The 72,089-nt window shown below is 39.3% G+C and overlaps 1 protein-coding gene across 2 annotated transcripts; it reads left to right on the forward strand.

Annotated features, from left to right (window-relative positions):
* Positions 1–29,799: 29,799 nt before the first annotated feature.
* BTBD3 (BTB domain containing 3) lies at positions 29,800–59,959 on the forward strand. Of its 2 annotated transcripts, none has more exons than XM_058181605.1 (5): positions 29,800–30,025; positions 48,593–48,899; positions 49,378–49,468; positions 50,219–50,337; positions 56,215–59,959. In XM_058181605.1, the coding sequence occupies exons 2-5, from the start codon at positions 48,757–48,759 to the stop codon at positions 57,245–57,247; spliced, it is 1,386 nt and encodes a 461-aa protein (XP_058037588.1). In that variant the 5' UTR covers positions 29,800–30,025; positions 48,593–48,756; the 3' UTR covers positions 57,248–59,959. The 2 variants fall into 2 exon arrangements, with proteins under 2 accessions (XP_058037588.1, XP_058037579.1); XM_058181596.1 differs by having other exon boundaries at positions 30,011–30,025; positions 48,523–48,899.
* Positions 59,960–72,089: the final 12,130 nt, after the last annotated feature.

The raw sequence follows: 72,089 nt of genomic DNA on the forward strand, positions 1-72,089 counted from the left end.
CTGGCCACACCTACCATGGCCACACTCACCCATTAGGGCAGAGAACCGGTTGTTAAATTATTTCTCTTTTCACTCTGTATCTAAAAGTTGACATGTCCTGTTACTAACAGGGAAACCAAAACCATAATTGGTTTCTGACTGCTTGTTATAATCGGGCTACCATCCTCTTAAAATTCTCTGGAATAACCCGAGTAGAAGCTGTTATGCTATGAATCTTCTATACAGACAAGGCAGCTCCCAAGAGGGAGTGATTTCAAATACATGTCAATGGGGAAGAAATTTCAGATTGAATATATGCTCTGCTTCTGTGGCGGTGCACATAAAAATGATTCATGGGGACAAAGCCACCTTCCTTGTAGTCTGTAAAATAAAAAGAATGGAGACCAGGTTGTCTTAAACTGGACTCTAACATTAGAGCTGTAAAGCAGGGACATATATATGATCAGATAACTGTCTGATCTGTTTCACCAACTCTGTGGAGCTGAAGGGGGATATTGGCTCAACTAATTTAGAGATGGAGGATTACCTGCCTGCCAACATAATATTTCATGTTAAGTAAATATATCAATGAACTGCAATACATGAAAAGTGCTGGTTTAGTCATGTTACCCAGGAATCCAGATATGGAAGTTATATAGGGAAGGATGTCCCTTCACCTTGATGTTTCTATCTCCATTTCATCTGTGCCTAATACCATTTTTCTTTTATATTATGAGTTAATGATTATAAACTTAGCAATGGTTTGACAGCCCCTTTCTTGGATTATAACAAGATTTGTTCATTAAATAAGTACATTGTCAAGTTTCCGACAGGTGAACCCAACCAAAGCAAGCATGATTGAGATGCTCTTTATGCAAAACTTTATTGAGTACATCATTTCAGCACCTTTGAAGGCAAAACCAGATCTAGATCTTTCCCGTGCAAACCCAAGTAGTGGGTTCCACTTACCTTCGCTAGTGGTTCGGAACTGTGAGCGCACAGGCGGCACTTCTGGACATGCGCAGAATCTTCTGCACATATGCAGAGTGCCTGTGATGACGTCCGGGAGGGTGGTTGGAGCCCCCCGGAGCCACTACTACCGATTCACTCGAACCAGGGCAAAATGGTAGAAACCCACCACTGGCTAACCCCTATAGTTAATGTTCACATTCTACTACCCACCCACCCATTTGCTCAGGTCATTGTCCAATGTAGTCTCTGGATATTGTTGTTGGAAAGTCTTTTGTGACTTCTGTAAACACCTGCCTTGGTTCTCACACCAACATTTTGGTGTCTGGGCCATGTTTTATCTCCCACTCCCTCCCCTCATAGTTCATTGGTAAGCAGAAATATGATAATAGTTGCAAAAGCAAAAGTCTTCTGAAGCTTTCGCATCGGTTTCCATGTTTCAGAAAGCAAGGATCGTTTTCAAAGGTCCTAAAACAACAACCGTGTAGAAAAAGTGCATTGTGCAGAAATGTGTATCTGAGAGAAAAGTGCAGCTTGAAGGAATATGCTAAATGAGCTCCACGTGACTGTTTAACCCAGCAAATCTATGAGCAGTCTGCTGATGACAACATGTCAGGAATGACTGAAAAAATGAAAATTTTCTAAGTGCAAATTATATTAACATTTATGTTAGGGAAGACCGTACGTTGGGAGTGCTTCCAATTTATGCTTTAGTGAATAAAAAAAATATGCCTCCTTTTTATGGTTGTTTTTGTACAATTTTAAATAAATGGTTTCCTCTGGATCTGAAATTAGGAGATGGGTACTGTGCCATGAATGAATATAGACTAAGGCCAAATAGTATTAGTAAAATTAAGCTTTAAAAAATTAAAATCACATTCATTTCATTAGATGCAACTAAATTTTAGTTTAATTTACACCTGCCTTACTTTCTTATTCCCGAGTTTGTCTAGCACTTTTCACATTAATGCGGTTTTCAAATATTATATATTCATGTTCCGTAATTTCTATGCATTTGACAGTCCTGTTCCTTTAGATAACACAAACTGTATTAATTCTTATGCAGTGACAGAAAGCAGATTCTTTCAATCCTTAATGTTCCAATTAATGCCAAAGAAGAAGAAGAAAAAGAATGGGTTAGAGCTAGTTTATTTGGAAGCAGCTCAAACATCAAAGATTGTTGATCTTTTTTTCCAAGTAGAAAAAAAAAAAGACAATACAAAACTAACATCATGGGAAGTGTAAAGGAGGAGAGGAAGAGAGAAACAGTCAAAGAACTTTGATATATTTGAGAAACAGATACAATATGGGATCTTCCTACTCATAGCTCCTGATTTAGGAGCAGGTGGCAACATGGAGGGAGGAGAGGGCTTTGCACAACTTTGTGTTGTGGTCTAGTTCCTGCCTTGGGAGGCCATGCTCATAATCACTCATGCCCTAGTGACCTCCCAGTTGTATTTTGGCAAACTCTAGGAAGGAAAGAAACACAAATAGGAAGGCAGATGAAGAAGGGCTGGGGTTGGGGTGGCTCATCATACTCAATCAATGTGATATTTTTGATTCTGATGACTAATTTAGTGAACACAGTTGAAATAATTCTGGTTTAGTTAGATACACAAACTCAAGATTCTAGTTTATAAAATAGTGTATCAGTGACTTGTTTTCAGAATGTGTGTTTTCGGCAGGGGCGAAATTCAAAATTTTTCCCTACCGGTTCTGTGGCAGTGGTGAGATTCAGCCAGTTTGCACCACTTTGGGAGAACCAGTTGTTAAGTGTCCGAGCAGTTTGGCAAACTGGTTGTTGGAAGAAATCATTAAGGCAGAGAACCGGTTGTTAAATTACTTGAATCCCACCACTGTTCTGTGCGCGTGGCTTGGTTGGTGTGGCAGGGGAAGGATATTGCAAAATCTCCATTCCCACCCCACTCTGGGGCCGGCCAGAGGTGGTATTTGCTGGTTCTCCAAACTACTCAAAATTTCTGTTACCAGTTCTCCAGAACCTGTTGGAACCTGCTGAATTTCACCCCTGGTTTTCTGCTGTAATAATTTCTCTGATTGGGCCACAGACTTGAAACCATCTCCTTTTTTCTTGTTTTCTTCTCCGGTGTTTAGCCCCACATATTTAATTTTAAGATTATCAACCCAAAAATTAAATAGATTTTAATAGTTAACAGAGTCATTTGATTGCTTTCAGGGTTTGTGATACTGCTTTCAAGATGTTAATAAGATTCAGTTTTTTAAAGCAATCACTACCAGGGCATGGTAGTTTTAATTTTCGAGTATGGATTTTAGTACATCAAAGAAAAAGAATTCCACATTAATATCTCTCTACACATTTTAATTAAAACAGTCTCTCTTTCATGTATAAATCTTTAAAACTGTCTTCTACATGTATTGAACAAGAATACCCAATGTCTAGTTAAGAAGTATTGGCAACTGTTGTCCAACATTTATGAAGGAATAGAGAATTTGGAAATTGCAATAATCTTTGCATGGTATTAAAAATACAGGTCTTACAAAAACCAGTGAAAATTTACTTACAAAATGGTAACAACCAATTATTGGCACTCCATGTATATTTTTAGGTACTTTTGACAAGTCTACAGTGGCCAAAAGTTTCACCTTTCACTTTAGCAAGAAGGCGACAGAGAAATAGTCCAAGAGGAGAATGAGTGATGAAAGTTAAAAGCAGAGCAGATAGTTCTGCCTTGTGAGAGTTTTAATAGAAAAAGCCATACAAATATTCATAAAAATAATTGTAAAGAAAGGACAATGAGATAGAAATCACATTAGGTTATATTTTTGGTTAAGGGCCCAGTGAATATGTTTAAAAACATATCAAGCTAACAAAAAGACTGTAAATGTTTAGCATTAATATTATGATATGGCAGAATACCTCTGGAAAGAAAATAAGAATAAACTGGAAAATTATATAATAAGTAAACAAATCTTAAAAATTCATGTTTTATGCTTAGCTTTCACTCTCATGCAGCTGGATGATATTAAAAAATACCTGATATCTTTCATTAATTTGTTTCTTAATTATAATATTGTAAAAAAATGCACCTAATCATTCTTGCTTCTGAGATATGTAAACTGACATTTGAAAATTAATGTGCAGTCATTCTACTGTAAATGATGAAAATTCTGCTACTATTAACATCTTGTTCTTTCTTACTGCCAGTTTAATTTCACTAAATGTTTAATGCTTGTTCTAGGCTGGGTGGACAGAGGTATATTATAATGGAATAATTTTCCTTTCTAATTTTTGGAGTAAAATACCAAACTATTTTTGCCTCTAAACTTTAATATATTGTCCTAATTTTTGTAAGCATTTTAAAGTTGTGCTTCTCTAAAATTACACTCTAATCCCTATATAAATTGTATATATACACACTTTAGACAATGATATATGTGTGTCTAATCCCTATAAAGTTGTATACATACACACTTTAGACAATGACATATGTGATTTAACAGAGAAAATGAAAATCCCATTGTTTTAGCCAAGTCAGTCTTTGAAGAAGAATGACATATTCTTGTGACTAATAGAGTTATTCTAGCATATATTTCATGAATCACAGCCTAGTTCATCAGCCATAATAATTTTGTGTTAGTATTTACAAAGCTACAAAATTTTGTTGGTTTGGGGTCTCAAGGAGCATCAAATTTTATGTGTGATAAATCTCATACACTATTTGGATCTCATACACTGGGATTTATTTTACTAGCATTTTTCCTTTGGTTCAGAATGCAGTTGAAAATTTATGGTTGCAAGTGAACTGACAACCTAAAAAGGCAGAGAACTAATAATTTAATCTTAAACATATTTATTAATTTTATTAATTAAAGTGAGTTTAGCATGACATTGAACACTATAATATCTGGGAGAAAGATGTTATAGTAAACAAACATAATAATAACAACAACAACAACAACAACAACAGAGTTGGAAGGGACCTTGGAGGTCTTCTAGTCCAACCCCCTGCCCAGGCAGGAAACCCTACACCATTTCAGACAAATGGCTGTCCAACATTTTCTTAAAAATTTTCAGTGTTGGAGCATTCACAACTTCTGCAGGCAAGTTGTTCCACTGATTAATTGTTCTGTCAGGAAATTTCTCCTTAGTTCTAAGTTGCATCTCTCCATGATTAGTTTCCACCCATTGCTTCTTGTTCTTCCCTCAGGTGCTTTGGAGAATAGTTTGACATAATATAGAGATGATGCAAAACCTGTAGTTTATGTACAGAACTTAATCATTTTCATGAAATGTTTTCATCATATCTAGTAATTCCAAAATAACTATCATGCATTCTGGAAAATTCTTCTTCCAATAGAGATGTGGACTCCATCCTCCTGAAGCCAAGAGATCCTGAAAAAAAAAAAAACAATAACAACAACAACAAAACAAAACAGCAGTCCCTATAACTGTGAAGCTGTTTAGGAACTTCTCCTGTTTTAGCAATTATTATTATTTATTATTATTATTTATTAGATTTATAAACCGCCCTTCTCCCGAAGGACTCAGGGCGGTGTACAGCCAGGATAAAAGAAAGCAATATACAATTAAAATACAATTAAAAAACTTATTATACTATATGGCCGGAATTAGAATAATTAAGAATCTAAAAACCCCAATTAAAAACAGAGAAAAATTTAAAATTTAAAATTAAACAATTTAAGAAAGCCCCGCATTTAACAAACAGATATGTTTTCAGTTCGCGAAAAGTCCGAAGGTCAGGTATTTGACGTAAACCAGGGGGGAGTTCATTCCAAAGAGTGGGGGCCCCCACAGAGAAGGATCTTCCTCTGGGGGCCGCCAGCCGACATTGTCTGGCGGACGGCACCCTGAGAAGGCCCTCTCTGTGCGAGCGTACGGGTCGGTGGGAGGCATGAGGTAACAGAAGGCGGTCCCGTAAGTACCCAGGTCCCAAGCCATGGAGCGCTTTAAAGGTGGTTACCAGAACCTTGAAATGCACCCGAAAGGCAACAGGAAGCCAGTGCAGTCTGCGCAGGAGAGGTGTCACATGGGAGCTACGTGTGACTCCCTCTATCACCCGCGCAGCTGCATTCTGGACCAACTGAAGCCTCCGAGTGCATCTCAAGGGGAGCCCCATGTAGAGAGCATTGCAATAATCCAGGCGGGAGGTAACAAGAGCGTGAGTGACTGTGCATAGGGCATCCCGATCAAGGAAGGGGCGCAACTGGCGAACCAGGCGAACCTGGTGAAAGGCTCTCCTGGAGACGGCCGCCAAATGATCTTCAAACGACAGCCGTGCATCCAGGAGAACACCCAAGTTGCGCACTCCCTCCTTTGGGGCCAATAACTGCTTCAACAGCCAGCTGCGGCTGCAGCTGACTGTATCGGGGTGCCGGCATCCACAGCCACTCCGTCTTGGAGGGATTGAGCTTGAGCCTGTTCCTCCCCATCCAGACCCGTACGGCTTCCAAACACCGGGACAACACTTCGACAGCTTCGTTGGGGTGGCCCGGGGTGGAAAAGTACAGCTGAGTATCATCAGCGTACAGTTGATATCTCACCCCAAAGCCACTGATGATCTCACCCAACGGCTTCATATAGATGTTGAACAGGAGGGGTGAGAGAATCGACCCCTGCGGCACCCCACAAGTGAGGTGTCTCGCGGCCCACCTCTGCCCCCTGTCAACACCGTCTGCGACGGTCGGAGAGATAGGAGGAGAACCACCGATAAACGGTGCCTCCCACTCCCAATCCCTCCAACCGTGCAGCAGGATACCATGGTCGATGGTATCGAAAGCCGCTGAGAGGTCTAATAGGACCAGGGCAGAGGAATAACCCTGTCTCTGGCCCTCCAGAGATCATCCACCAAGCCGACCAAAGCTGTCTCCGTCCTGTATCCGGGTCGGAAACGGGCCTGGAACGGGCCTAGATAGACGGCTTCATCCAGGTACTGGGGTAGCTGCCGTGCCACAGCACTCTCTACAACCTTCGCAGTGAAGCGAAGGTTGGAGACCGGACAGTAATTACCTAAAATAGCTGGGTCCAGGGAAGGCTTCTTGAGGAGGGTCTCACCACTGCCTCCTTCAAGGCAGCAGGGAAAACTCCCTCCAACAAAGAAGCGTTGGTAATCCCTGGAGCCAGCCTCGTGTCACTTCCGGGAGGCCAGCACCAACCAGGAAGGGCACGGGTCCAGTAAACATGTCGTAGTATGCAGCCTCCCAGCAACCTGTCCACGCCTCGAGAGTCACAGGATCAAACTCATCCCAAATAACCTCCACAAGACGCGACTCCGCCCTCCCACCTGGATCATCCCAATTTCGGTCCAAGCCGTCCCGGAGTTGAACGATTTTGTCGTATAGATAACCACTAAACTCCTCGGCACGGCCCTGCAACGGGTCATCCCGCACCTCCTGATGCAGGAGGGAGCGGGTCACCCGAAACAGGGCGGCTGGGCAGTTATCTGCCGACGCAATGAGGGTGGAAGCGTAGGAGCGCCTCGCCTCCCTCATTGCCACTAGGTAGGTCCTAGAATAGGATCTAACTAGTGTTCGGTCAGCTTCTGAGCGGCTGGACCTCCAGACACTCTCTAGGCGTCTTCTCCGGCGTTTCATCTCCCTCAGCCCCTCGGAGAACCAAGGGGCCGGGCGAGGCCTACGCCGGGTCAGAGGCCGCAAGGGCACGACACGGTCCAAAGCTCCAGCCGCGGCCCGTTCCCAGGCCGCAACTAGCTCTCCAGCCGTGCCGTGGGCCAGGTCCTCAGGAAACGGCCCAAGCTCCATCAGGAACCTCTCCGGGTCCATCAGGCGCCTGGGACGGAACCAACGCGTTGGCTCCGTCTCCCTGCAGTGGTGGATAGCGGTCCGAAAATCTAGCGAAGGAGAAATGATCTGACCATGACACCGGTTCTGTTTCTAAGTTATCTAATACCAGATCATTTCGCCACTGACCAGAGATATAAATCAGGTCCAGTGTGCCACCCCCTGTGTGCGTGGGGCCATCAATTACCTGGATCAGGTCCAAGGCCGTCATGGAAGCCTGGAACTCCCGAGCCGCTGTCGCTGACAAGCCCGTCGATGGCAGGGTAAAGGCCCCCATGTCTATCAGTCTGGGGTCTCCACCGCCACCCCGCGAGTACCTCCAACAGCTCGGGTAGGGCTGTGGTCACGCAGCAAGGAGCCAGGTACGTGATCAACAAGCCCATCTGATCGCGATGGCCCCACTTCACAAAGAGGGATTCACAACCGGCAATCTGAGGAACAGTGGCCTCCCTCGGCTCTAGACTTTCTCTAATAACAACCGCTACCCCCCCACCCCTACCTTGGGCTCTCGGCTGATGAAATGCTCGGAAACCTGGTGGGCATAACTCCACAAGGGGAACCCCCCCCTCCGGACCCAACCAGGTCTCCGTAATGCCCATGAGGTCCGCGGCTTCCCCCTGAATAAGATCACCAATCAGGGGGGCCTTATTGACCACGGACCGGGCATTACATAACATCAGCCGGAGACCAAGGCTCTGAGGACCATGGCCCCCCGGGGAACGGGTGAAGACTGAGGGGCCGGAGCACGTGATCGTTTTGAGACAACGAGCACGTGCTCCCAACACTTGATGTGGCCCCCCGCTTCCGCCATATCTGCCTCTCCCACTTACCATACAGATGGAACAATTCTCCACTCCTGGAATGAACCCATCCCCCTCTGCCTTCGGACCAGATGATACAATGCCGCGAACAAGCACAGGGGCTAAATCCCTCCCCGACGGGTTATTCCCCCCACCCGTCGTATCCCTCCCTCCCCTTAAAAGACCCCTTTTAAAAAACCTATTTAAAAATCCCCAGAAACTCTTCTTGGCCGCATGCCACCTCTCTGGGTCCCAAGACCCTTCGTTGAGGTAAGCTCTTGATAACCTAGAGGGCCATTCCTGCGAGGCGGGGGAACCTCGCAGTCGTAATAGTTCGGTGGATGAGTATCTCATGAAAGAATAATAGTTTACGACAGCGAAAATGTACAATCCAAGCCGGCATAGATGTTAACCGGCTTCTAGTCCAACCGAGTTGACTGAGTCAAAAGCAATGAGTCCTTTAAAAGAAATTAACACTTTTTAAAAAATAACATCTTTATTAAAACAAATTAAAAGTGACAACAAATTATGTATCACACAAATGTATAACAAAAATGATCAACTTTTTTTAAAATACTGGGATAATTACAAAACCACCTCTAAATTTGTACAAATAATACCAATCTAAAATAACAATATTAATACAATATTAATAACATACTAAAACCCATATTCATAAAATATTCTTAACTTTATCTAAGATATAGTAAATTATCCTTATATTTAAAAAGCTACAATATTTCTCTAGTTCATTTCAGTCTAATCTTCAAATCCCAAAGTCCAAAGTTGATTTTTCTCCTGTCTAACATTTTAACCATTCTGAACTTGCAGTAAACAGCTGACAATATAACTAGGTGTTGAATTCTTTTAATAGCGAGTTTAAAAAAACCTTGGACTTTGCAGGTGGCGTATAGTTTCCTGAACTTTTCAAAAAGTGCAATCTGAGGATTAAACACTCCAACTGGTCGTTTGAAAAAAAATATTTTTTTCTACTTGTTAGAAGACATAGACAAAACAAAGAGTAAAAAACAGATGGCTACAAATGGAAGGTATTTGACCCCATGAATAAGGCAGGAAGTATTAATTACAATGAGAAATGAACTAATCTAACATTCTTCTACAGCATAATTGCAAATTTTGAGCAAATCAAAATTTCCTTAAATTCAAATCTGCTTACACATTTCTGTTTTCAGAAATTCTTTTTGGCTGCAGAGAAAATTTGTATCTCCCATAATTTGAGGTGTTTTTTTATTTTAATATATACAGTACTTTTCTAACTTTGGTCTTTTTCAAACATACTTTGAAGTACCTGCCTCTTTTTGCTTCCATTTGATCAATCCACACTCAAAATTTACTTTGAGCCTGGATTGCTTGTCACAATCTATTTCCCCAGGAACAAAAGTTGGGTTGTTGTTTTTTTACCATGAAATCAAGTTACTTAGCTCAACTGCTGAACTATCCTCAGCTACTTAGTTTGCAAAACATTCACAATTAATTCTGGCTGTCTGTGCCATCATGCAAATTGATGGACATTATCCCATCAGCTGCATATCAGCTGAAACCTACCCATCATTTATAAAATAGACCACTGCTATTGCTGGATTTAATGGTGCTAGAAGAGCTGCCATTATCGCTGGAAGAGATGTCAGTGTCAGATTGCTGGATGTCACAATATGTCTGGTTGTAGATGTATAGCCTCACAATTTTTCATTGAGTCCTGCTTTGCCATTATTGCAATCTTCTCAATTTGATGCAAATTGCTAGCATCTTTAGCCTGTGGGAAAGAATCCAATGTTTGCTTCTCCACTTACGGTATGTATGTATTGGGGGTTGAATTCAACATGGCAGCAGGTTGCATTTGCAATGTCTCAACAATACAGAGGGGAAAAGAACAGTAGCTGTATAAAACAGAGTCACAGGTCAGGCATTTGACTCAGACAGATAATCCTTATATTCTTTGGAAGATACAGTAGTGGCCAAATTGTGGAAACCTTTTAGAAAAGTGTATTTTTGAGATTTGATGGTTAATAACCATCAAATGTCATCAACCAAAGTTTGTTGTTATTTTTTAATGGTGAATTCCAAGTGAAAAAAGAGATGCAGTTAATATTATTCCAAAGTAATGAACTTCAAGAATAGGCACACTGCTCCACAAACAAAGAAGTAATTAAAATAGAATTTCTAAAGCTTGATAATCTCTAGCTCTGCTATTGCTTATCTATTGACTTTGTAGACTACACAGAAACATCAAGATAAAAATTAAAATTCTCAAAAAAAGTGTTAGTAAAAATAAACTGCATCTATATAGAGGTATATTGAAGTAGTATAATGGAAACTCTTGCATGAAACAAACTTTTTCAAAACCTTTTGAGGATAGAGAATAGAGAAAAATATAGCTTATAATCAACAGATAGTCTGCCTTAATATGATGGTCTTCAAAAAAATTTGATTAAAATTCCCAGAAATAAAGTTGAAAATGCCAACTGAAAATTATGGTTTTTATAGTCAACACTTTGGGAAGGCACCACATTGAGGAAGCAGGCCTAAGTACAATTTTGAAAAAAGTTCAAGAATACTTTAAAACTTTTAAATATATAGAAATGGACAAAAATGTTTACTACACTAAAACATGAACCATCTAATTAAAAAGTTAGGCAGCCATATTTTTCAAGATGTGATAAATTCTACTGTAGACATCTCCATCAAGTAACGTATTTGCTAGAAAACAAGAGTAGGCTTCCCTTCCCTTGTCCTTTTCTTTCCTTTCCTTTCCTTTCCTTTCCTTTCCTTTCCTTTCCTTTCCTTTTTCTCCTTTCCTTTCCTTTCCTTCCTTCAACATGCCTTGGAGAAGTGACAGGAGAGAATGGAGTCATTCCTAGCCACCAGCCCTCTTTCACTCTTCCACTTGGTTGACTGTGACTAAAAAGTTGAAGTTCCTCTCATCGGCAATCCTCACCAATCAGTTCAGGCAGGCAGTAGCCTGTCTGCAATTCATCTGTGCTTGGTTTCCAAGGGGCAGGCAATATCTTTGCATATGTTCTCCACCTGTGGAGCTTGCTCCATGTGTAAAGACGCAACCATTGCTGTGAAAATCTTCAGAAAATGCCATTTACTGACAAGACAGTTGGCACTAAATGGTTCATCCAGCCTTCACTTACAGCCATTAAACTTCAGGCAGAGGAAACTTCAGGTTTCTTTTCATGTCAAGAAGAGTAATTTCCCATCACTTTATGAGCCAAATAGAATATTCACATCTTTGATCCTTCCTCTAATTTAGTAGCAGCATTGGAAGCCTAAAATAATGTTCCATATGGAGTACGTCACTTTTTTTTCTTCTTTCTGTCACCATAATTCTTTTCCAACTGGAAATTTTGCCCTGGGGGGAAAACTCATTAAAGGATCACTTAAGGTTAGTACACCTACAATTCATTTTCAAAGGAAAGTTACTACCTTTGAGTCAGCACTCTAAGCATTTATGAGATTGTGCCAAGTTGAATTTCAGCCTACCAAATCTAGTTTGTTTGTTTTTTAAGGATCATTAACTATTTCAATGATAATCAAAATATCTCCTTGGATTTGAAGCACATGTCTTCCTATTGGAAGCACGCAGGACTTCAAAGTTCATGTCTGACTGAATCAGTGGCCTCAATAATTTTATTTTCCTAGACTGGCAACCAGTAAATCCAGGGTATCAGTTTGCCACTGGAGGGTGTCTTGAGCCAAGGATCTTTGCATTATGTGCATTAATCTTTTTAAAATTCTATGGAGTTCTTTGCTGATTTTGTAAAGACTGGCAAACCTGTCTCCTTTTTAATATAGCCAGTATGGAGTAGGGGTTAAGGTGCTGAAAATCAGCAAAAGGCGGAATTTAGTCCATCTTTAGCCACAGATTCTCATTGAAGTGACTTTGGGCAAATCCCGTTCTTACCCTGAACCTACCTCACAGCATTATTATTGTTATATGAGAAAGTGGATAGTGGGAGCATTATGTATGCTTGTCTTCAGCTCCTGAACAAAAAAGGCAAAATATCCATCAAATTAAACATGCATTCTGTTTTATTCCAGGAAGCTTGGATAGTGGAAATATGAAAGATCCAATATTTCATTTCAGATTAGATTCTTTTGGAAGAAGGATCCAATACAAGATGGCAAAATGTAATTTTTTTTTGTTCTTTTTAACTGAATGAATTATTTAGTATGGTCAGATAATAGCTAGGAAAAATGGATGGTGAGACACAAGAAACAGTCATCATATCGTTTTGGAAGGAACAACAAAACATATTCTAAAATATCACAAAATCCTAGAACCAAAACTTTTCTCTGAGAAAAAGTTGGCAGTTTGGTAACAGCTTATTATCTTTGAACTTTCTCAGGTTCAATTAGAATTCAGCAAAGTCTACATTCTTCTCCTAATATCTATTTATTAATGAAAGACAAAGTACAAGATGATACTTTGGATGGTACAATGACAGGTCTCTGGTCCAATGTAACCTTCTTGATTCTAGACTCTGTGACATTGCTTTGAAATCTATTTAGAGACTTCCAATTATCAAGATCTATTGCAATAGAAAACTGCTCTTTTCCATCAATGCCAATGTCATCCTCTGTAGGCTTTTTTAATCATGTATGGTAGAAACTTTTCTTTGAAAAAAAATCAAGTCTTGCAGTTGATTCTTTTGTAGCTGTAAAAAAAGCTTTTGTATAATTTCAAATGTCTCAAATGATGTACTTACATGGAAGGTATCTAGCGTTTGTCAATTTTTTTCCCTCATTCTGATTGGCCACAGTTGTCTAGACCAGGGGTCTCCAACCTTAGTAACTTTAAGGTTTGTGGACTTCAACTCCCAGAGTTCCTCAGCCAGCAAAGCTGGGAGTTGAAGTCCACAAACCTTAACATTACTAAGGTTGGAGACCCCTGGTCTAGATGCCTGGAGAGAATAGTCTTATGAAAGGATGTGTACAAGTTAACAACTACAATTGCTCCTAGAACTTCCATCACTAACCAAAGTAGTTGCTAAGTGAATCACACTTGATTTAAAGACCTTTTTTGCTGTAGCTGTTAATGAAGCATGATGGGTGCCACCGAAATGGATCGTGGCGACTTTGCTTGTTAGAAACCAATTGAGAAAGTTGCAAATGGCAATCCAGTGACCCTGTAACATTGCAACTATTGTAAAAATGTGCCAGTTGCAAAGCACTTGAATTTTGATCTTGTGATCACAGGGATAGTAACAACAGTCATGAGAGGATTAATTGAAATTGCTTTTTTCAGCACTGTTGTAACCTTAAATGGTCACTAAACAAATGGCCAACCTGTGTCCTGTGACTTCCACTTGACCAACTACATGGCTAAGTGATCAGATTTGCAGTCTCTATCACTTTCCTCCTGGGATTCAGAAATTGTATGGCCTGGATTCTGCTCAGCTGTTGAGATGTTAGGACAGACCTATGTCAGGGTTCCAATTAACACCCCCAATGAAAGAAGACTGCGAGGCTAGAAGTTCCTCAAAGTTCCATTCTATTAGGGATGTCATATTGGCACATCTGGAAAAACCCGAATCTGAAAGCTTCCAGGTTTTCCCAACCCAAAAGAAAGTCCAAGTCCCTTCCCCTGCATCCATAGGTCCATCACACGGTCCAATCAATGCACCGTCCCAACTGGAGATATCTCCCAATCACACCACTCCAGGTGCAGGCTGAATGTCCTTGACTCCCAGAGAAAATAATGTTATTATGGCTTGATATCTCTGCAACTCCAGGCAATCCCCCTCTCCCAGTTTCCCACAGCACTAAGTGTGGAAGTCCTGAAGTTCCAAAGAAAAAGATGGCCTCCAGGGCTGACAACCTGACTCTGAGAACTTGAAGGAGATGTGCTGGGTTTTTGTGGTTCCATTTTCTCAATCAATTCCCATCATATATTATGTTGTTCTTTAAGCAGCAAAGATTAAACTTTTCTCCTATAGAGATAAAATAAATGTGTTGATACAGTACTGAATAGTATCAGGGTAAATTATTACAGTATATGACCAGGGAGATAACTTCTTCATACATGTAGCCTGACAGAACACTGCATACCTTTGAAAATATTTTCATAGTTGTATGGCTCACTTTAATATCCTTCTGCATCAAGATAAGCCATGAAATTTTGCTAGCTGGTTTAAAATGAATGAACATCACAAAGCTATAATCACTGAATAAATTTGAAATGCAAAAGGTGATGCAAGGAGTATGGCATTGTGCTAAAACCACTTTACTGTTTGATGACACACTATGGTTGACAAAATCATGACTAGTCTTTTTTTATTGGCCCTATTATATGATTTATATATACGATTTATATTGATATTGCTTCCTGACTGCTTATTTGTAACTTATGACTATCATTAAGTGTTGTACCTTATGATTTTTGATGAATGTATCTTTTCTTTTATGAACATTGAGAGCATATGCACCAAGACAAATTCCTTGTGTGTCCAATCACACTTGGCCAATAAAAAATTCTATTCTATTCTATTTCTAATTAAATAAATTTAGGGTCATGGATCAAATTCTGCTAGTTCATTTTTGTCCCAAGTTGTCACCATTTATATTTGGGAAGTTATATTCCAAGTCACCATCCATGTTTGGGAAATCGTAATTCGGTTTATGACTACTGCTTTTGAAATCACCAACTACACTGTAACTGTTTTCCATTTTTAATCCTCATAAAATCAAAGACTGTATCTGCTGGTTTGTAAAAAAAGGGGGTGAAAAAGGTATCTTCTATTTTTAAATTTAAGGTTTGTTTTGATTAATTCACATTCTAATAATAATAATAATAATAATAATAATAATAATAATAATAATAATAATAATAATAATAATAATAATAATAATAATAATAATAATAATATTTTAATTTGTATACCGCCCTTCTCCCGAAGGACTCAGGGCGGTGAACAGGCAGATAAAATACAAACATACACAATAGCTAAAAACAACCCTTAAAAGAATGATTTAAATTTGCCCAAAAATTTAAAATAACAATACACCCCACAAAATTACAAAAATTTAAAAACCCATCAAATTCAATTAAAATTAAGAATAAAATCAAGCTAGTCCAGCCATACGAAATAAATAGGTTTTAAGTTCGCGGCGAAAGGTCCTAAGGTCAGATAGTTGTCGAAGCCCGAGGGGAAGTTCGTTCCACAGGGTCGGAGCCCACACAGAGAAGCCCTCCTCTGGGGCCGCCAGTCGACACTGTTTGGCTGACGGCACCCTGAGGAGTCCCTCTCTGTGGGAACGCACCGGACGATGGGAGATAGAGGCCGGCAGTAGACGGTCCCGTAAATAGCCCGGCCCTAAGCCATGGAGCGCTTTAAAGGTGGTAACCAATACCTTGAAGCGCACCCGGAAGACAACAGGTAGCCAGTGCAGTCTGCGCAGGATAGGTGTTACGTGGGAGCTCCGAGCCGCTCCCTCAATAACCCGCGCAGCCGCATTCTGGACTAGCTGAAGTCTCCGGGTGCTCTTCAAGGGGAGCCCCATGTAGAGAGCATTGCAGTAGTCCAGGCGAGAAGTTATGAGAGCATGAGTGACTGTGCATAAGGCATCCCGGTCCAGGAAGGGACGCAACTGGCGGATCAGGCGAACCTGATAAAAAGCTCTCCTGGAGACGGTCGCCAAATGATCTTCAAAGGACAACCGACCATCCAGGAGCACGCCCAAGTTGCACCTTCTCCATCGGGCCAGTGCCTCACCCCCGACAGACACCCGCATCTGCAGCTGACTGTACCGAGGTGCCGGCATCCACAGCCACTCCGTCTTGGAGGGATTAAGTTTGAGCCTGTTCCTCCCCATCCAGACCCGTACGGCTTCCAAACACCGGGACAGTACTTCGACAGCTTCACTGGGGTGGCCCGGGGTGGAAAAGTACAGCTGAGTATCATCAGTGTACAGTTGGTATCTCACCCCAAAGCCACTGATGATCTCACCCAGTGGCTTCATATAGATGTTGAACAGGAGGGGTGAGAGAATCGACCCCTTCAGCACCCCACACATGAGGCACCTCAAAGTCGATCTCTGCCCCCCTGTCAACACCGTCTGCGTCCGGTCAGAGAGGTAGGAGGAGAACCACCGATAAACGGTGCCTCCCACTCCCAACCCCTCCAACCAGCGCAGCAGGATACCATGGTCGATGGTATCAAAAGCCGCTGAGAGGTCTAATAGGACCAGGGCAGAGGAGTAACCCTTATCCCTGGCCCTCCAGAGATCATCCACCAGTGCGACCAAAGCTGTCTCCGTACTGTATCCGGGCCGGAAGCCGGACTGGAACGGGTCTAGATAGACAACTTCATCCAGGTGCTGGGGTAGCTGACATGCCACCGCACTCTCTACAACCTTCGCCGTGAAGCGAAGATTGGAGACTGGCCGGTAATTCCCTAAAACAGCTGGGTCCAGGGAAGGCTTCTTGGGGTGGGGTCTCACCACCGCCTCTTTCAAGGCAGCGGGAAAGACCCCCTCCCGCAAAGAAGCATTTGTAATCCCCCGGAGCCAGCCTCGTGTCACCTCCTGAGTAGCCAGTACCAACCAGGAGGGGCACGGATCCAGTAAACATGTAGTGGCATTCAGCCTACCCAGCAACCTGTCCATGTCCTCGGGAGTCACAGGATCAAAGTCATCCCAAACCACCTCAACAAGACGGGTCTCGGAACCCTCGCCTGGATCTACCCAATTTTGATCCAATCCGTCCCGAAGCTGAACGATTTTATCGTATAGATAACCGTTAAACTCCTCGGCACGCCCTTGTAGGCGTGTCCTTGTCTTGTTGAAGGAGAGAGCGGGTCACCCGAAACAGGGCGGCCGGGCGGTTATCTGCCGACGCAATGAGGGAGGAAACGTAGGAACGCTTCGCAACCCTCATTGCCACTAGGTAGGTCCTATTATCTCGGTATACAGATCCAACATCACACAAAGTACAGTGCTATTTTTTTATATGTTCCTTCTATCATTAGTTTCTTACTGTAATGGAATGAGTGGGTAATCGTGGAGGAAAGAGGGGAGGAGATGTTGATTAGGAACTATCAGACAAGTGAGGCAGGAGCCCCCAATGGATTAATAGCCAGAGCAAGAAACTTAGGAAGAACATGTCCTAATTTTTCCAGTGGTTAAAAGTGATGGCAGGAAGTTTGTCTTGAGGCTTATAGTCTAACAATAAAGTAGAATTAACTCATTTAGAATGTTTCCTGTCTGGCTTACCTGGGAGAGCTAACACATACCTTGATACTAGAAACTGGTTATCAGTTGGTCTTCTGTGTGCTTTGTTTTTTTCCTATACTTAAACAAGTCAAGGCCTTTTGACAGTTGCAAAGCCTTCAACATCAACTTTCATTGAAGATCTCAAAGGAAATCCACAAAAAAAAAAAGTCTTATCTTAACTATATTCTCTTACCATCTTTAAAATTGTGTAATAAATTTAGCACAGTTAGTAGTTATACAGGTATACAGATATACAGGATATCTGAGCCTATAGGTAGAAAGATGGAGGAATATAATTTCTTCTCTTGGAAACCTCCTGGGTCTTCATTCCCTGACCTGTTGTGTTTTTTTTCCTGAGGTTGGGGTTTGGTTACCAATTATTAACTAGCAGTTTGCTGCCAAAAAAGCCAACACAAGGCTGCATTAACAGAGGGATAGAATCAGGTTCATATGAAGTGTTAATACGACTTTATAATGCCTTGGTAAGGCCACACACATCCAGTTTTGGTTGTCACAATGTAAAAAAGAGATTGAGACTCTAGAAAAAGTGCAGAGAAGATCAACAAAGTTAGTTAGGGGACTGGAGGCTAAACATATGAAGAACGGTTGCAGGAACTGGATATGTCTAGTTTAATAACAAGAAGGATTAGGGGTGATATAATAGCAGTGTTCCAATATCTAAGGGGTTGCCACAAAGAAGAGAGAGTCAAGCTATTCTCCAAAGCACCTGAAGACAAGACAAGGAACAATGGATAGAAACAAATCAAGGAGAGAGGCAACCTAGAACTAAGAAGAAATTTCCTGAGTGTTAGAACAATTAATCGGTGGAACGACTTGCCTCCAGAAGTTGTGGGTGCTCCAACACTGGAAGTTTTTAAAAAGAAATTGGCCGACCATTTGTCTGAAAGAGTATAAGTTTTCTGCCTGAGCAGGAGGTTGGACTAGAAAACCTCCCTTCCAACTCTGTCATTCTGCATCTACATCCTAATTCTGGTGTGTGAGAGAGCTGAGACTCTCATACCATGTGCTGTCTTTCTGCTGATGAAACATCAAACAGTGAAATATTGTAATGGTAAACATTGAAGCAAGGCCCTCTAGATGATTCAGACTCTCTTCTCCTTCTTAAGAGAGAGACCAATCTTACAAGAAAGAAACAAAATAAATAATTAATGTTAGAAAAGGAAATGCAAATTATATTTTAATTATTAAAAAGCAAAAAATTAATCTTGAGGGAGATGAATTGCGGAGCTGCTCAAATCATAGCATACAGAAGTTTGCAAATTAGTTAAATGAAACTAGGAGACAACATAAAGCTTTAGATAGACTACAGTACAAGATGGCAGTGGTCTGATACAAATGAAGATTTATCTGATGGAATCTCTGAGAAGATACTGGATAAGTTTCAAATTGATATTTCCGATTTTGGAAGATAATACAAAGATAATAATTTAATGAACATAGCCTAGAGGATGGATTAAAGTTGAATATTAAACACCCGTTTCTTTAACATTTATAGAGAGATACAGAAAATGAGACTGGTGGAAATACCTGGCTGAACATTTGGCTTTTGTCTACAAAAATACAAAATATTCTGAAACAGTTGCTTTGTGTGCTTCATATATCTGGGCTTCTGCCAGCTAGGGAGAAAGATTCCACTTTAATTAAAGGCTGCTGGGTATATAGTAAATCACACTCAGCTTTTGTCTATGAATTTCTGTATTTCGCTTTAATGTGGCCCTTTATTTCCCCCCCCCCTAATATGGGCTGCAGTAATCTGACTTTGTGTATATGACAAAAAACAGAAAATTGTGGGGATACGTATGATTATCAAAGCATAATACTTTGGTTTAGCAGGCAGGCTATATCCAAAGTGATTGTTTAAAAAGAAAGAAAGAAAGAAAACCTTTGATTTCCAGGGCAATGTCATAGAAACTCCTATTGTATTCCACAGAAAACTACACAGATGATGGTAATATTGCAAATGCTTTTAGAAACATCTGTCAGCTTCAGGACTCATCTTAAATAATTGTATGTTTGGCCTCAGACAATGCCTCAATAATGGTTAGCAAACAGAAGAAAATATTGGCAAAAATTATGATGCAGGCTATGCATGCTGTTTTATTTTATCTTCCAGCAATATATATGGGCATGAGAGACTGAATGGATCAGTTGTTTGTAATATTCAGAATAAAAAAGTAAAAAAAAAAAAATTGAACAAGCCACATCCCCTTCTCTCATCATGGCATGTTGGCCAGCATTATATGCAGTAGTGGGTTTCAAATCCAGTCGCTACCGGTTTGCTCATGGGCGCACGTATGCTCATGCATGCACATGATGCTTCTGCGCATGCACAGAGATATCTGGGCAGGTGGGCAGAGCCTCCTGCCACCGCTGCTATCGGTTCGCCCAATCTGGGGCATACCAGCAGCAACCCACCACTGACTATATGTATATTTATACCTCACTTTTCAAAAAACAGTACAGGTAGTCCTTGACTTATGATCACAATTAATCCCAAAATTCCTGTTGTTAAGTGTGAGATTTGCTAAGTGAATTTTGCTCCATTTTATGACCTTTCTGGCCATGGTTGTTAAGTGAAGCACTGCAATTTTTAAGTTAGTAACGGGCTTGTTAAGTGAATCGGGCTCTCCCATTGACTTTGCATGTCCAAAGGTTGCAAAAGGAGATCACGTGACCCCAGGACACTGTAACCATCCTAAACACAAGCCAGTTGCCAAGCTGCTGAATTTTAACCATGTGATCATGGGGATGCTTCAATGCTCATAAGCTGAAAAATGGTCATAAGTCACTTTTTTGGTGCCGTTGTAACTTTGAACGGTCACTAAATGAACTGTCAGAAGTCACGGAGTACCTGTACAAGCAATGATTTAATGTTCACAATGTTATTTTTAAACAATATTCTAGGATTCTTTTCACAGAGCATTACTATTACGGTATTTATTAATTATTATAGTATGATCATAAACAATCGGGGCACTTGAGGGAAAAGTCCAGCTAACAAAGCCTCCTTCAATTTAGACAAATCTGTCTTAATCTTTTTGAGGGGAAAGGTCATCTGCAACTGGGGGTAAATACAGTCCTTGCTGAGAGTTAATGTCTAGGAATATATCTCGGTATGTCAAACCTTTATAGTTAAGTGAAATATTACAAAAATGCTTTCAATTTTGAATGCTCTCTGTTGTTTAAGAATAAAGCCACTGATGACCCATCTCTCAATTGCTGTATGACTGCTAATTATGATTTTAAAAACTCTTAAACTTTATCCTTTGATCCTTAGTCCTGACCAGGGGTGAAATCCAGCAGGTTCTGGCAGATTCTGGAGAACTGGTAGTGGAAATTTTGAGTAGTTCGGAGAACCGGAAAATGCCACCTCTGGCTTCCCCCAGGAGTGGGGATGGAATGGAGATTTTGCAGTATCCTTCCCCTGCCACACCCACCAAGCCACACTATGCCCACCAAGCCATGCCCACAGAACCGGTAGTATTAAAAAAATTGGATTTCACCACTGGTCCTGACCTCATTTCAGCAAGAAGACCCGCTGTTCTCGTAAGCATAATCTCCAGGATCTTGTTTCTACTTCCTTCCTCTATCAACTGGTATACTGTAGCTCAGGTCATTCCTGGAAGAACTTTTATTTAGAGAATATTTCCCTGATGGTGGCAACCTATTAGTGTTGTCTGTCGGTGGTGGCGGTGTTAAGGGGCTACCCAAAAGATATTAATAATATTGTCATAATACAATCTCACCCTTTTTCTATGGAAATTGTGTCATCAACTGCATACTCAAAAAGGTGGCTTGCAGTATCACACTGCAAGGCCCTATGGGTGCTGTTGTACCACTTTGAAGGACAACAGTCTTGATTGACACTGAGCTTGGAAAAAGACGAGAAGTATTAAGTATGGCTCAGTGGCTACGACGGTGAGCTTGTTGATCAGAAGGTCGGCAGTTTGGCAATTTGAATCCCTAGCGCCACATAATAGAGTGAGCTCCTGTTACTTACCCTAGCTTCTGCCAACCTAGCAGTTTGAAAGCATGTAAAAAGGCAAGTAGAAAAATAGGGAACACTTTGGTGGGAAGATAACAGCGTTCCATGATAACAGCGTTCCGTTCCTTTGGCATTTAGTCATGCCGGCCACATGACCACAGAGATATCTTCGAACAGCACAGGCTCTTCGGTTTAGAAATGGAGATGAGCACCGCCCCCTAGAGTCAGGAACGACTAGCACATATGTGTGAGGGGAACCTTTATCTTTATAAGAAAACCAAGAGAAGGCTGGAGGTATGTTACTTTATTTTCTATATCTTAAGAAATTAAGCTTTGGTAGGCACTACAATAAGATATAAGGGAATGATCTGCACACTATTGAACCTAAATGGATGGGGTGTCAGAGAAACCATTGAGCATTCACATACTATAGTTATCTTCAGACGTTACAGCTCAGTTTTAAACATGTTTATTGGGAAATGTGTCCTAATTAGTTCAGTTACGCTTGCAGCCTCTGCCTAATAAGTAGTATAGGATTACAGCCTGACAGAGACAAGGCAATCATGAATTGATCTATCCAGGTTATCTGCAACTCTCATTTGTAGGCTTTGAAATACTAATGAGCATGTGTCCTTATGCTGCAGGAATAAATCAGACAGGCTTCTTTGACACAGAAAAAAAAAATGCAAAGCCCAGGAGATTCTAAAATGCTGGCATTCGCTTGCCTAAAGGAGAGTGTTGTGATTGCTGCCATCCCACATAAACGACAACATGAGCTTTAGCAACATTGTTAATGCATAGTAGCTGCCCTTACTTACATATTTTAATTTAGAATGCTGTGCAGGTGGAAAGCAACTACGTTATTGAATCTATCATCATGATTGGCATGTATAGGTACATGTAGGTATCTATTGTGTATATACCATATCAGTGATGGGTTTCAACATTTTTTACTACCGGTTCTGTGAGAGTGGCTTGGTGGGCATGGCGTGGCTTGGTAGGCGTGGCAGGGGAAGGATACTGTAAAATCTCCATTCTCTCCCCACCCCAGGGGAAGGTTACGGCAAAATCCCCATTTCCTCCCAATCAGCTGGGACTTGGGAGGCAGAGAATAGATGGGGGTGGGGCCAGTCAGAATTTTTACTACTGGTTCTCCAAACTACTCAAAATTTCCACTACTGGTTCTCCAGAACTGGTCAGAAAACCTACCTCTGTACCATATGTATGTATATAGATGATTATAGACTAAGACAGTCCAACATAAAAGTCAACATTGGCTTAGTATTTGTGCTCTATGTATTTTCCACTAAATTGCCTGCTGAGCATGCTATTTATTCAGCATAGAATGAATGAAGAATCCCAATTGTAGTCAGAAGGCATAGGCTCCCTGCTGTATTTCAGGTAGGTGCAACCTAGGGATTTTGAGTGACATATCAGGAACTGTATATGGACCAAGACAAATATGATTTATTTATTCATTTAATTCATATGGTCATCCATCTCACCAAGTGACTCTGGGTGGTGACCCATATTTAATTACGTAACGATAACATAATTTAATTTATAACAAGTTAAAATTAATTGAAATGAATAAATATGCTTTTATTTATTCCCAAGTATTGAATATTCCACTTCAAGCCGATTAAAATTTTACAGCCCTCGGGCAACATTTTGAAGGACTTTGTGGCCAAACTCAGAGTTTCTGGTGGAAGATACGTGGGAGAGACAAATGAAATGTGGGGATAGCATGTGATGCAAATGATGCAACTTATATAATTTTGTCAGATCTAAGATACGTGTACAACCATAAGTTATGTCCTTCATAGCATACATCACCAAGAATTTTATTTATATAATCACAAGAAGAAAAATAACAAACTAATAAAAAGTAAGGAAGAAATAAGTAAAAAAAATCAAAGAAAAGTAAAAAAATACAAGAAAAGAAAAAAAGTTAAAAAATAGAAAAGAAAGAAAATATAAAGAAGTGGCTTTTGATATTCACAGCATTATAACTACAAATACATTCTGACATTCCTCTCTAAAGTTACAATGTATTACTTTTCTTTCTATAATCTATCTGGCCTAATCATCAAAACCATAAATCACCATTTCATTTTTCTTCATTTTTATGGAAAAAGATTGTAAGAGTCTTCCTATCACCAATAAATGTAGATATTTATCACCAGAGCTGCAGTGGCACAGTGGTTAGAATGCAGTACTGCAGGCTACTTCTGCTGACTGCTGACTGCCTGTAATTTGACACGTTCGAATTTCACTAGGCTCAAGGTTGATTCAGCCTTCCATCCAGAGAGGGGGTTCAGCCAGTTCAGACTGGTTCGGGTGAACCGGTTGTTAAAATTCTGCCCAGATCAGTGAATCGGCTAATCCCAGCACTGGCTGGCCCCACCCTGCCCATTTTTTGGCCAGTTTTTCAGCCATTTTCAGCCCATTTTTGGCCACTTTTGACCCATTTTGGATGTTCAGTAGTAGTAAATAAATAGGGAAATTGAGTCAAAGGCCTCAACAAGGTACAATTTTCCTCTCTATTTACTACTACTGAACATCCAAAACAGCCCAAAAAATGGCCTGAAAATGCCCAAAAAATGGCCTTGAAAATGGCCGAAAACAGCCCAAAATAATAGCCTGAAAAATGGGCCGGAAAATGGCTGAAAACAGCCTGAAAACTGCCCAGAAAATGGCCTGAAAATGGCCAAAAATGAAGATTTCAAACCTTCAATTACTCTCTTGAAGCTGTACAACAATTTGGATTTAAAAGGGGAAGAGGAATCCGTAACTTCAGACCTCTCAATACCTCACATCCATTGTGCTTTTTCCTGCCCCACTGCACAAATCTTTTAAATATTTGCTGGCAAACACAAAGTGAGCCTTCACTCCAAAGCATATTCCCTCTTCTGAATTTGGATTATTACACACCCATATGAAATAGTACAAAATTGCAGTACTAAGCACAGTAACACCTGGACTATTGTAAAACTTTGTGAAAATAATTGATATAAGTCCCCTTACGCCATATATAAATTATGTTGAACACATGTAATGTCTTTGGGTTGATTTAAAGCCAAGATATGAAAATAAGGAAAATAAGGAAACATCATCAAAAACTTGAATTGCTATAATGTTGTCTTCCTAAAGCCCCCCGCTTCCTTCTTTGCTCCAATTACAATTTCTGTACTAATAAACTTTATGTCTAGTTTTAGAACCAATTCTGAGAAAATAAGCTTGAAAGAGGGTCAAAAATCCTTCCACCCACTTGGACCTTTTCCTCATATGAATACATCTCTTTGCAAAACATGTTGTGCTTTAAAAGACACATCTCTAGCACATTTAGATGGACAACAAGCAGACTCTTTGGAAAGAAATCAAGGAAAGGAGGGAGGAAAACCAAGAGATACCCCCCCCCAAAAAAAGGTAATGGGGTGGAGTAGGGAAGGAAACTTAAGTATCAGTGTAAAAATCCCTTTTTTCCAATGGTAACAGTTCTAGGATAAATCAGATCAATAATAATGTCTGTCCATGTATCTCTCCTGCTCAGTTTTTTCTCATTATCTGACTATTCCAGAATATAAATAAAGACAGAAGAGGACAGTTTTATGACTGGGAGAACTTTGTGTCTATTTTTAGGGTCCCATACTATAAATAAAGAGAATGGAGGACAATTCTTGTGATTGAGAGAACTTTGTGTCTATTTTTAGGGCCAGAATGATCACAGCTTAATGACAGATCATAGATATTGCATATTCAGGGAAAGTAGAGCGGAGGAAAACTTTTGTTGAGATCATTGCAAACTTCTTCTCATAAATTATGGTCCATGAAGTGGAGGAGATTAATGATCCTTAGATGCTTTTCTATATTTTTATGCATAAAGCATATTTCTATTAAGAGACTTCCTTCATAGATATGCTGCTCAGGATACTGTAATATGTTTGTTCGTTTTTTAAAGGAGACCAAAGCACAGATCCCTAAAAAGGATCTTAATTTGCCCATTTTTGACAGGGTTTTTGCAATCCTAAAATGTGTGAAGTTCCAGAATTGCCCAGACACCATTCTGGAAGCTGAAGTCTACACATCTTAAAAGTTCCCAAATATGAAAAACACTGATCTGTCAGAACATCTAGCTCAGGGGTATCCAACCTTGGCAACTTTAAGACTTGTGAACTTCAAAATGGGCCGAAAAATGGATGGGGGCGAAGCCAGCCGGTGGTGGGATTAGCCCGAACCTGTATGAACTGGCTGAATCTCACCTCATCGCTGAGTGCGATGAGTGATGTCGATTTGGCCTCGTCCACCCAGCCACATGACCACCTGGCCACGACTACAGAGCCAGTCATTAGGGCAGAGAACCGGTTGTTAAATTATTGAAATCCCACCACCACTTCCATCTTTCTGAGGTTGGTAAAATGAGGACCCAGATTGTTGCGGGCAATATGCTGACTCTTTAAACTGCTTATAGGGGACTGTAAAGCACTGTGAAGTAGTATATAAGTCTAAGTGCTATTGCTATAGGTAGTCCTTGACTTACGACCATTTGTTCAGCAAGGAACCTATGTTCTGTACCCAAAGTTATGTCACCTGTATCACCTCCATGGACATGTGATCACAATTTGGGTGTTTGGCAACCACCCATCCTTATGATTGACCGTAGGTATGTTGCAACTCTCCCCATACATTTTTCTTCACCATTCTACCCCACTGGGTTCTTTGGATATATTTCCCACCTAGCTGGGTTCCTACAGCCTTGACAAAGGCAGTCCAAACACCTATAATGATAATACCCAACTTGGACTTTACACTTATATTGAAATGGCAGAAGAAATACTAATCTATTTCACTTGCTATTCTACATTCTCTGATTCCTCCCACACAATCTTCATATCTTCACTGGAATACGAATCAGCAGTGCAGAGTTAATGCTGCGAGAGGATGAGTAAGAATAAGATGTTTAAAAATGCTAGCATACAGCTAAACATACAGTACCTCATGTGTAGGTATCCTGTGGTTCATAGGCTTCAAAATCAATTTGTTCAGCTGTTGACAAAACGGCATATATGTCTATAGTGGTTTCCCTCTCCTTTCCAGTGCCTCCCCCCTTCCCCAAAACCTGGAAACCCACCTGGAACATATTCTGTGCATATGGCTGTGGGATAGCTGAGAGAAGCAATGAAAGGCTCAGGAAGCAATCTTGTTAAAATTATGTCCATGATATAGCCTAATAAAAAAGTAAGCATTTAATATTTCAGATGTATGTATATCCTATGATTTAATAAGAAATTCATCTGGCATCTACTATTAACAAGACACTCCTGCTGTGATTTCAGCTTTTAAAATAATGCTTTAAATTTCAATAAGAAAATAAGACAAAATTGCAGTAGTTATCTTAAACAAGAACTTTAAATTCACTTTAAACAATGAATATTTTGTTGGCTAGCCAGCCTTCAATTAAACTATCATTTTCACTCTGTAATTCAAAACATGTACTCATCTTGTAAGGAGGCTTAATAGCTATAAAATGTGTGAGTGTGGTATAGTTTTGATGGTTTCTGTTTAACGTAACTTGATTCTAAATAAATCTGACAAGATAAAACAAAAAAACCCCCTATTAATTCAACACAGTATGGTATGATTCTACAATAGTAATACTATTCACTAATATTTTATGTGTAATATGGGTGAATGACTGCCAATTGTAATTTAAATTGAGAGGGCTATTCATTGTAGAAATAAATGCTTCTCCAAAATGAATCCACAAGCCAATCATTTTGCCATGTGTTTCAACATAAGTTGCCAGCAGAATCTTTTAATTTCCCTTGTGTTTAGACAGCATCAGCAATTTTAAAAATTGGGTGTTTTTTTTTTAAAGTGAATAAACCAGGAACTGAATCCTGGTTATTGAAAAATGGGTCTTGATATTTTAGTAGGCTGAAAATGGGTTTTGATATTTCAGTAGGTTGAAAAGCTACTATTGATTTTTTTTTTACTATATCTAATTCCCAGAAATAAAATAAATAAATAAATAATTTTGTTCGGCAACAGCATATATACTGAAATTGAAGACAACATCTTTTCAAGAAAAAAGTAGTGCTTTATTTTTAAAAGTCCCTGAAATTCTGGCGCGAAGGGCAAACTTGTATTTAAACTAGTGTTTATATTATACATGGGGGACGCAGTGGCTCAGTGGCTAAGACGCTGAGTTTGACGATCAAAAGGTTGGCAATTCAGCGGTTTGAATCCCTAGTGCTATGTAACAGGGTGAGCTCCTGTTAATTGTCCCAGCTTCTGCCAACCTAGCAGTTCAAAAGCATGTAAAAAATGCAAGTAAAAAAAATAGGGACCACCTTTGGTGGGAAGGTAATAGCGTTCCATGCTCCTTTGGCATTTAGTCATGCCGGCCATATAACCATGGAGACATCTTCGGACAGCACTGGCTCTTTGGCTTTGTAACGGAGATGACCACCGCCCCCTAGAGTCGGGAATGACTAGCACATATGTGGAAGGGAAACATTTACCTATATTATACACATACAGCAGGGGGTAGTCAACCTTTTTATACCTACCGCCCACTTTTGTATCTCTGTTAGTAGTAAAATTTTCTAACTGCCCACTGGTTCCACAGTAATGCGCCGTGTATTGTTGTCTGCGCATGCCTCTCAGGCATCGTGGATTGGGTTGAGGGGGGCGCTGGCTACCAGCTCTGCTTGTCTGTTACAGCTGAATGATGTGGGGGGAGATGCGTGAGCTATTCTGGGACGAAGCTCTTTTGTTTGCGGTCACACTATAGCGCCATTTAGTTTCACTTATGTAACGTGAACTAAACATATGCACAGGCAATACAAATAGTATATTTTCAGAAATTTAAATTGTCACGGGGAATTTTATGAAAACCTAATGAAAATGTTTTTAAATGCTATGAATTTTTTTTAAAAAGTCAATTAAATTTAAAAAAAGGAAAGAGCTTCAGTATCGGACAAAACCCCTACCGCCCACCATGACAGTTGGAACACCTACTAGTGGGCGGTAGGGACCAGGTTGACTACCACTGACATGCAGCATAGGAATTGATGTTGTTTTGATTTCAATTATAATCTTAACTGTGGTTTGTAAATAATGGATGCCTACGGATATTCTCAGTCATCCAGGTCATGGTTGTCCCAAAGGCAAAAGACAACTGGATTTTTTTCCCCTTGAAATTTTTAAACTGTCATCCAAGAAGCTTCTTCAGGTACAACTGAAGAAGTTTCTTGGATGACAAGTGAAACTTTTTCAAGGAAAGCCACCCCAAGAAAGTCCAGTTGTCTTTTGAAGAACACCTTTGGGTTAATAATGGATATTTCATTCTTTTAAAAATACCTATTTCCAATCCTGATTATATTCTGTATGGTATTTTTAATCCACAGTTCATCATTATGTAAGCAAGCCTTCACTTACAATGGGATTTTTTCTTATTCTCTTCTGTGTTTTTCAGCTCTTCCCTAAGTATGCCCTAAATTGAGTCTTTCTGCAAATACCACAGCTTTTGGGGGAGTTGGAAGAGAAGAGAAACCATATTACAGTACGACCAGATCAGTCGTTGTTGTTTTTTTCTTCAGTCTCGTTGTAACTTTGAACGGTCATTCAATGAATTGTTGTAAGTCAAAGGCCACCTTTATTCAGGAGCTACGTTACAGAACCCGCAGGCGCTGCGTCCATACAGTCAACGAGCCTCTCTGGCAAAGGGAATCGCCTAGGGCTGATAATAACGGGAACGGCTCGTAAGAAGCGGCAGCGCGAAACATGAAGCGAAAAAAAATAATAATAATGAAGCGAAATCGTGTCTGCCAGACAGACACCCGCACCTTGAGGGACCGTCCTAGAGCGTTTGGAGCCCGCTGGAGAGCAAAGGAAAGGCGGGGATGGGATGTGCATTAGTCCCGGTGTTTCCCACCACCCCTCAACCCTCAGGTTAAGTCAGCGGCCACGGCAAAAAAACAAAACAAAAAACCCCAAACACCAAAAACCCGCCCCAGCTTCGCCCTGAATCGCCTCGTGAAACTCTCCCTCGCTCCGTCCCGCTTTCCTCCCCCATTTCCAGCAACGGGAGCGGGCACGTGCAGATGGCGGGCGCGCTCCCGCGGCCGAACCCAGCCAGCCAGCCCTTCCCCACCCCCACCCCCTCCCGGGGAAGGGACCCGCCGCCGTCTGCGGGAAAAGAGGAGGAGGAGGACGGCGGGGCAGCGAGATGGTAGGTTGCGGAGGCGGGCTGGCGTGCGCCGCGGTTCCCCCATCTCCCCCCGCTCTCCCTTGGCTTCGGGGAAGTCTCGGGCGGCGGCGGCGGCTGCAGTAGTAGTGTGAGGAGGCGAGGCCTTGGCTCGGCCGGAAAATGGCGGGTCCTGGGATGCCTCGTCGGAGGCTGGGGAGTCAGTTCGATCCGGACAGGACGGAGGAAGCGGGAGTGAAGGCTTGAAGGACAGCTGCTCTGCGGAGCAGGAGGCCTAGCTGCCTTCCCTTCGGGGATCTTTTTTGTCCGCCCCCCCCCCCCCAGGGCCTAGTTTTCCTTTGGTCAGACTCCTCTTTGGTGAGGCTGCAGGTGGGAAGTCCCGTGCAGGGAAGCAAAATCTGCTGCGGGGTTTTTTCATTGTTGCACCTCAGTTGTGGGAGTCTGAATGAGACCAGATTTGTGGGGAGGGGGGAATTTTTTAAAAAAAGCGTGGGAAGTAGCCTGAAATACTTGATGGATATAACCTGCAGCTCCCAGCATGCACTACCTACCATTGGAGGTAGTCCTGGCTTAATGCTGGAGCTCGAGTGGGAATGCAGTGTTGCAGGATTATTCTGTCAGCGATTGGATCCTCATCTGCTCAAGGTTGACTCAGCCTTCCGTATTCCCAAGGTCGGTAAAATGAGGCCCCAGATTGTTGGGGGTTGGTCAATAGGCTGACTCTGTAAAACAGGGGTCTCCAACCTTGGCAACTTTAAGCCTGGCGGACTTCAACTCCCAGAATTTCCCAGCCAGTTTTGCTGGCTGGGGAATTCTGGGAGTTGAAGTCTGCCAGGCTTAAAGTTGCCAAGGTTGGAGACTCATGCTGTAAAACACTTAGGGATGTAAAGCACTATGGAATGGTACATAAGTCTAAGTGCTATTGGTACTGCTATGTAAATAATTAAGCAAAGTGAATTATCGGCTTAAAGAGGGTTGTAAAACACTGAAGCAGTATAGGAGTCTAAATGCTATTGCTATCAACAACAGTGATTGGGGCTGGGAAGTCCATTGTAAAGCACAACATCATGCCAGTGTATAGTGGTGGCTGCAGCCATTCCAGCGGCCATCATTAAGTGAGTCCTGCGCACTACCAGCATCCGCCAGTCACACGGTCACTATTTACGACCTCCTGCTGGCTTCCCCATTGATTTTGCTTTTCAGAAGTTGGAAGTGAAGATGGCAAATGGTGATCACGTGACCATGGGTTGCCTCAACTGTTACAGTTGCAAGCTGGCAACTGCGGGGATGCTGCGAATGCTGCAGTTATGACGACCGGTTATAAGACCACCTCAATTTAGCGCCATGATAACTGAATGGTTGCTGAATGAATGGTGTGTTCAATGAGGACTACCTGTATAATCAGTAATACCATCAGGGCCATCCTGCATACGTTCCAGGTTTATACATTTCTCCCAAAACTTCACATAAAGCGAGACACAAAACTAGTGGAAAAAATGATGTTGCAAGGTATGGCGTCATTTGTTATTCAAGTGCATTGACATGTGTTCATAAATTTTTAGAGCCTTATTTTAAGCACTAGGCTGATAAACATGTTTGCTTTGCCTTGTTTTCTGTTTTCATTAAAAGCAGTTTCTCAATCTTTTTCACAGTTGTATTTCTAGTATGAAAGCCTGTTTGATATGGTGCTTAAGGCACTGAGCCAGAACTGGGAGACTGTGAGTTCTTGTCCTACCTTTGGTGACTTTGGACCAGTCGTTCTTTTTAGACCTAGAAAGGAGTCTATTGCAAACCACTTCCAAAACCTTGCCAAAAAACCTGCAGGGACTAGTCCAGGAAATAGCCACCATTTATATACTAGCATTTTTATGAAATTGGACACAATATATACACCCAAATTAAAACCTTGCCCTAAGGATAAGGATTGTTCACCAGTATTAATGCAGTTTTATATGCCCAACTTTATTCCTATTTATTTTGGGTAAGGGGATTGGGCAATAGTTGATGACAACTTTGACCAAGAGTAATAACTATTGTAAGTACAGTAATAAGTAGAAGATAGGATGCACAATTTGAGTAACTGTACAAACTGTACAGTAAGTATGACAGCATAAAGGAGTTTGGCCGGAAAAATTTCAAGCGCTTATGGTGGGAAGAAACATTAGCATGTTTCCAGGCCTTTGATGCAAATTAACTGCAGTATGACAGCACAAATCTCATGCTAGCATCTGTTTTTTCACATAAAGTGAATAACATGAAGCAAGGAAAACCTATGTATCAGTAGCGTCTTACTTTCATCTTTCCTGCACATAAAAGCCAGCATGTTAAGGAAAAAGATACCATAAAATCCTTTTCTCATATTGGTATTTGGTTATTTGGTATGTAGATACAATTATTAGGAGCAGTAGTAATTGACTCACCATTTTCAGCTCCAGTATAGGTTGAACATATCGTGAAGGCTAGGTCATAAAAATTAATATGTTAGGGAAAGCTAGGTCAATCCTACTAGCATTGGGCTGCAAAAACCCAGGTGGATCACTAAGGATTATGAGTTTTCTATATCTCTTTTCTGGCATGTGGTATTTTTTCCAGTGTTGTGTAATCCAAATCTGGCAGCACTAATCAGAATGGAATTATATTGGCATTGTCACATGGGCATTGTAATTCAGCAACTTTTGTAGGGTCAATGTTTTCTCCTTTCTGCAATATATATATATTGATTACATGTCACCAGAAAGAGTATGCAGCCTTGTCTCCCTCCTTTGCCAACCTACAGTCGGTCTATTTTATAATGTTTCCTCTGTACTGTGACTTCTTGGCCTATGTATAGATTTAAGATGAGGATAGTGAGATGTATCTTCTCATACTAAAGCTTATTGTAAGCAAGGAATATCTTTTGAGATAACTTGTGTACCCCTACCATCTCTTACATACAAAATCTCAGTGTACCCCTACCATCTTTGTTTGATCTTTTTAGAATCAATCAGTTATTATCTGTCCATTGGCATCCTTCAATATATCAGTTTGAAGATTTTTTCCCCCTTTTGTTCATGTCTCGTTTGCATCTTCGGTATCTTTTCAGATATTGTAATACTGTTTTTTTGTCTTTTTAAACAACTTTTTGAAACTCTTATATTTGTTCCAGAAATCTTTATATTTCTTGACTTTGGCTTTTCTTCTTGGCAGTTTCCAGTTTGTTTTGAAATCCAGTTTGCATTCTTCTGTTTTTTGGTCATTGGCTGTCTCTCTTTACGTTCATCTTTATTTCATTGATTTCATTCCATAATTTCTCTGGTTCCCTATCAATTAAGTTCAGGACTTCCAATGTGATTCTTGATGTTTTCTCTGAAAATAGTTGAATGTCATGGAAATTGGTTGGCTTTCTTCTGCTGCTTTAGCTTGAATTGGAACTTACCCATGACCAGTGGGTAAGCTTAAACGTAGTTTTAAATTGGGGTTTTTAAATTGGGGTTTTTAAACGGGGTCTTAATTGTATTTAAAAAATTTTAGGCCATATATTGAATTAATTTTTTATATTGTTTTTTAAGCTGTATCATATTTATTTTGATTTTACTGGCTGTGAACCACCCTGAGTCCTTCGAGAGAAGGGCGGTATACAAATTTAATAAATAAATAAATAAATAAACCAGTGCATGATTGGTCTGCAGTTGTTAGAAGTGAGCTCTCTCCCATTTCTTTGTACAGTCACCTTGATTTCTTTGTATTATATCTGGTGATGTTCATGCATAGTAGATGTCATTTAGTTTTTGAAAGACTTTGAAATCCATCATTCAATTGGCAAAAATTGAGAAGTCATTCTCCTACTTCATTTCAATTTCCTAGCTGTGGAATCTAACAGTTTTTCTTCCATATTATTTCCAACTTTGTATTTTGATTTCCAGCCACAAGAAGCACATCTTATTTGCATGTTCTGTTGGTTTCAAATTGAACTGTATCATAAGATTCATCAACTTTCTCTTCTTCTGTATCAGAGGATAAACAATAAACTAGAATAGTTGTCATATTAAAAGGTAATTCATGAAGACAAGAAAAACCAAAAGCAGAGGTGTAGAATAGGTGATATGTGGCTCAAGAGCAGTAACTGTGAGAGGGATCTAGGAGTCCTAGTGGCGAACACTGAGCCAGCAATGTGCTGCAGCTGCATCAACAGAGGGATAGTATTAAGGTCACGTGAAGTGTTAATACCTCTTTATACTGTTTTGGTAAGACCACACTTGGAATACTGCATCTAGTTTTGGTTACCACAATACAAAAATGATGTTGGAACTCTAGAAAGGATGAAGAGAAGTGCAAAAAAGATTATTAAGGGGATAGGGACTAAAACTGAGTATATTTAGTCTGACAAAGAGAAGGTCTTCCAATATTTGAGGGTCTGTCCCAGAGAAGAGAGGGTCAACCTATTCTTCAAAATACCTAAGGCCAGAACAGGAAGGAGAGATGCAGCCCAGAACTAAGGAGAAATTTCCTGACAGTGAGAACAAATAACCAAATTGTGGGTGCTCTATCACTAGAGGTTTTTAAAGAAAAGATTACAGAATAAGAAAGAGTTGGAAGGAACTTTCGAGGTCCTCTAGTCCAACCCTTTGCTCAGGCAGGAAACCCTATACCATTTCAGACAAATGGTTGTCCAATCTCTTCTTAAAAACTTCCAGTGTTGGAGGACCCACAACTTCTGGAGGCAAGTTATTCCACTGATTAATTGTTCTGATTGTCAAGAAATTTTTCCTTAATTCTAGGTTGCTTCTTTCCTTGATTAGTTTTCATCCATTGCTTCTTGTTCTACCCTAGGTGCTTTGGAAAATAGCTTGACTTTCTCTTCTTTGTGGCAACCCCTCAGATATTGGAACACTGCTGTCATGTCACCCCTTTAATTCCTCTATATTAGATGCTCACTTTCTTTCCAGGTTCCACTATACATTAAGTCATAATGTTGGCTTCTCTGTGTCTATGAGGAAAGAATATTAGACATGTTCACTGCCTTGAGTTATTTATAAAAGCAATAATGACAGAATCAAAGAAATAAAATTAATTTTATATTAAATATACTTAGGATTGAAGCACTTAAAATTATAGAAAAGATAAAAATTCTTATACTAAAATTACGATTCTCTATGCTAGTTAAGAAAAAAAAATCCCATAAAATTTGAAGTTAATAAAGTGACTAACCAGAAGAGACACAAGTCATATTTAACACTGGGGTGTATACACAGTGAAAAATAACTTTTTGTAGAGCTTTTGAGTTAGCATATTCCAAAACAACAAAACTTGAAATAACTCAAACATCAAAGAAAACATCAACACATGCGATTGAAGCAGAGAAAAAGAGATCTTAAAAGTAACCCATTGCTGGAAATGTTGGGGAGGCCCAAAATGGGGACAAATGATGAAAGCAGTATTGTGCAGTACCATAGTTTCTACTGTTTTGTATGTGCATTGTGATACATTATTGCATGCAAATTACACAAGGCGTGGAATTTGCGTCGCAATGCCTTTTTTGGCATTTTGATGAAAGCAGTGACTCCCATAGATACCCTGTGCCTGTTGTTTCCAGGGGTGGAATTCTACCAGTTCAGACTGGTTCGGGTGAACCAGTAGCTAGGACGATCAGCTGGGAGCGAACTGGTTCGCTCTGACATTCAAATGGGCACACCTGGGCTTTTTTCCAACCTTTATCATTCTCAGCTGATTCACACGGTAAAGCAGATTGCCGCGTGAATCAGCTGTATTACTCCTCCTAAGAAACTAGAAAGTGAAGATTTCTTCAAACTGCATGCGTGCATATCATGTGTGGACACGCGCAAAGCATGTGTGTGCAAATTGTGCGATCACTGAACCAGTGGCCTCTGGTGGCTCAACAGCAGTAACTGTGAGAGGGATCTAGGAGTCCTAGTGGCGAACACTGAGCCAGCAGTGTGCTGTAGCTGCATCAACAGAGGGATAGTATTAAGGTCACGTGAAGTGTTAATACCTCTCTATACTGTTTTGGTAAGACCACACTTGGAATACTGCATCTAGTTTTGGTTACCACAATACAAAAATGATGTTGGAACTCTAGAAAGGATGAAGAGAAGTGTAAAAAAGATTATTAAGGGGCTAGGGACTAAAACTGAGTATATTTAGTCTGACAGAGAGAAGGTCTTCCAATATTTGAGGGTCTGTCCCAGAGAAGAGAGGGTCAACCTATTCTTCAAAATACCTAAGGCCAGAACAGGAAGGAGAGATGCAGCCCAGAACTAAGGAGAAATTTCCTGACAGTGAGAACAAATAACCAAATTGTGGGTGCTCTATCACTAGAGGTTTTTAAAGAAAAGATTACAGAATAAGAAAGAGTTGGAAGGAACTTTCGAGGTCCTCTAGTCCAACCCCCTGCTCAGGCAGGAAACCCTATACCATTTCAGACAAATGGTTGTCCAATCTCTTCTTAAAAACTTCCAGTGTTGGAGGACCCACAACTTCTGGAGGCAAGTTATTCCACTGATTAATTGTTCTAACTGTCAAGAAATTTCTCCTTAATTCTAGGTTGCTTCTTTCCTTGATTAGTTTCCATCCATTGCTTCTTGTTCTACCCTAGGTGCTTTGGAAAATAGCTTGACTTTCTCTTCTTTGTGGCAACCCCTCAGATATTGGAACACTGCTGTCATGTCACCCCTTTAATTCCTCTATATTAGATGCTCACTTTCTTTCCAGGTTCCACTATACATTAAGTCATAATGTTGGCTTCTCTGTGTCTATGAGGAAAGAATATTAGACATGTTCACTGCCTTGAGTTATTTATAAAAACAATAATGACAGAATCAAAGAAATAAAATTAATTTTATATTAAATATACTTAGGATTGAAGCACTTAAAATTATAGAAAAGATAAAAATTCTTATACTAAAATTACGATTCTCTATGCTAGATAAGAAAAAAAAATCCCATAAAATTTGAAGTTAATAAAGTGACTAACCAGAAGAGACACAAGTCATATTTAACACTGGGGTGTATACACAGTGAAAAACAACTTTTTGTAGAGCTTTTGAGTTAGCATATTCCAAAACAACAAAACTTGAAATAACTCAAACATCAAAGAAAACATCAACACATGCGATTGAAGCAGAGAAAAAGAGATCTTAAAAGTAACCCATTGCTGGAAATGTTGGGGAGGCCCAAAATGGGGACAAATGATGAAAGCAGTATTGTGCAGTACCATAGTTTCTACTGTTTTGTATGTGCATTGTGATACATTATTGCATGCAAATTACACAAGGCGTGGAATTTGCGTCGCAATGCCTTTTTTGGCATTTTGATGAAAGCAGTGAATCCCATAGATACCCTGTGCCTGTTGTTTCCAGGGGTGGGATTCTACCAGTTCAGACTGGTTCGGGTGAACCAGTAGCTAGGACGATCAGCTGGGAGCGAACTGGTTCGCTCTGACATTCAAATGGGTACACCTGGGCTTTTTTCCAACCTTTATCTTCTCAGCTGATTCACACGGTAAAGCAGATTGCCAAGTGAATCAGCTGTGTTACTCCTCCTAAGAAACTAGAAAGTGAAGATTTCTTCAAACTGTGCATGCGTGCATATCATGTGTGGACACGCGCAAAGCATGTGTGTGCAAATTGTGCGATCACTGAACCAGTGGCCTCTGGTGGCTCAACAGACTAATGCAGTCTGTTATTAACATAGCTTCTTGCAATTACTGCAAGTTCAAGTCCCACCAGGCCCAAAGTTGACTCAGCCTTCCATCCTTTATAAGGTAGGTAAAATGAGGACCCAGATTGTTGGGGGCAATAAAAGTTGACTTTGTATATAAATATACAAATGGATGAGACTATTGCTTAACACAATGTAAGCCGCCCTGAGTCTTCGGAGATGGGCGGGATATAAATTCAAATAAAAAAAAACCAAAAACAAAACAAAACTGGTTGTTAAACTGGGAGGATTCCACTTGTTTCCTTGTTTTTTTCTTGAATATCATAAGAATGTGTAGCTTGACAGTCTACATTTACTACAACTACACGCTGACTTGCACAAAAATGGACAACAATGTTTATTTTTGAAACATTAAAGAAATTATAATAAAAAACAATGGGAAACCAACTCTGCTGTCACCTATTAAAATTAGTCAATTTAAATTAGAATGTGTCATTGGAAACATATCTTTGGTGCTTTTAAAAAAAAACTTTTGAGGTGTTGATCTAATAAATTAACAGAGCAGGTGGCAATCTCATTCACATCCGTTTCAATTAACACCTCTCCCAATCCTGAAGATAAACAAAACAATTGGGTTCATGATGTACTATCTTCCATTTCTATGCGGCTATCTTTGTTGTTCAAATTTCTTTAATTTTTCTCTAGGAATTGCCACTACCTTGTCTAGCAACAACAAGCAATACTTTTTTTTTGAAGCTTGTAAACTGACACAAGTGTATTTCCCTTTGGGATTTATTTGCTGTTCTAACCTACGGGTTCAGGATTGCAAAAAGGGAGGGGATGACTTAGTCTTGAATTTTAACATTAGAATAATAAGACACAACAACATATACATGCATATAACAAGATGCATACAGTAAAATTCAACAAACCAGCCCAAGCTATCAACATTTATATTTTTAGTGCATACTAGAGCTCAAGATACACGGAATATCAAGATAATGATATTCAGTAAAACAATATTAAGAATTATGATACTAAAGGGCAGTCACATTAATGTACAAGGAAGACAAATTTGCTGCATCACCTTCAAAACAAAAAGAAAAAGAGTTTTAGCATATTATGTACTGTATTGGGAAATTTACAATTTACTACATCAATAAGGGAGTAAGATAAAGCTGTTGTATCGTTTAGGAATCTTGCTAACCTATTTTTGTTGGTCATTAGATAGCTATAGGAACTTGGTCACTATGTAAAAAAACAATCTTCCCATCCATTTCTGAAATTTGTTTTTTTATAAACTGTCATGTGTTGATTTTCCGTGAAGACTTTATTAATAAGGGCTTTATTTATTACTTCTACAGCAATGTTCACATACTTCAAAACATTGTGTTAATAAAACTGTACCTTATCTTTGGTAAATTGTGAATATGGAATGAACAGTTATGTGATGTGAAGAGATATTGTAATAAAAAATTTGGATAATAAGTGCATTAATAGACAAGATGGTGACTAAAGCATTAACTAAATAAGTGCATTAATAGACAAGATGGTGACTAAAGCCGGTTTAGCTCAGGCTGATAAAGCCTGTTATTAAGAACACAGAGCCTGCAATTACTGCAGGTTCGAGCCCGGCCCAAGGTTGACTCAGCCTTCCATCCTTTATAAGGTAGGTAAAATGAGGACCCAGATTGTTGGGGGGGCAATAAGTTGACTTTGTAAAAATATACAAATAGAATGAGACTATTGCCTTATACACTGTAAGCCGCCCTGAGTCTTCGGAGAAGGGCGGGGTATAAATGTAAAAAAAAAAAAAACACCATGTACAATAATAGGCTAATTTTTTTCCATTTCAGGTTAAAATTCTGTTTGATACAATATTCTATGTTGCTTGGAAGTATTCAGTGAGAACAAAGTATGAACAGAGAAGATTTATGCAGTTGGAATCTTGATAATTTCCTGAAATTATCAAATTAATATTAAACAAACAGTTTAAGTACATTCCAAAGATGGCAAATTGAATCCTTTATGTTGCAGTGTGGCATTTTAAAGCTAGTTTTGTGAGAATTTTCATGATTAAAATTCAAGATCAAATAGGCTAAAGTTTTCTATGATTGCAAAAGACATTTAGAATTTCTCAGATTGTCTATTTTCTTTACCTAAAGGAACATATAGATTTGTATAGAAATGCCTTATGTGTATAGTAGTTGCCTAGTTTATATCTGGCACAGGATATATGTTATCCTGCTACCTTTTGGTGCAAACTTTTACCTAACTGGCTTAACTTTGGATTCTTTCATTTTTCCCATGAATTTCAGGATGAACTTTGTTTCCCTACTGATATTGTCTTATAAGCTTTTTTTAAACATGCCATCATTATTTGAAAGTTTAGATAAAAGTGTAAACTGAAAATCTAGTGCTGTGATCTTACTTTTAGTGTGTGACCTTAATTTTGCTGGGGATAACAGCTAGGGATAACAGCTAGGGCCATGGTGGCGAACCTATGGCACATTTGCCCAAAGTGGCACGCAAAGCCATGTCGCCCAGCATGCGTGCCCTTGCCTGTCTGTCTTCTGGGTTTCTGACACGCATGTGTGCGCGATGATCAGCTGTCAGCAGATGGGCAGTGCCTAAAATTGGTGTGCACATGCCCGCTGGCCAGCTGATTGTTGGGTGCACATGTGGGCCAGAACCCAGAAGTTCAGCTTTTCCAGTGTGTGATCCCTTCGCGCGCGGCAGTGTCGAAAATCGTCATGCGTGCTAGCCAGCTGACCATCGGGCATGCATGCGCGCTAGAACCCGGAAGTTTCACTTTTTCGGAGCGTGACTCTGACGAACGTGTGCATGTGTGCACAGTGTTTCAATGCGACCTTTTCAGCACTCAGTGCCGAAAAGATTTGCCATCACTGAGCTAGGTGATGCAAAAGAAGAAATCCTAATGCTTGTGCAGTTACAAGCAGATAGCATCGTAAACCTGTTCTCCATTCAAAAAGCTCCCAAAATGGCTTTGAAAACAACTCTCTCTTCCTTATAATCAAAAATACAAACCCAGCGGGAACTGAGTTCAGAAAAAGAAAAAACAGACAGAATTGATTGGAATTTCAGCAGAACTAATAGAATAGTGCAATTCTCCTCCCTCTGGTGGAGCCTGAAGGAAGAACAGTTGCCATTCATTCAGACTCCAAAATGACTCTGTGGTTCATAATTTAAAACAGTATAATGTATACAAAAAAGTAAACATCCATATAGGTAATACATTAAACGTAGAAAACAATTCTAACAAGGGGACTACATCCATCTTGTCACACAAAGATTTCTCATTAGAAGTATTGGTATATTTGCTTATCCAAAGGAGTTAAAAATATGACAGGCCAGAATAAGAGTCATAGTTAGAAGCTTTCAGCCAATGTTTAATTCTGAAATGGTAGACCTAATTTTAGCATGGTAATACCTGAAAATATCCCTTTAGTAATCTGGTTAGTAGTGTATTATGCATGCCAGCTAAGCATTGTCTGAAACTTAAAATTAGCACTGGCAATTTTGCGATTAATTTCTAAACATTTCTATATAAATTTACGGCTTAATTAAATATACAATTCCTTTTTCTCATCGAAATCTGGATTCTGTTACATTGCAGTATTCTGTTGGAAATGACCATAACATTTTGATGATATCGATCAAAATAGTAATGGCAGGAGCTATGTATAAAAGCTATCTATAAAGGCAAAACAGGATAATATTTTGAGGATTTTTGGAAGATTATCCCACTCATTGCTCCCACTATATGCAGTTCTTGGGCTATATGCAGTTCATTACTACCACTACTCTCACTGAACTTAGGCTCACAACAGAATAAGACCTCCCACACTTAATTTCAATACTGTGCGTTGTATTACATTTAATCAAATGGTCCTCAACTTCTGATAGGGATCAAAAATTCATTGTTAAGCAGTCATTAAGTGAAGCATCATGTGACCGCACCTGATTTTACAATCTTTTTGCCACCATCGTTAAGTGAATCACCCACATGTGGTTAGAACTCAAAACATTGTTAGAGAACCCCCACACAGTCTTTACGGTCTGTTTCTGTTGCTCCCCTCTGGGAGGAGATTTCAAAGTATTTCTACAGGACTACCAGATTCTGTAACAGCTTTGTTTCCTATCTGGTAAAGTTTTCCTATCTGGTAAACTTGCAAGATTCATTTTTCTTGTCATGTACATGTATACATCCAAACGAGACTGTGTTATTTCTCTGTGTCATAGAATATATGTGGGTACATGCATAATTTTGTATGTATGTATGTATTTATTTATCTTGTCATGTTTATGTTTATATTAGAAGTGGAGACCCTTTGAGAGCTGTGTGCAACCAAATTTCATTTTAATGTTTAGTGTACACTCAAAGTGACAAACTTATTCTAGCTCTAAGTCTAAGTTACAGTTGTTAAACGAGACATCTTGCAACTGCAACTTGCCACCACTTGCCAGCTTTGCATGTTGGAAATCGGTTGGAAAGGTTGCAAATGGTGATCACACTGCTGCAGGATGCTGCAACTGTTCATAAGTGTCAGCCAGTTGAAAAGTACCCAGATTGCAGTCACATGATGTTGCAATGGTCATAAATGCAAGGGCTTAAGGCACATCTTAAGTCAGGATTTAAAAGTGATGTAATTCTTTTTTTTCACAGCTATCATAATTTTGAACGACCGCTAAATAAATGGTCATAGGTCAAGGATTTTAGGTATCTTTAGTGTCAAAAGGATACTTTCAAATTTAATTGATATTTTGCACCAGTTAAGATGTAAAAGTAGCATTTCTGAACAGTCTTTTCCTACAACAATACATGCATATTATTTTGAATATGATAAATTCAATTGATTGTAGTGTAATGTAATGGTTTGTGGCTTGAAAAATGACTCTTTTATCTAACAGTGCAATCCTATGTACACCTACTGAGAAGCTAATTCCTTGGAATTTGTTGTATCTTAACACACCTGAAGTGAGGGAGATGACTGCTGCTGCTTTAAAATGTCTATGGACTTTAATGAAAATAATTCTTGAGTTATATAGTTCTAAATCTGTTTTGTTCCAGCATTTGTTTCTGAAATTAATAGTTGTCTTTCCCCTTAATTGTATTGTCAGGAAACGAATTATGCATAACTAGCACTATAAGTGTTTTCTGGCAATTTTGTCAAATACACAATGGAAAGATAAGTACATTCTTATTCTGGTAGAATCATGCAGCATAATAATGAGACTTAAAAATATTATTCTATTCCAGTTGGCGCTGTCTTATGGAACAGGATGATTGCAAGCTAATTAGTCCATGAGCAGTTTCAATTCTGAAAGTTTCATTTTTGTGCCACTCAAATTTTCCAAGTGTGACATGGATATTTCTAAAGGAGGCACCCCAGACAATTACTAGGAGAGGCATGGAGCTGTTCAGAAAAAAGGGAACAGTGTGGGAACTAATACAGAACAACACTAGATGAATAGTCAGGATGAATAGAGGGAATTTTAACCTATCATATAAACTCAGATTATTTTAGATGTCAGACTGAAATACAGAATTAAGAAAAATGTCAATGGAGATTCTCAGTTATTCAGGTCATGGTTGTCCCAAAGGTGCTTTTTCCAGAGGCAACTGGACTTTCTTGTTTTTCTTTGAAGACATTTTGCTTCCCATCCACGAAGCTTCTTCAGCTCTAACTGGATAAATCCTTCCATTCCTCACCATCCAGTCAGAGCTGAAGAAGCTTCTTGGATGAGAAGCAGAACATCTTCTAAGAAAAACAAAGTCCAGTTGCCTCTGGAAAAAGCATCTTTAGGAGAATGAAGGGGAAAAAAAACATCCATGCTGGTTGGAAACATACAAAGAGTAGAAACACTTCAAAAGATACTGATTAGAGAAATCATTAAAAAGTTATTTTACAATTAGTATGCAAAGCCTTTTAGAAATACATCATCTTTTTAATGTAGAAGAATATATATAAGATGAAAGTTCTGAAAGTAGTTGAAGTTAAATGATTGAAAAAATAGGGGGATCAATAAAACACATTTAGTGAATCTTAAATATAGTACTAATGGGAAAACAAATCTGTTTTAAAAATATTCACTCCCTGCTTCCAAAAGAAAATAAATTCTGAATGAAAAGATCATAAGCCTTTGATGGCAGAAATTCAAAAAAGGAAGGACAGACTTTCAGATACAGAATTGTAGAGTTTTGGCAGCACCAACAAAACACGTTTTTTTTTATTGCAACATGAAATCCTCTTAATATTTGGCAGGGTCATTTACGAAAAATGATACTTCAAGATCCTTCATCTTAAAACGTGAGGTTTCAAAGGTCATAACTAGCACTTTGAATTGGGCCTGGAAAAATATAGGTTACTGACATGTTCCTGAGATCCCACGCCAATCAATAAATCACATTGAACTGAATTTTAGAGTGAATCAATGTGCGTACAATGTTGACATGTAGCTTGTGTATGTTCTACCATAGCAAGATCTGCCCTCCCTATATATGTAATGACTGAAGTGTTTTTAGTATTGGGTGTCACCTAAGTGTCAAACCTGAATCCAAGAGTATCTCAAGTGAAAAATCCATGTTGACACTGGGAATATCTTATTATTTCTAGATTGGTTACTCTGCTAACTGGAAGAATTTCTTATCTTAGCTGGATTAAATTTCAGTTTAGAAGAGAGACTCTATTACGATTCCATTCACTGTTTGTAATCTTATTTATTTATTAGAGTTTTATCCCACCTTTATTACTTTATAAATAACTCAAGGTGGTGGACGTACCCTTTCTCCTCCTATTTCCCCACAACAACATTATAAACACAACAGATGTAAATATTCCATCTATCACCCTAAAAAAAGGGTTTAATTCAATAAATTAACATTTAATATATTTATATTTATGGATTGGATAGTGATATCAATTGCTAACAGAATGTGTCCAATCTATATTCTCTTCTAAATGTGGTACAGGTGGTCTTCAACTAAGAACTATTTATTTATTGACCATTCAAAGTTACAACAGCACCGAAAAAAAGTGATTTACGATCATTTTTCACATGTATCACTGTTGCAGCATCCTCATCATGTGATCAGAATTCAGGCACTTGGCAACCAGCCTGTATAGGTAGTCCTCAACTTACAACAGTTCACTTAGGGACTATTTGAAGTTACGACGACACTGAAGAAAGTGACTTAGGACCGTTTTTCACACTTATGGTCATTGCAGTGTTCCCGTGGTCATGTGATTTACATTTGGATGCTCGACAGCTGACTCACATTTACAACTGTTGCAGTGTTCCGGGGTCATGTGATCCCCTTTTGTGATCTTTGGAGAAGCAAAGTCGGTGGGGAATAATACATTTAATAACCATGTTACTAATTTAACAACTGCAGTGTTTCACTTAACAAATGTGGCAAGAAATGTTGTAAAATGAGGCAAAACCCACTTAACAAATTTCTCACTTAGCGACAAATTTTGGGTTCAATTGGGGTCATACGTTGAGGATTACCTGTATTTAGGATAGTTGCAATGTCCCAGGGGCATGTGATTGCCTTTTGTGACCTACTGATAAGCAAAGTCAATGGGGAAGCCAGATTCACTTAATAACCATGTTACCAATTTAACAAGCAGTGATTCACTTAACAACTGTGGCATGTAAAGTTGCAAAATTGGATGAAACTCATCTAACAACTGTCTTGCTTAGCAATGGAAATTTGGGCTCCATTGTCATAAGTCGGGGCCCAATTGTATATGTTTTGTAGTTAGAACTGCAGATAGAAGCCCCTCAAAATATAACTTCCATTACTAACCCACACATTGTACACAGTAATTTTAAATGCACACAATTAAATTAAATTTATATGCTTTTGTATCCATCTAAATAGAGATATAACATATAAGCATATACAATATCTAATTTACATGTCTTCCCAAAATATGTAGAGGATATTTCTTATTGTGTGAATATCATCATTGCTCTTTCTCATAAAATAACTGATCTTTTAAGAATATAAGGATATTGTCCAAAATCTTGAACTCTATAGATAGAGGAGTCTGTTAATGAAAACAGACATCCTATTACCCATTACTTAATATATTCTGCACTTTTCTGCTATAGCAGTAAGGTTGGTTTGCATTCTAATATTATGTAGATCTGTAGGATTATGGATAATTGTATTTGCAGTCTATATGTAGTGATGCATTATGTCCTTGGTTTTGTTCTCTAATTTAAATTCTTGAAGTGATTAATGAAATACATATTAAAAAAATACTACAGCAGTAATAGGCAAAACATCTCTCCTTATTGCTTGACATTATAACTAGCAAACAAAAGGTACTTTTCCCATTTAATTTGTATGACATTTTGATATTGAGTTGAATATCATGTATCCAGGTAGATCATTACATTAACTAGGTATTTACAGCTCATGGCCAGGATGGCTTATAGGATTGTCCAAGCACATAATACAGGTAGTCCTCGACTTATGACTACAACTGAGTCCAAAATTTCTGTTACTAAGTGAGACAGTTGTTAAGTGAGTTTTGCCCCATGATCACGTGATCAAAATTCAGACGCTTGGCAACTGACTCTTATTTCTGAATGTCTATACTTGCCACAGATGTTTAAGTGAATCATTGGAGTTGTTAAGTTAGTAACAAAGTTAAGTGAATCTGACTTCCCCATTGGTTTTTTTTGTCAGAAGCTCGCAAAAGCTCGCGAAAAACATGACCTTGGGATACTGCAACCTTCAGAAATAAGAGTCAGTTGCCAAGCGTCTGAATTTTGATCATGTGATCATGGGGATGCTGCAATGGTGATAGGTATGAAAAATAGTCAGAAGTCACTTTTTTCAGTGCTGTTGTAACTTTGGACGGTCACCAAACGAACTGTTATAAGTCAAGGACTACCTGAACAGGTTCATACTTGAAATGTAGGGTATTGTATTTATGTAAATAAGTTCTGTATCATTAAGATGCTAAAAGTAAAACAGCTAGCCCTTATGGAAGCCAAGGGGCTGTTTGTTCAAACGCCATTCCTCCACCTAGTTTTTCCCCTCTTCTAGTTTTCATTCCATACAGCAAAGCTTATTATTTAACAATATTGACCATCAATTGTGTTGTAAATGTTGTACCTTGATGAACGTATCTTTTCTTTTATGTACACTGAGAGCATATGCACCAAGACAAATTCCTTGTGTGTCCAATCACACTTGGCCAATAAATTCTATTCTATTCTATTCTATTCTATTCTATTCTATTCTATTCTATTCTATTCTATTCTATAGCTTTGTATGCTTCCTTCATTCAGTGATACATTGCAAAGAGAAATTAAAATACGATGAAGCATATGCTGCTATGAGAATCCAACTCCTGTGTCTAGGACTCATTGGCTGCAGGAACAGAACCTGTCCTTAACTTAGCCACATGGCTTCCTCTGGTCTGATTGTGTGACATCCTGTTATATGTAGAGGTGCTGTCCTTCTGCCTTGTCTTGAATACTCACAGTAGCTCTTTCTGCAGTTCAAATCTTACAGTGTTAAGCTGCTGTTATTTGAGGGAAGTGAAATGATTAAAAGTGTGGGCCATCTGTGCAGATCCTGTAATTTGTTCAGTGGTTATATAATTTCCTTACTATTCTCTGTGTTCTAGACCACTTTAGCAATTACATTCCAATGAAAGTGTAATTATATTAGTTCAAAAATATGGTCTGTTTGCATGTACACTAAATATTTTTTTCTCTAAACAATTTATATATAAATAATTTGATTTATTTGTATTCGGTCTACACTTGTAGATACTTTTCAATGGAAGCTTTGCAATTGTCTTTGGCATAGTTTTGTCTAATTAGCCTGTACTTAGTGATTTGAGATGTCTGTCAAAGACTGTTAGCAGAAAACATAGTGAGTTAAAAACTAATGTGGTGACCTCATCTCTGTTTGGTAAGGCTCCGGAATACAAACTACGTTTGAAGAAAGAGCGTTGAAATTGTATCAGTCCATTTTATGCTGCAAATTAATTGGCTTTCACATGGATACCAATTTCATTTAACCAGTTTAATTATAGGGGGAAACGCAGGGGGGGGGAAATCAGCACTGCATTATTTGGTTTATCGTATCTACTTGAAAATATTTTTCTAGTGTTTTTTTTTTAAAAAAAAACAAACAAACACAGAATCCTGCTGTTCTCTGAAATTATTTTCCTCCCTGCTCACACGCGAGGCATTAAGTCGCATTCATTAGCTTAGCAATTACATAAAAACGCACATGCATTTGCATGTGCTGTCGCTTCTTACTTTTCAAAACGATGCGAAGTGCGACTGCGATAGCTGGCTCTTTAATATTTGGGCACCGTACGTCTACAATAGGTGTCACTGTGCTGCTAGTCCAATTGTTATTGGTGACTTCAGCGATTGGGCTAGGATGCTGCTCGTCTGGCTCCATCTGCAGGGCTCTAATGCCTCCTGTGTGCAGATCCCTTCAGCACACAAGTTGAGGCAGCTGACGAGCAGGCAGCCCACATCTTTGCTCTTCTACTTGCTTTGCCACAGCCTAGCGGTTTCAGGTGATTCAGCCTCCAGACCTTTGGAGGGGGGAGAGAGAGGGGGGGGGAAAAGCTCTGGCAAGCAAATGCAAAAGGGAATCACGATGGGGAGACGTTTAACCAGTCAAGCCCTGGATCAAACTTAAAAGCCGATCTCTTATTCAGCACCCTGGAAAAGGTCACCTTGTCTTTGCTGAGAGAGAAAGAAAAAAAAGAAGCACACTCTCTCAGCTTTGCTGCTCTTTTATTTGTTACCTTCTGCGCTCTCTGTTTACCAAGTAAGGCTCTCTGCTTACACAGACAGAGATACTCATGGTAGATGACAAGGGAAAGAACATGAAATGTCTCACCTTCTTCTTGATGCTTCCAGAGACAGTTAAGAACAGGTCCAAGAAAAGCTCGAAGAAGGTAAACAGTAGTAGCAGCAGCAGCAGCAGCAGCAGCGGTGGCGGAGGCAGCAGCAGCAGCAGCAACAGCAAATTACCTCCCGTGTGCTATGAAATCATTACCTTGAAGACTAAAAAGAAGAAAAAGATGGCTGCTGATATTTTCCCCCGAAAGAAACCGGCTAACAGTAACACAACTGTTGTCCAGCAGTATCACCAGCAAAATATCAATAACAACAATATTATTCCAGCTCCCAACTGGCAAGGGCTGTATCCCACCATCCGAGAAAGGTAAGGAAGTTTGGCGTTATTTCTTTCTTGAGTTTACAAGTCACGGAGCAGCGTGTAATGAAATGTTCTATTAGCACAGGATCATTCATTAAAACTGAGAAAAGGGGAAATGTTTCTCCTTTCCAACAGTGTAGTTCTTGTCTTTTGATAATGAAAGTTACATTCTCATGCAAGCCATTTTAACCTCATAATTGTTTGCGCTTGTTAAAAAAATGTATTTTCTATGTGTTAACTTTCAGATGTTTGCACAGCTTGGCACTTTCACTGTGAGGAAAGTTTTCCCCAAAGTTTTTTGTAATGGTATTCTTATTTTAAAAACACTAAACCTTGGAATAGTTAATTATCTTTCTGCTTTAATTTTCTCGGTTTGATTTTTAATGAAATCCTTTAAAGAGCTTCCAACAAAATGAATTGCATGTGTTGGGAGATAAAGCTTGATGCTAAACACTCCCCGTTAATATATTGCTTCTGTTTATAGAAATGCAGTGATGTTCAACAACGACTTGATGGCAGATGTTCATTTTGTGGTTGGGCCACCAGGTGGGACCCAGCGATTACCAGGACACAAAGTAAGCAAGAACTGCAGTGGCAGGTCTGACATGGGATTGTGAGGGGAATAGCTACAGTTCCTACTTTAAATTCATATAAATGCCTTGAATCCTGGAACTGGTATACTTAGAAATACTGTTAAATAACTTTGCCTGCGAAATGTTCTAATAATTTCCTTTCTAGTTAACACATTTTTGCAGTACTGGTAGAAGATCTGTTGCAGAATTTTATGTGTGATTTGTGACACTATCCCAATGTTCTTCCAGATTGCTACCATCTTTTCCCCCACAACTAGTTCTAATTCTTACAAAAATCCTATGATATAGTCTGAGATATAGTCTCACCCAAGGTTGCTGCAAGAGTGGGGTTTGATAAGCCTACTTTGCCCAAGCACCTTCTAGGTGCTATAAGATGGACTTCAGTTCTAATAATAGTAATTCCTAATGGGACCTAGAGGTGAGTGAAATCATAGCCCATCAGATAAGGAGGGCACAAGATGCGGAAGCCTGTTCCAAAATGCTACAGCTGCTTGGCTCTCAGCATGAATTTCTTAAGCTCTTTTAGGAAAGCAATAGATATATTGAAGAACTATTTCTTAAGATGAAAAGAAAAACCCAGCATTTCCCTACTTAGTTTTGAATGATGAAAACCTTCATTGCCTTCAACTAGGCCCTTCTCTTTAATACTCATGTCACTCTAGTGTATGTATGTATGTATGTATGTATATAATAGCATGAACTGATATTTTCTTTTTGTTGAAAAAACAACAGTATGTCTTAGCCGTTGGAAGCTCTGTGTTCCACGCAATGTTTTATGGAGAGCTTGCTGAGGATAAAGATGAAATCCGTATCCCAGATGTGGAGCCTCCTGCTTTCCTTGCTATGCTAAAGTAAGCAAGCATCTTCCTTCAGTTGCTGGAAATGAATTAGAAATGAATTAGTGTGTCTGCTCTAGAAATGACAGTGTTAAAAAGTTGGGTATCATTATAAAAAGAAATATCTCCATCTTCACTCCAAAAATGGTCCCTGTGTTAGTTTTAAAACTTTTAATTTGCAAATTTTATATTTTCCCTGTCTTCCCCACTTTCTCCCACCACATTTTGCATGCTGCTTGCAACTTTGGGGCAAACTGTTAATATATTATGCACAAAAGAAGAGATATAAGTTTAAAAACATGAAAAGATAATCCAAATCAATAATTTCATATATAACCTAATAAAAATGTTTGCATTGGTAAAGCCCACAGTGTTTGCATTGGTAAAGCCCACAGTGCTTTACCATTCCTCTTCAGTGTAATTGTCATTTCATAAATCTGTCAAATGAATTCATCATGATAGCATTTTTTCCTATCGTCTGCATAAAATCTAAAATGTTAACAACAATTGGTTTCTCCAAATATATTTGAGGCATTTTAATATGGAACTGAAGATAGAACATGCGTTTTTCTTTTTTTAGCGATTCTTCGCTCCATCTGGCTTGCTTCTCTTGTGCGATGAGTGGGATGTAAAGAAAAACAAGTTGCTTTCTTACTGTGCTTTCCATAAATTCAAGTCGAAAGTGTGTCTGAAAAGATGTATTATTATTTAGAAACATTCATCGATTTGTGCTACAGTTCATTTTTAAAAAATCATATTACGTCTTAATAATGGGGGAGCTGGTTCCCGCCCACCCCCAACTTTGGATAGCTATCTCTTAGCTATTAATGTCTTAATTAAATTGTCTGGATGATAATAAAACAAGTACTTTGTAACTTCCTTAAAATCAAGAGCATCACCAGTTACACACAGTGTATGAGGAACATGAAAGGAAGTTATATAAAACAGGATAACCAGCAATAAGATGTCATTGTGTCATGACATGTGGCTCGACATTGAGAATTCTCAAAGTTGATTGTGATTGTAATATTTAAATATAAATGCTAAGTGTTAATTACTAAGATTGCCAGCATTACTATATATTTAGATAATGAGCAGGAACTTTAGCTAAATATCTTTAGGTAAACTTTTTGATAGTTATGTTTTCAGTAAAATTGAACTACTGCTTCATTGACTTCAACAAGACCATAATGCTCTATGTTGCAAGTATTAGGAAATATATTTAGTGAGATACCATTGATAGGTGCCTAGTGTACTGTACTTATATAGTAGATTTCAGGATTATTCTGGAAGCTTCAGCAGTGCTCTTTCTTATGTGTACAGTACTAAAAACCTGAAGTTTATACATTTTTTTGTCCAATAAAACAATTCTACGAGTTGGAATTGCATATTAACAGCTTTTCCAAACCAGGGCCCCTGGTTAGGGAACTACAACTTTCAAAATTCCTAGCCATCATGCGACTGATTTTGTATAGGAGCAGTTTTGCTAGGCTTCAGCTTGGCAGACTTTTTTACTACTTTTTTTTACTACTATTTCCCCAGTCATTGGGGGTAACGGAGAGGGACTCTCAGCTCTCTACAGGCATAACTGAGGGGCCTGAATCAAGTCTTGTCTTGGAGAAACAGATGCTGAATGCCTCATTTCATGGTCTTATGCTTGCTACAGTGGGTTCTTTCTGCAGATGCAATGGGATCAACAAAAGCAAGCAAAGAGGCATCTTCACCACATTCTAATCTTCTTTAGTAGATAATAATCCATGTTTAGGAATGTTCAACTGAAAGCCCTACTTTCTACTCAGGTGAATTTCTCTCCTTAACAGGCTTTTACTTCACTGACTTTGTGTTCTGGAAAAGTCTTAGGTTGGTGGTATAGGTTACAGCAGCACCAGTATTCAATGGACCTTAGGACTGCCATAGGAATAAATAATCAGTGCCCAGTAGCAGAAAAAAAAGGCATATGAGTAGAACTCTTTTTAATAAGAGCTTACCTGATTGGCATTTCCGCTGCACTTTGAAACTTTTCCCACTTCCAGATAGCAAGTGATGTTTAAAAGATTGCATAGTTGTCTTCATTTTCCCCCACTAAGAAATCAATAGTGCTCAAGCAAATTTCGACACCAGATTCTCCCATCTTTTTCTGTAATGAAATAGGATAGGATAGGATAGGATAGGATAGGATAGGATAGGATAGGATAGGATAGGATAGGATAGAATAGAATAGAATAGAATAGAATAGAATAGAATAGAATTCTTTATTGGCCAAGTGTGATTGGATACACAATGTCTTCAGTGCATCATATAAATCATATTTTCCATTCTAATTGGCAGAACGTCTGTTGAATGCCAATTTTAAATGTGTGCAACCTGGCCATGTTTCACTTCAACGATGGTTTGCGCAAGGTTGTGTGAAGCTAAGATCAAAGCTGTTGCAAGAGAAGAATCCTATGTCTGTTCACATCTTCCAAACAAATTGCCATGTTCTTTTTAGCTCCGTGGCTGGATTTGGAAGTCAGAAAACGACAAGCACCAGAAAAATTGTACTTTACAGCAAGCATTTTGAAGAACTGCTCACTAGGAAGTACTCTCCCCCTTCCCCCCATCTCTTCAAGTCTAGCTACTTCCCCCTGAGAGGGCAAATTGGAGCATTTCTCATAAATGTGCATGTAGAGAGTGATAGAACAAGGTCTCTGAAGCACTTGAATTCACAAGGAAGAAAAGCCGGTTAGGACAGAGATAGCCCAATACTGTTCCTTGAGCGTTCAGAAATTTTGATAAGGGCTATAAGAACTCTACTAGATTAAACATCTAATGGGGGAGGAGAAGAAATTAATTGAGTGTCTTGCCAATTATGACAGTCACTCAGGAAATCATTGTTGTCTTCCCACTCCTCCTGGAATTCAGAAGTATTAATAGAGTAAGCTTCCACTAAATCAACTAAGAATGCAGAAAGGCATTGAATACCTGTTTACTCTTTTTAAAGCCACCTAAGCCAGAGGTCTTTGCATTGTCTTGTGGCAGAACAATCCATATGACTGAGTGGCTGAAGTATCTTTTGTTGATGGTGAACATTGTTATCAATTCCCTTCACCACCACCCTCCCCCAGTGTAACTTTCACAGTAATTTACCATAGTGGAAAATTTATGAGGCTGCCAGAGCTTTAGTTTATTAATTGGTTGAGCAGGGAATTAAAGCTGTAGTTTTTATTAGGTTGTTTCTGTCATGGTAGCTGCATTCATAAGAAAGTTAACTCTGTGTTTCTATTAACTGTGATCCACCGAAGAAGCCAAATCAGTCTTTGTCAAGAGCAAAACCAAGCCCAATCTTGATTTGTATTGTCCTTTGCCAGGATTGATCTTATAACCTGGACTGGCATAACTTTGCTGTATGTTCAGCTCTTTTACCATTAGCAGGTTGCAAAGATGGGTCTGTTTATCAGTGTGCTGTCCTCAGAGATTTTGGTTGCAAATAAAAACAAAACCCTTTTCTTCTCTTCTTCCCCTCCTTGGGATGTCCAGCGGCAACTTAATTGAATGCCTCTTCCCACATTTCTTCTTTCCATCCAGTTTTGTTGCTTTCTTTCTCCATCCCTTTTCACTACAATGACTTTTCCTTCTTACCCGATCTCCATCCTGAATTTTCCTCTTTGGAGGAATTCGTGTATGTCCTTTTGTGAAAACAGTTTGCATGAGACAGTGTTCAGATATGCAGATTTTGGAAATGGCGCATCTTGTTTGACAGGCACTTGAGCTTAATTAGTAGTTTTTACAAGTAGCCCTTGGCTAGTATCCATTAGTTCAACGATTATTCAAAATTACAGCGGTACTGAAAAAAAAGATGTGTGACTCTTCTTCTGAGTTCTCTGGGGTTTTCTGTAGTCACCTGATTGCAATCTGGGCACTTGGCTGCCTAGCTCACAATTACAACCTTGCAGGAATCATGGTTATCGCCATTTGCAACCTTCCCTGCTGACTTTCCCACAAGCAAAGTCAATGGGGAAGCTGGCAGGAAAAGTCACAAGTCATTCTGGTAAGTTCCCCTGGGTTTTCCTGCATCCATGCTACATCACGCCCTCCACACCATGGCCTTTTTATACTTGCACATCCTACCTCCTGCGCTCTGCTGCACTATGCTTTCCATCCCATGGCCTTTCTGCACTTGTGCTGCGCCCTCTACCTCATTTTCTTCTTGCACTTGCATGGTGCCACAACACCCTCCTCCCCCTACTGGGCTTCCCAGGACTTTCCCATTCCCTGTAGAACTGCTTCCCACTTTATGAACCCCACGCATCTTGGGGTTGTGATAGCAACTGGGACTACTGGGATTGTCACTAAGTAATGTGGTCACTTGATGTGCTTTACATCCACATTTCTTAGTGATGGCAATCCCAAGTCCACCTGTAGTTCATTTCATACAATTTTATTTTTTATCCTATTTAGTTTATGTGGATTTGTGCAGGTATATTTCCTTACATACATATATGTATATAAGAGGATCACATGCACAGACTTATGGCAGAAGGATTGGTTTCAACTGGAATTGGCAACTAAGGTTAATAAAGGGAGAAATTCAGCACTGCAAAAGTTCTTTTTTTTAAACCATCTAAATAGTTGTTTATTGTTAGATAGGGGATTTTCTTAAACTCATATTGTCATTTTTTGGGGGTCAAATAGCGTATTACTATGACCATGGACTATTACATGGAGAATTACACAGAGCAAATTACAGAACCATGGCATTGTTCACGAAATTGATGGAAAGGATTCTTGATATTAAATGGGAGAATCCTTTTTTTCAGTCAGTTGCTACAGTCTTCAAATGGTTGACTCACAACCACCTTTATTGGCTGACATACAAAAGAAGCCGTGCATGGGGAGATTTGTGAACAACATCTTAAAACACATCGTTCCTATCAGAATTTATAAATCTTACATGTTATTTTTTTTAAAAAATCCCACATAAATCACCATAAATCCTCTCTTTTTTACTATTAGCTAGTGCATCCATGTAAGCGTGCAACACTATAAATACATGTGGGGTTTTTGTTTTTGTTTTTGTTTTTTAAATCTGACAGGTTCTTAACTATCCTGAGAATTATGTGCTCATTTGTAAGGCATATAAAATATGCTCTGCAAAATCTGCTGTATATGATACAACGGGCCACAATGACATTTTAACATTGTGGTCACTGCCAAACTATTTCACCAAAAATAATAGCTGCTATGGTGGATCAAGTTATATATATGCAGTAAATAGACCAATTAGGTGTTCTCTTTAAATTTTCCACCATTCAAAGCTTGTCAAATAAACTTGGTTATTCAGTCAGAATTATACAGGATATTAGTTTCGTTTTCTAACTGTACTTGTTTCATTCCTCTGTGCCTAAGCTCAATGCGAGAGTGAGGTGCAAAAAAAGCAGGATCAGATTGTAGCTAAGGAAGTAATGAGAAGCTCCTGTTAACTCACACTTCAATTTGTGAAACGACGTCAGACTAATTTAAATTCATTATGTCATTTTTTAAACAAGTCATGGCTGCTGCCTAAATGAGTTTAGCCATATAAAAGAATCATCACTCAAATGTATGCAAGCAACAATGTATTACAGTATTGTGGAAGAAAAAAAAGAAAACATTAAAGTTTGCCTTCTACTGGTGATTTGCAGCATAGATTGTAAATTATCCTACACTTACTACAAGTTTTGAGGATAAAGAATCCGTTAAATGAGGATGATATTATTTGGTCAGCAACCTAAGTTGTTGTGTACAAGTTGCGATTGAGGGAATACGTTAGTGTTTCTCAGGCAAGTTCTTTCTATTTTCAGTATTGTAGGAAAATGCTATCCCCCCTCCCATCTGCTAAAATATTAGAATAACGTGTATATTTATTTATTACAGATACATTTATTGTGATGAAATTGACCTGGCTGCTGATACGGTTCTGGCAACTCTTTATGCCGCCAAGAAGTACATTGTTCCTCATCTCGCCCGGGCCTGTGTGAATTTCCTAGAGACGAGCCTGAGTGCAAAAAATGCTTGTGTGCTGCTTTCCCAGAGCTGCTTATTTGAGGAACCGGACTTGACTGAGCGTTGCTGGGAGGTGATCGATGCACAGGCCGAGCTGGCTCTGAAATCGGAAGGCTTCTGTGACATTGACTTCCAAACCCTTGAAAGCATTCTCCAAAGGGAGACCCTGAATGCCAAAGAGATTGTGGTTTTTGAAGCTGCCCTCAATTGGGCCGAAATGGAGTGTCAACGGCAAGAGTTGCCTCCTAGCATTGAAAATAAGCGCAAAGTGCTTGGGAAGGCGCTCTATCTCATTCGCATACCCACCATGGCCCTGGATGACTTCGCCAACGGGGCTGCTCAGTCTGGTCTTCTGACCCTCAGTGAAACAAACGATATCTTCCTTTGGTACACAGCTGCCAAGAAACCAGAGCTACAGTTTGTGAGCAATGCCCGCAAAGGCCTGGTCCCTCAGCGCTGTCATCGCTTCCAGTCATGTGCCTACCGCAGTAACCAGTGGCGCTACAGGGGCCGGTGCGACAGCATCCAGTTTGCTGTTGACAAGAGAGTTTTCATTGCTGGGTTTGGACTCTATGGCTCCAGCTGCGGATCAGCAGAATACAGTGCTAAGATTGAACTCAAGCGGCAAGGCGTTATCCTTGGGCAAAACTTAAGCAAGTATTTCTCAGATGGATCTAGCAATACTTTCCCTGTGTGGTTTGAGTATCCAGTGCAAATCGAACCAGATACCTTTTATACGGCCAGTGTGATTTTGGATGGTAATGAACTCAGCTATTTTGGGCAAGAAGGAATGACAGAAGTCCAGTGTGGCAAAGTGACTGTGCAATTCCAGTGTTCTTCAGACAGCACCAATGGCACTGGGGTTCAGGGAGGGCAAATTCCAGAACTTATTTTTTATGCTTGAAGGAAAAGGTGGGTTCGCAGAACACTCTGATTCTATGATGTATTGTGTCTGGTTCAGGCCAATTTCATGCTTAGCTTGTTGTCTGCAGATATATATGGTCAGTTCAAGTAGGACACTCCTAAATGCAGTGAACAGTTTTAACTCTTGCTGTACTTTTTATTGTCTACATGTATTTCTTCTACTACATGCTCTCCCAAGATCAAACTAGCAAATTTAAGTGTTAAAGATTTTCGGCTTTAGCACAGATGGAATGCCTTATTAGCGAAGAAAGTTGTCATTTTTTCCCCATGCAGTGTGTGTCAAGGGACATAACTTGTCTGGTCTCTGCTTTGCTGCTATTTCCTGTCATTATGATTTATGATTTATTTATTTTTGCTCCTCCGTGCTGTAGGCTTCTTCAACACCTCAGAATTAAGTGTCTTTAGTCTTTTGCTGTTTGGATGCGACTCAAACTTAGAATTGAGGCTGGTTTAGCTGCAGCATCTCCATGCCTGGGCTGAGATTTTCTAGAGGGAACATAGGAGGTCTTCAAATGCCAACCGTTTGAAGGCCATAGCAACTGATTGGAAAATATATAAAGTGTGATTTGCCCTGAATTTCTTTGCAAATACTGGCATTTTGTATTTAGTTTATGTTACGGAAGACAACAGCAAAAACTCAAGGTCTTTGGGGACAGTTGCTTTTTAATTAACCTTAACCTTTTTTTTTCTAGAAAGCTCTTTTTCAAGGAAACTGTTAATATTTAAAATACATTCATGCATTTTTGATTGTCCAGGATTATTTCTAGGAAGCTTTCCCTAGTTGGTAGCCTTCCAGATGTATTAGTGAAGTTCCCACTATCGTCAGAGTACAGAGGACGGGAATGATGGCAACCTGAGCCTTTCATACAAGGAGAGCCTACTCTGACGTATTACATAATGGCATTTACACTATTAAAAAATCTCTCTGATAGTTACTTTTCTTTTCAAGGGATTAAATACATTTCATTTAATCAAGTCTATTAGATTTCCAGTGTCAGAAAATGTGTAGCAAAAAGCAAATGATGAGTTTTGTGAGTTTTATTTACCCAAATACCATTTTAAAGATACATGGGTTTTTCCAAATAGTAAAAATACAGATGTTTGGAACATTTTAAATGTTAGAAATTGCCATGGAATGTATTTGTTCAGTGTATCATACAGTGACATTTTTTCCCCATAGAACTCAAAGCTGAATATTTTAATGCTTCACATATTAAATTAACTAGTGGGAGATTTAAACAGTAGAAGCAAGTAGGTTTGAAAGCTCTGTTTTTGAATGAGCAAGTAAACTAGACATAATGCAGTTTGGTTAGAATATGAATATTCACCCAATTATAAATTTTGAAACATCTCCCAAATTTCTAGATGTTTTTTTTCCCCCCTCATCTGATTCCCTCCACATCCTATAGTTTTCACTATCTCCAGCCACTGAGACAAAGGGATTCCTGGTATTTGTAATTTAACACAGGTTGCAGTAGAATTATTGAAAGGATTTGAAATTTGCCAGGCTCATACAAAATAATATTTGTTTAACTTATCAGATACTATGACTTCCACAAACTATACTTTAATTTTTTTTTGTTTATCGTTAAGTGTAAATGTGACCATTAAGATTGCTAGTGACTCTGCTTGTAGTTTTCTCTTTGACTGCAGAAGTATACTTTTTAGCACAAGTATAAATTACTGCTTTGTTATGTACAGATCATAATAAGACTTATCAAATTTGGGCTGCAAAATGCCATGCGGCAGCAAACAAAAAATACGAAGTGGGATTTTTGCAACCTGGAACTGGGAACCCTGCAGAATCTGGAATATTTGTGACAAATATTTCTTACCTAACTTTTGAAGATTTCTCAATTGTCAGTGAAGCTTTCCTTTTCCAGATTTTTTAAAAAATTGGTTGGACTATCTGTTTTTTTAACAAGAAAAGGTTCAGGTTGGCAGGTAGCTTTAAAAAAAAGAAAGAGATGATAAAAGTATAGGTGAATACCAGGCCTGTGAAATAGAAGACACTGCCTCAAAAAAGCAACTCCTATGTGCTTCAGTCTAGAAAATAACTTATTAGTCTGAAAAAGATTTGTCCCAGATTTGTGTTTTCTGTTTACAACACAATTTTTTAAAACAAAGTAAATATAAGTGCATCTTGCTACAGTGTAGCTCCGTGGCACAACATTTTATTGTCCTAGCTATTAGAATAGTGGCTTTAACTCTGAGGCATCCAGAGAATCTGAAGTTTTCAGTAAAATAACAAAAACACTATCACACTGCAAGTTCTCCTACTTTTGTATAGGTAACAACATGTGGGGCTTCCATTATGATGATTCAACACTGCTTTCATCATTCTGCCCCCCTGTCCCATGCCACCAAATATCCTTGTGGATGCCTCCAGTCTCCAACCTATATCAGCTTTTCCTAATTTGTGGTTTCTTATTCAATTCAAACCACAATGTCCAAAATTCTAATGCACAACCATTAGGAGTCTTAAAACATTTTGGGACTTGAAGTCCTGATTCCTGGTTTCCTTAAATATCTGTGGTGTTCCAAATAATACTTGAACACGAGAACATTTAGCAGTAACGGTTTCTCAGCAGTGCAGCATATTAAAAAATATACTCACAAAACAGAAGCTGTCCTTAAGAGCAAATGCTACTCCTGTGTCTCCTATATTTTTACCATCACAAATAATATTATTTTTTTTAAAAAAAAATACATTTCTCGGAGGTACGGAGTTGCTTTTCAAAGAAATGTAAAGGATTACATTCGCACAACTTTAAGTATGAATCAAGCACTAGATTTAGACTAGAGTGAGCAGAGGTCAGAGCTCTTTTCAGTCATAAAATTTGCTCCATATTCCTGATTTCTTATGGAAAAAGCTAGTCTCAATCTAACTCATCATAACATCAACGTGAGGCTATAGTTGGGTAGACCATACATATTGCCCAAGGTCCTTGTAGGAAGTACTAGATAAAAGCATCTGGAAAATTAGTTTGGGAGAAAATGCTCCTCTCTTAGGTTATTTTTTTCCCCTAACCCGATTAATTTTACATGTTTCAGATATGCCAGATAAAAACACCATGAATAGCATGATTTAAGGAAGACTGATGGCATTACCTTAAGGTGAAATGAATCCAGTTTCCAGACATAGGTCACATCAGTTGCCCTGTGCCCTTTCGGCCTCTAGATGGCAGTACACTGCTACTTTTAGCTTTACCCCACTGAAGCACATGGTGTTTCAAAGGTCTCAGTTTTATTCTGGAAAATATATATTGATGGTAAATATTTGTGGACGATGAACAATGAAACTGGAATTAGTACAATCACAATCATTCCTGAAGAGAGAAATGAATTGTCTCTGACACCAGATTGCTCAGCTTCCTTTTTTTAGGGCCACAGACCCATGTATTGAATTTTTCCTTCTTTGTTTTTTTTTCCATAATGGGTTACAAGTAGGCAGTTATCCAAAATAAATATGGGTAAATATCTAATTTACCGATATAAATAGCTCTCATATAATAGCGTGATCCTAAATTATCTTTTAAGTTCTTCCCTGCATTTCAATATATTGTTTCCTGTTTTCCACAAATGCAATGCCAGTGAAACCAGCATGTATCACTGGGTGTCAAAAATGGTAGCCACATGCATGTCCTACCTTGCAGTAAAATCAAATAATTACTCCTGAGAAATCCATGGAGCAGTAGGCAGATCTCCAAGTAAGATAGTTAAGTTGTAGTAGCCCAAATCTGGGGAAAATGAGATGGATTCAGAGTTTTAAATGTATTGAATTTGATTTCCCAATTCTCATGTTGCTTTTTGTTTTGAAATGACTTATTTTCAAGGATGAATACTGGAAAGGTATTTATACTTTTTCTCTGCAACTATGAAAACTAAAAACATCAATGAATTTCATAAGATCTTGAATAAGATAAGAAATCTCTGCAGTAGTGTGTGACCATGTCTATACCACCAAATATTTGTATTTTTTTCCTGATGTTCAGTGCCCCTGTACGCAATAGTAGATATGTCTGTTCAGGCATCAATTTTGCTGGCTTCCCTAGGAATAATTCCTTGGTAAGTGTGCTGAGCTGCAACTTTAAGCAGTCAACTATATAGCGTGCATTGCATGAGGGTTGTTTTTGCAGTTATAACGCCTTTTAGTTGAATCTGGAACAACTCCTAATGTTAGCTCATTATTTTCAGCATACATAACCTGCCTTTCTAAATTCTAAAAGAGCATATATTAAATATTAGAAAATATTGAGAGAATCAGAATTAAAAAACTAAAAGGTAGTAGCTGCAGCTAATGGGAGCTTTAAAGAGGTATTTTGTAAAAGCTTGGAATAAAAATTGACTTCACTACCAGTCTTAATAGCAAGGCATAATAGGGCTGAGCAGATCTCCTTTGGGAGGCGGTTAAGATAAATTACTACTTGAAGTATCTGTCAAATCAGAACGAAGAGCCTGAGTACTAATATATTGATCAGGAAAAAGCTACCTGGAGTGAGCTCTGTGTGTGTGTGTGTGTGTGTATTGGCTCTTGAACACAAAAAAAGCAGATGGAAGCCAACATTTTCTTTGCATGTTACAAATGAAGAAACTTTCAAATTTTGTTCTGTAGCTATAAAGTGAAATTTAAAAGACAATTCAATTATTTAAATAGTAATGTTATTATGAAGGTGATATATGACTTTTAGGACTGTATTTATCTAGCCTTTGGTCTGTTGTTCCCTCCCAGGGTGCAACTTGGAAAGAGCTTTGAGTACTTACATTTTCTTTGCCAAATAGAATAAAACAAATATAGTTACCTGTACGTCACTCAATTTAGTATTTTTTTTGAATGCAGGATACATTTCTGAACTAAAAAGGGTTTTTTTAATTATTATTGAACTGGATGGTCCTTAATATGTTTCCATCATCTGGTTTTTGCTAGCAGCAGTGGATCAGGCATATTAACTTTGACCCTCTACTCTGTTAATATCCAAGCTAAATTGCATTCAGTAAACTCAAATTATGTTACCTTATGTAGATTGTGGACAGAATGAGAAGATTTGCAGCATCAAACTGTACTGCAGAAATAACTCGGCAGATTTACAGAATTGTCCCCAAATTAGGGCTTTGCCCCTTAGTAGGAAGTTTGTATCCTAAATTGTTAGGATAATATATTTATAATACAGGTATTCTTCAACTTACAATCAGAATTGGGGCTGAAACTTCTGTCCTTAAGCAATTTGGTTATTAGGTGAGCCATGCCAATTTTATGATCTCATTTGCCATGGTTGTTAAGCGAGTCACAATTATTAAGTGAATTGCAAAACGATCACGTGAATTTGGCTTTCCCCATTGACTTTGCTTGTTGGAAGCCTCTGGTAAGGCCACAAATGGGGATCACATGATCCCCATAACACTTAAAAGACATGCTGGTTGCAAAGTGCGTGAATTCTGGTCATGTTACTGCAGGGATACTACCACGGTCATAAGTACCAGGACCGATTATAAGTCACTTTTTTCAGTCTTGTCGTAACTTAAAATAATCATTAAATGGTTGTAAGTCATGGACTACCTGTATATTGCTTTAGTCTTCTGGAGCCATCCAATATATTTATCTATAAAGAGCCAGAGATTGAGTAAAAATATATTATAGGCAATATTGAAATTATTCTGAATATCATCTTGCAGAGCTGAGCTGAACGGGGAAAGAAAGTTATTACTGGATTTGTAGTGTAATATATTTTGAGCTGATCTGCATATAATTTAAACTAATAATTCTAATTTCTACAGTATCTATTGCACCGTTGTTTATTTTCTAAAAATGAAAAAATTAAACTCCGTTATTTCAGACACGATTGGATCTAGTTATGTTTGGAACAGTGCTTGTCTATAGCAACTGATGGCATTATTTATGAAGGACATTTATAAATTCTAAGTACCTCAAATCGAATGTTACCGTACTGTATCTTTAATGTAACAGTGCAGAATTTTAGTAGACACATGAATGTGTATAATCACATTTGAGAGAAAAATAAAAATGAAACTGGTTCTTACATTGTTTTTAGCATGCTTCTGAAACCTTATTAAATGAATAAATGGAATTTTGACTAGGGAAAACTCCCCCACCCTTCAGTTTTTCTTTTGGTTTGGTTTTGAATTCCTTCTATTTGAAGGATGCACAAGGGAACATTTCAGCTTCAAGAAATGCTAAAACGCTTACTGATGTGGTAGATTACAAATTTTCTACACAAGATCCATTTGATGAACAGCCCAAGGAGACAAAGACTTATATGTAGGAGCAGGAGCAGAGGATGATAATAGCAATAGCAATAGCACTTAAACTTACATACCACTTCACAGTGCTTTACAGCCCTCTCTAAGCAGTACCCAATCTGGGTACTCATTTTACCGACCTCAGAAGGATGGAAAGCAGAGTCAACCTTCAACATGCATACACCTTAGTAGCTCTCACTTGCATATCTTTGGGGTGCAGCCTTGGGCTGTTTTAAGCAGAGCAACAATTTGAAGTCAGTGGCATTCTGCTTCTGACAAAGAAACTGGTTGTATCTTAACAGTTTAGGTCTACCCCAGTGGTGAAATTCAATTTTTTTTACTACCAGTTCTGTGGGCGTGGTTTGGGCATGGTGTGGCTTGGTGGGTGTAGCTTGGTGAGCGTGGCAGGGGAAGGATATTGCAAAATCCCCGTTCCCTCCCCACTCCTGGGAGAAGGATACTGCAAAATCTCCATTCCCTCCCCACTAGGGCCAGCCAGGGGTGGCATTTGCCAGTTCTCCAAACTACTCAAAATTTCCACTACCGGTTCTCCAGAACCTGCTGAATTTCACCCCTGGTCCACCTCTTAGTAGAAAAGTATAGAGATTTTAGTGTAGATTGTTTGACTTCATGAGAAAGGAAGAAATGAGTTCAAACCTCATTTTAAAATGTACTGTTTTAATTTACAATAATGTCACTTTCAATATTAGTATCATAGAAAAAAGCTTCAGCATCTTTAATCTTTTTCAAGGTATTTTCATCCATAGTATCATATTTGGCGTTGAATATGCACCAGATCTTAAGGTTTTTTGAAATTTTTAGGTTTGCATGTAATCCCTTTCTGAGAAAATGCTTGGGGACAATTTAATTTCAACGTATCACAGTAGAAATGAGCAATCTGCAAACCCTGGCCCATTTTATAACTATTTCACTGAATGTCGGTTTCCTATCATATTGAGACAGGAAGCAAGCATGAAACTGAAAACTGGTGATAATATGGGGATTGGGGTAGGAGTGGTGTTTTTATTTTTTAAAGAAGGCATTCTTACCAAGCCTCCAAAATTCCAAGTGCTGTCCAGAAACGCAATTTCCAATCCATTTTGCATCATCACAAAACCGACTGCAGTCCTTGCTCTCCTGCCAAAACAATTTACTATTTTTGCCCATCACAAGCCTAATAGATCTACCCCCTACTGTTCACCTTTTACTATAAAAGTTGGGGTTTGTGACTTAGTCTTCTGACTATTAGCAGATCACTGAACAACTTCCAGTTATTTGGTAGCATCTCTGGAAACTCTCACCACCACATTTTGGCTTCTTGATGAACGTGAAAGAATCATAGGATTTAAGGATGGAAGGTGAAGTCTTTCACAGTCCTGATGTTTTGCATTTCCATTTTTCTATCTTGACACAAAAATTACATTACCAAAATTCTGCTACTTCGTTGCTAAAATTTAAGTGATTTGGGGATGTTAGACACGACATGGTTTATTGCTGCTCCATTTGCTTGTTTCCAACGATGGTGCAGAAAGCAGCTCTTCTAATCAAAGCAATGAAGAATATGGTTTACAAAATTGTCAGAATTTGGGACTAGAAGTGCTTTTGTAAGATACTCAAGGGAATAACAGAAATGCATTAAGATCTCTTCAGATGAACTTTTATTGAGGCACTAGGACAAATAACTACATAAAGTTTCATTATGGAAAATGTTCCCAAACAGAAAAAAAAAAGGAGGGGGGTTCATCCTGAAACTGCTAACTGGCAACACAAAAGTTTCATACTAACCTTTTTTAACAGACATGTCCTAGTGATGTTTCCTTTGTCCCATCATCAACCGGCTCTGAGGCCAATTTAAGTTTACCTTCATATGGATTGTTTTAAAAGAATATTATTCTTGACACAACACTTATCATATGAATGAACCACAATACCTGTGACGAAACCATGAGAACAGCCCCATTCAAACAGGCTGAGGCTACCAGTGGCATGTAGAAAGCCCAAAAATAGCACATCAAAGCAGCTGTTACATTGTGGCATCAGTGTTCCTGTTGTAGAGAGCCCACAAGCTCTGAGTCATCAAGCTCACTCACTGATAAAATTCTCTTGGAACTTGTTTTTTGGGCATTATATGCCACAAGTTGATTATTTGCCATAGGAAAAAAATATTTCCTCTTATTAGTGCTAACTCTAATAGTTAATTTCATTGGGTGGCCAATTATTTAATCCTTGGGTGTTCTATTATTAGGGGAGATGGAGAAAACTACCACTTTCTTTACTATGCATACGTGCATTTACAATTACAATAACATTTACAATTGTGTTGTAAATGTTGTACCTTGATGAAGGTATCTTTTCTTTTATGCACACTGAGAGCATATGCACCAAGACAAATTCCTTGTGTGTCCAATCACACTTGGCCAATAAAAAATTCTATTCTATTCTATTCTATTCTATAAATTCAAGTTGCTTCCTAAACATCTTTCATCTAAGCTAAATAAACTCAATTGTTGCTTTCTGTCTTCCAATCTTACCAGTTGCTTTGTTTTGTCATACCTTCCATTTTTTATTTATTTATTTTATTTTATTTATTTATTTGATTTTTATACCGCCCTTCTCCCGAAGGACTCAGGGCGGTGTACAGGCAAAATAAAACAAACAATACAAAGTACAATTTAAAATGCAATTTAAAAAACTTATTTAAATTAGCCTGAAAATTAAAATTTGCCATACACTAAAAACCCCATTTAAAATTAATAAAATTTAACATTAAAATTCAATTCAAGCCAGCCCCGCGCGGATGAAAAGGTGTGTCTTCAGTTCGCGACGGAATGTCCGAAGGTCAGGTATTTGGCGTAAACCCGGGGGAAGCTCGTTCCAGAGTGTGGGAGCCCCCACAGAGAAGGCCCTTCCCCTGGGGGCCGCCAGCCGACATTTGATTGGATCTCTTCTGTAACACAAAACGCTACCCCGTGAACTCATCCCTACCCTTTCTGTAGCTTGTATCTAGAAAACTTCTTAATAAATATTCTCATTTTTACTCCGATTTCTATCGTTAACATACAGGCACTAGTACATAATTCTTTTCCTACAGTTCCTTCTGCTAACCCATCTGTTATTCCCTTAGTCCAGTATTACTTTCTTACCACGTACTGGTCATTATGGATATATTTATTTCCTTTGGGACCCACTCTCCCAAATATTTTCCCTTTATCCCAAACCAGAGGAATATTCATATAGGAAGTACTAGTTGAAACTTCTGATTGACTGTCCCACCAAATTCAGTATAAAAGCTGTTTTTTAACCTTTTTATTGTTAAGCACCAGAGGCCTACAGAGCTGGCATGCCCTGGAATGTTTCTAATAAATTTGAAAACCCCCCATCCGTGTACCACCATCTCACCCAAGAATTGACAACTGTTTCTCCCATACTTGACTTTTTTGATAAAGAAGAAAAGCATTTTTGAGAATACTACTTGATTAATCCTGGACTTAATATCAGTGGTGCCAATGTGCACCACAATTGTTCTCTCCCAGTATGCTACTCTACAAACCTGTCTAGATAACTTGTGATGTCGATAGCCTTTGCACCAGACAGACAGGCTCTTGCCATAAAGTCTACAAACCAATTTTTTTAGGGATCAAATATTTCATTACAAGAAGCCTCCCCAAGAGGAGAATTCTTGGTAGGAAAGGATCCTAGTGGAGAGACGCGGGATGAAACAGAAGAAAGTTCACCTGCTGTTTCACACCACAACCTTTCCACCATGCTAGCGATTTGTGGGGATTGGAAGGAAGTATGGTGATCATTTGAAAGATTATGTCCCAAAATAGCCCAGCTGACAGGCTAGTGGAGTGGAGAAAGTGTGCAGCGGGAAGCAGAATCCATGCTGATGCCAGCTACTCAGGAAATATGAAAGGTGGTTAAAACCTCCAGATGTCAGGATTAAGAACGACAGTGGAATGACTTATGAGCAGTTTCCTTTATTGTTTTTTCACAATAGACAGAATCTTGCCTGACTAAAGCAACTGTTTGAATAACTGCAGATACACTTTGGAAACCCCTAGGGAGGAGCCATCTTACCCAGTGGTGAAATCCACATTTTTTTACTACCGGTTCTGTGGGCATGGCTTGGTGGGTGTGGCAGGGGAAGGATACTGCAAAATCTCCATTCCCACCCCACGGGAAGAATACTGCAAAATCTCCATTCCCACCCCACTCTGGAGCCAGCCAGAGGTGGCATTGGCCGGTTCACTGAACTACTCAAAATTTCCGCTACCCGTTCTTCAGAACCTGTCAGAACCTGCTGGATTTCACCCCTGATCTTACCTTCTTTCTGCTGGTCAAACTTTCCAAGCTCCACTATCTTTTTGCCCTCTGGAAAGCAGCCTCTCTTTCCTGGGAATCCAGACTATATTCTACCACATCAGCTAAGCATGCTACCATAGTGATTCCAACCCATTTCACCAAGAAAGGCTGTTTTGTTTCCATATCAGGGGTGATGCTTGCTGGGGAGGGAAACACAGCCAAGGGAATCTACACACATCATTGCCCTTACCTGTATTCCAGATTACAAGTGAAAGGACTAGACCAGTCACTGGCCTTATCACTGACACTTCATCACTGCCTAGAGATCGTCCCCAGCCTTATCACTGACTGGAGATCTGATGTCAGAACAGAGCCATTTATGTTGACATAAATTTTAGACACCTCAGCCCTTGGACAAATGATATCACTAACCTACTATTGAGGAAGAGGCGAAAGAAGAGGAGGATAACAGAGTGGCAGTAGATCATGTTTTATTTCACAAGCAGGAGAAAGTTGCTATGCCAATCAGGTCCCCTGTTTTGATTTATTTCAGCTTAGGCTCAGGTAGGGAAGTACTTGCTAAAGGAAACAAATTTCACCTTTATACAAGGCACCTTGGTGCTGGAAAGCAAGGGCAACCATGCCAGAGAAGGAAGACAGTAATGCTTCCTGCTAGGAACAATCTCTTCCATCTAGCACTGCATGTCAGTGAGGTGGAAAGGGAATTATATAGAGTAACAAAATGAAATTGCTAACCAGCTTCAGCCTTGTTTCCAGCACACCTTTTGGAATCAAATTTACTGAAATGAAGCATCAAATGAAGGGGAGTGTGTGTGTATGTGCTTGTGTGTGAGAGAGAGTGTGTAATTTGATCTGGGAAACCAGATAGTAATTGCACCCAGAGAACTAAAAGTGATATCTAATAGAAAAAAAAAGATACCTGGGGGAACAATGTTGAAATGGGGTAGAAATGATGGTTTAATAGCTTTTCTACACCTCTAATTTCGGTGTGCCAATAGACTGAATGAGAGAAGATAAACATTTGCAGGGTGGGGAGAAGAACATGCTCACCGGCTGATAAGGGCATGTGCATCAATAAAAAAGAGAAATTAGCCAGCCCAACAAAGCCTCTGTGTGAGGTAACAAAACGGATCTGTTTGCCCTCCTTCTGGAAAGAGTGGGCAGGTGACACCTGCTCTTTGGAAGCTCCTGCTAAGACCCAAGCAGATTAGCCAAGGAAGAGCAGAATGTAAAGCTCTTTCCGAGGTCATTAGTGGAACCGGCCTTGTCAATGAAGCCCTTGATTGGAGAAAGGCAGCAAATTACAGGGCTTTGACAACAGACGGGAAGCTTTTAACTGCTTCTTGCTGTTTTGTCATTTGGGCCTAGTCCCAAGTGGATGCATTAAATGGGTCATGTTTCTAACAAATCACTCACTTTCAAACCAGCATTAAAAGGGGTGGGGTGGGGAATGGGAAAACCTGTTTGTCTCTCACAGATAGCAGAGGTATTACTCTAAATGTGAACCGTTGGTCTGAAAGCTATTCCGGGCCAAGTTTCTTTTCTTTTAAGCTATTAATAATGCTTTAGGCAGCTACCCTATGTTACCCTATGCCTCCCACCGACCCGTACGCTCTCACAGAGAGGGTCTCCTCAGGGTGCCTTCCGCCAAACAGTGTCGGCTGGCGGCCCCCAGGAGTAGGGCCTTCTCTGTGGGGGCAGTGACGCTCTGGAATGAACTTCCCCCTGGCCTACGTCAAGTGCCTGATCTTCGGACCTTCCGTCGTGAGCTAAAAACATATTTATTTATTCAAGTGGGACTGGCATAATGTTTTAATAGTTTTAATCTTAAACTGGGGTTTTTATTGGGTTTTTTAAAATCTTTTATAATTTTAAATTTAAACTTTTAATTATCAGCCTTTTGTAATTTGCTAGGTTTTAATTGTTGGTCTTAATTGTATATGTATTGTGTTTTATCTTTGGCTGAGTCCTTCAGGAGAAGGGCGGTATAAAAATTTAATAAATAAATAAAATAAATAAATAAATATGGTTCCTTCTGATATATTAATATTTCTGGCAATCTTAACAAACCCAGATGTGGGAGGCATCTATAACTTTTCATGTGATGCTACATTTTCAGCATGGAACCATATAATGAAAATAGGCAGATAATCTGATCATTAGAGTAGGTGAAGAGATTTTATCCCCAGTACATAGATTTCTAAACTCCGGCATTACTTACCATTGATCGTACTGTGTAGGCAGTGGTTGGATTCAGCCAGTTCACACCACTTCGGGAGAACCGGTTGTTAACTTTCTGAGCAATTTGGCAGACTGATTGTTGGAAGAAATCATTAGGGCAGAGAATCAGTTGCTAAATTACTTGAATCCCACCACTGTGTCTAGGGCTGTGCGAAGCTGTATTTCAGCAATATCTGTAGAGCAACGGCTTCTCCGTTCTTCCAGATCTGATTCCATTGTTCTTTGTTTAAAGTCCATTGTTCTTTTTTGTGCTGAGTGGGCAGTGGAAATTCTGTTGAGAATGTACCAACTTGGCAAAAACTGTGAAGCAGCATGGATTCCTGAGTAAAGGAAAGGTATAAACATAAACGTGATTATGAATACAGGAAATGGATACGAATAAATGGCGACAGTAGGACAGGGATGGTAAGCACGTTGGTGCGCTTGCGCACGCCCCTTAAAGACCTCTTAGGAATGGGGTGAGGTCAACAGTAGCCAGTCTAAAGTTAAAGTTATGGGGGTTTGGGGATGAAACAGAAACCACAGGTACAAGGGTGAAATGCTCCCAGTTCGCACTGGATCACCCGATCCGGTAGCGATGGTGGCGGGTGGTTTGGAGAACTGGTAGCAAAAATCCCTGCCCCCACCCCCACCCCAGCTGAACCGCGTGATCATCAGAGGGTTTTTTTTTGCTTTCAAAAGCATTTTTTCTTCTGCCGAAAAAAAGCTTTTAAAAGTAAAAAAAAAACCTCCAATGATCGCATGGCTCAGCTGTGTGCTAGCCAAATAAATGGGGGAGGGCAGTCTGTTTTTCCTCCCAGCAGACTCCCTGAAGCCTGAAGCCTGCTGGGAAGAAAAACGGATTCCCCCCCCCCCCATTTTTTGGTGTGGCTAGTAGACTTCAGGTAGGCTGGGAGGAAAAACAGTATGTGGTGGGGGGAGGTCGTTTTTGAGAGAGAGAGAGAGAAAGGAGGGAGGGAGGCAGGGAAGGAAGGAAGGAAGGAAGGAAGGAAGGAAGGAAGGAAGGAAGGAAGGAAGGAAGGAAGGAAGGAGGAAAGGAAGGAAGGGGTACAAACCTGGCACTAGATGCAGCTTCAGAGGATAATCCAGGGCTGGAAGGGACCTGGAGGTCATCTAGTCCAGGGGTCTCCAAACTTAGTCACTTTAAGACGTGTGGACTTCAACTCCCAGAATTCCTCATCCAGCAAAGCTCTGATCTAGTCCAACCCTGCTCTAGCAGGACATTGTTAGTGAGTTTATGTCCTTTGATCCCCCAGTCACATAGCCATGCCCACCTAGTCACATGACCCCCACACCAAGCCACACACCCCAAGCCACGCACACAGAACCAGTAGTAAAAAAAAAATAGATTTCACCCCTGCACAGTTAGTGTATGAGACCAAAAATTTCATACAAGGCCACTTGCTGTTGGTCCCCTTTAGATTAGTAGGCTTCTTACAAATGCTGGCATCCTGCCTTGGCCATTAAAATCAACCCTGAGCTTTTGTGGTGGCAGAATGAAGCAGATTTTATAATATGATCCTGTTGTGAAACCAAAGTAGAACAGGGGAAAATATCTAAATCTTTCTGTTAATCATCTTAGTGCCGGACACTAAGCAAGAGGTATGTCCACATGCTCTTATTTCTTTCTCTTTTAGGATGAATGGGTGAGAGACGCTGTGTCCATGCAGACCAGTGGCAAAGTTACCTTATAGTGAATCAGGTTTTTGGTTCTTTGAGTCTATACTTATCTATTTGGATTTCATAGATCTTCAAAAAGACATCTTTCCTAGCCAAACAGTTGATGCTGGGGAAAGATACTTGGAATGAGCAATAGTTTGGATCCTATTAAGCCTCAGCTTTGTAACTGGTAGAGGCATCTCACAGTTCTTTTATTTTAGGGGAGGCTAGTTAATAAATCTTACTAAAGCTTTCACCACAAGGTATCACACTCAAATGCTCTCTGCTGCAGAAATATGGAGGATGAGATAAAACAAGATTTAGAGATGCTACAAAAC

This window comes from Ahaetulla prasina, chromosome 1 (assembly GCF_028640845.1).
Source record: "Ahaetulla prasina isolate Xishuangbanna chromosome 1, ASM2864084v1, whole genome shotgun sequence".
Taxonomy (NCBI): Eukaryota; Metazoa; Chordata; class Lepidosauria; order Squamata; family Colubridae; genus Ahaetulla; species Ahaetulla prasina.

Coding starts and splice junctions, on each gene's coding strand:
- BTBD3 (XM_058181596.1), top strand. Junction 48,900..49,377: donor TATCCCACCATCCGAGAAAG/GTAAGGAAGTTT, acceptor TTCTGTTTATAG/AAATGCAGTGATGTTCAACA. Junction 50,338..56,214: donor GCTTTCCTTGCTATGCTAAA/GTAAGCAAGCAT, acceptor TATTTATTACAG/ATACATTTATTGTGATGAAA.